The 72,089-nt window shown below is 41.9% G+C and overlaps 2 protein-coding genes and 1 long non-coding RNA gene across 4 annotated transcripts; all 3 read right to left on the reverse strand.

The window, feature by feature from the left end:
• Positions 1-2,357: 2,357 nt before the first annotated feature.
• Positions 2,358-4,602, reverse strand: LOC129639661 (uncharacterized). Its single transcript, XR_008708533.1, has 3 exons — positions 4,469-4,602; positions 3,557-3,746; positions 2,358-2,568 (listed from the first exon to the last, which is right to left on the reverse strand). It is a non-coding gene; the product is annotated as an uncharacterized LOC129639661 (long non-coding RNA).
• A 10,612-nt stretch (positions 4,603-15,214) lies between these two features.
• LOC129639660 (tau-tubulin kinase 1-like) lies at positions 15,215-18,268 on the reverse strand. The gene is made up of 3 exons (XM_055564810.1): positions 17,337-18,268; positions 16,391-16,589; positions 15,215-15,429 (listed from the first exon to the last, which is right to left on the reverse strand). Exons 1-2 carry the CDS (start codon positions 17,941-17,943, stop codon positions 16,432-16,434), a joined length of 765 nt encoding a protein of 254 aa, XP_055420785.1. The 5' UTR covers positions 17,944-18,268; the 3' UTR covers positions 15,215-15,429; positions 16,391-16,431.
• A 9,819-nt stretch (positions 18,269-28,087) lies between these two features.
• Positions 28,088-31,122, reverse strand: LOC129638993 (uncharacterized). 2 transcript variants are annotated; one of them, XM_055563780.1, is made up of 4 exons: positions 30,776-31,122; positions 30,212-30,575; positions 29,264-29,462; positions 28,088-28,290 (listed from the first exon to the last, which is right to left on the reverse strand). In XM_055563780.1, the coding sequence occupies exons 2-3, from the start codon at positions 30,564-30,566 to the stop codon at positions 29,305-29,307; spliced, it is 513 nt and encodes a 170-aa protein (XP_055419755.1). In that variant the 5' UTR covers positions 30,567-30,575; positions 30,776-31,122; the 3' UTR covers positions 28,088-28,290; positions 29,264-29,304. The 2 variants fall into 2 exon arrangements, with proteins under 2 accessions (XP_055419755.1, XP_055419754.1); XM_055563779.1 differs by having other exon boundaries at positions 30,212-31,122.
• Positions 31,123-72,089: the final 40,967 nt, after the last annotated feature.

Genomic DNA, 72,089 nt, shown 5'->3' on the forward strand with positions numbered 1-72,089 from the left:
CATCTGGCCTAGTGAGGGCCACACATTCAGTGCACAGAAAATACCTACTCAGTGAATAAATGAAGCTAAGAAAGAATGCTTTATTTTATAAACAGCAAACATTTATTTTTCACAGTCCTAGAAGCCGGTTTATCCAAGATCAAGGCACCAGTAGATTTGGTGTCTCCTGAAGTCCACTTCCTGGATCTTAAATGCCAACTTTTCACTATGTCCTCACTTGGCAGAAGGGGCAGAGTATCTCTCTGGACCCTCTTAAATAAGGCGCTAATCACATTCGTGAGGACTCCACCCTTATGACCTAGGCCCCTCCCATACACTCCACCGTCTAATACCATTGCCTTGGGAATTAAGATGTCAACATACAGATTTTGGGGGGATGCAGACATTCTATTTATGACACTTACACAATTTCCATACTGCCAGTCAAGTGCCATGTCTAAATCCAAATAAAATCACATCATTTTCTTACTTTAAAAATTTCAGACTTCTCAGTAACTGGCAGAGAACGTTTCTTCATGTTTTCTCTCCATAATCTACTCCACATACTCCACTTTCCATCCACATCTCTTCTTTTATTTTTAAGTTAATTTTTATTGGAGTAGAGTTGCTTTACAATGTTATAGCCGCTTCTGCTGTATAACAAAGTGAATCAGTTACCCCTCTATTTTAGAATTCCTTTCCATTTCGGTCACCACAGTGTATTGAGCAGAGTTCCCTGCGCTATACAGTACTTTCTCAGAAAGAGCATTTTCGATCTGCTTGTCCAAACTGAGGAATTTGATTTCTAATTTACATTTAGCAGCAAGCTTTTGGAGGATTTGTGCAGGAAAATAACACCATCAGGAAGAAACTTTCAGTTACTTTCTAGAGGAGAAACTGAAAGAAAGAGAGATTGGTGACAAGGAGAGAAGTTAGGAGGGTGGTGAACACCTCTGCTTACAGTAATGGCAGGCTTAGTAATTTGGACTAAGCACCCCAATGAGGACAACTAAAAATTACTGGATGAAATGTATAAAGAAAGTATCTTTGTTAAGCACTAAGAAACTATGAGACTAAAATCTTCAAGAAGACAAGACCCCAAATAAGAAAGCCCAGCACTCAGAGCCAGTTTTTCCTGAGGGCATTAGCTGAATCTAGAAGAAAGAATTATGGAACTGATCTGTGGTTTTGGTGGCCTCATGGGAAAAGAAAATGAAAGTCAAATCCCACAGCTCCAATGAGTAGGTCTGATGAGCTCTGCCACCACTTTAAGCTGAAAATAAGTGACTACCCCTTTCAGGTAATAGTGAACCACAAGTAACAAGCACTGGAATAAATTGCAGCCTGGATATACATCACTGTAGTGATCCAAGGAACTTCAAGCCCTGTACCTTATGTAGGCACAGAAGGAAAAAAACATATGTTGTAAGTGACAGCCAGAATGAAGAGTAGAGTATAATCACTATGGCCCATATTTCAAAAAATTAAAAAGTATGTTTTAAAATATCTTCAGGGAACAGAAAATCATAAAAAGCAGCAGAGACTGAATTCTCTTGGTCTCCAGCCATTAGGACTCATGCGTTCACTGTGCTTTGCAGTGGCTTGGTTTTAATCCCTGGTCGAGAAAGGAAGATCCCACAAGCCATGAAGCTCAGCAAAAAATAAATAAATAAATAAAACTTGGCATAACCATTAGATCGTGATAAATGTAATCAAGAAAAATAAACCTAAGACAATTATTGAATTGGAAGATAGAGTAGAAGAAATCATCCAGAATTCTGCCTGGAGAAATAAATTAATATGAAAAACAGTAGGATAAGAGATACACAGTATATGTTTAATTCAAATCCCAGAAAGACAGGAGAGAGAAATGGGGAAGAAAATGATGGCCAAGGATTTTTCAGAGCAAGTGAAATGCACCGATTCTAAACGCTCAGTGAGTTCTAGGCAGGATAAAAAACAAAAATTCACTCCTAGACACATCATAGTGAAAGTGCAGAAAATCAGAGAGAATGAGGCTGTTAATGATCCAAGTTAGAGATAATCAATCTTGACCTTGGGCAGGAGCAGAATAAATTGAGACAAAGGGATGGGCCTCTAGTCACTGGCCTTTAGAATACCTTTTTCTCTAACTTACCTTGAAAGACTACTTTATAAACATGTTATCCATTTCATTCTTAATTAAGAAAATACATTTGTTAACAAATGTGTTTGTTAGAGCACCCTGACACCTAGGACCTGTTCAAATTGTCTTTGTTATACGGGGAAGGTCATCATCCTGTAAGTATGTCATCTCATGGGCAATGTACAGGGTGAGTATTCTCCACAGGAATTATGATGGTTAATTTTCGTGTCAACTTGACTGGGCTAAGGGAGAATTAATTTCAAACAAGCTTTATTTCCAATGTGAACAATACTATCAATTTTCTGTAAAAGGCAAGAGTAAAGTCAGATGTCAATAGTTAATATCATTTTGGGGCATTGAAACTTTGAAACAAAATTAGTATTTCAGGCTAATGAAAACAAGAATATCCATGAAGAACAGATTCATCTTTTCTTTTGCTGTCTGCTTCTTCCTCTGCCTTCCCACTGTAGGATGAAATAAGAGCCAGTTAACAATTGTACCTCAATAACATGCAGTGAGTTTCTAAACATGAGTCAATACTATGTACATCTATTTTCTCAACAAGGAGAAAACAAAAATGTTTTCTTCTTGTATCCCAGACCCTTGGTGATCAGGGAGCACATCACTGCTCACCCAAAACTTATCTCCCTCTTGCCCACCACTATAAATGCTTGCTGTTTCCTTGAAAGGCCACACTGTGATTTAAATAAGTCATTCCACCTTGAAAACTGGTGTTCCTTGCACAAATCATCAATCCCTTATATTTCCAGACCTTCAGCTTCCACATGTGTAAAATGAGGATGAGGCTTTATCAAACATCCACATGCATGAAAACTAAGAAAGAGTGAGAGAGTGAGTGAGAGAGACTAAAAGATGAATGAATAGAGGAAAGCGAAACAAAGATTTAATTACCAACTCAGTGACAACCAATAATATTACTGAGACTAGTTTCCTTTTCTTTTGAATAAAAAATCTAAATTGAACTAATATTTGTGAATTAATCCTGAAATGCAGTTCTCTTGAAACCCTTAACATCTCACTACTTTGTAAGGAATCGCTCTCTCAAAGTCATTGCCAGTACAAGAGACTACAATTCTGTGGCCAGGTGATGATGACCCAGCTAATGCATGGCCTAGTCACTGTAGCTGCTGCTTCTGGTGACCATTCTCTAAACAAGCACTGGTCTCCATTTCCAGGTCTGATAAATTTCCCATCTGTAGTAGACTTAAAGCTACAGGACAAAGGACTTGTGGCTATGAATACATTTCAGACTATACTGCCTCCTACATCATCTAGAAAACATTATTAACAATAAACTGCTTTTCCAAAATTAAATATCAACAATTTTCTTATTTACAGAAGAAAAATTAAAAAATATAAAGCTGTTAGTAACAGGTATGTGTCAGGAATGGTTATGTCATACTAAAGCCTATACAATAATACCTGTATTACCCAGAGCTGCTCTTTGCTGAGACCACATGCATTTAGAGTCCTTCAGGTTTTTCATGTCCATCCTCTTCCTCTTCATCAGTGTTTTCATAATGATCCTCGCCCTCATCATTAGGGCAGAATGATGCAGACATTGGGGTCAAAATTAGGCAGGGAAAATACCCCAACTTAAAATCAGCAGCAGAGTCTAGGCCTGAGAGAAGAGAAATAGGTTTAATAAAAGAAACAACAAATAATACCTGGATACATTTCTAGCCCCCCATCATGTCTGCTGATTGACAATTCTCACAAACGTTTTTCCCCTCTTTCCAGTAGATCGGCACACAGATCTCTCTGATTATTTCTGGCCCCTTTGGAGAAGGGATCCAAATCAGTTGATACTGATACCATTTTGTATGTGTTTGTTGGAACCTAAAAGGAAGAAAATGTTCGTTTGGCTTAAAGACTTTTCAATCACTGAAGTGCCCCTGTGCTATGTCATCATTTTCTCAGATCCTCCTACCGAGAATATTCACATTTGTTAAAGCCGTTGACCAAAAGGGAGGGATGCCACTTGTTTGCCTCTAGGTTGGTAGAAGGCAGCATGCTTTTTCTCGAGACCATGAAGGTCTACAGAACTGGGCTTCCACTTGTGTCAATTGTGCTCGGAGGTTTGTGAGAGTTCTGACCCACTGCGTGACAGCTAGAGACCTACCTGCCTTTGAGCTCAATGGCCCCACAAGGGCTCAGCCACCACTTGCCCGCCTCAGCCCCTCCGGGATCACAGGCCTCAACCTCCCAGTCTCAGAGGCAGCAGTCAGGGCTTCCTCGCCCAGAACTCGGCCTCCACTGCTGGTTCCTCTGTCTTCTAGGAAGCAACCCCCTCCGCAGGATCCCGCAGCTCCCAGGGTGGAGCGCCCTCCACCGGCCACTCACCCTGCAAGACTCTGCCTCCCTCTCCCACGTCTTCCTGCTCCTGAGGAGGCAATGGACATTCTCCAGGCTCCGAGGGTGGCTGGGAGCGGCCCCTGGCCATCAGGCGGTCAGTGGGAGGCCGGAACAGGACACGTTTGTTGCCATGGAAATTGTGTAGAAAGGAGTCGAGGTGACTCCAGTACAGGGGCCCAAACGTGTCCACGCAGAACCCAAGGCCTATAACCCCTGCCGAACCCTCCTGCTCATTGTCATCCTCCTCTTTCTCGCCCTCTCCAGACAGGTGCTCCTCCTCCTCCACATCCTCCAAGTCGAAGTCAATCTCACCCTCTTCCTCGTCCTCCTGCATCTCTACATCTTCCTCCATCTCCTCGTCCTCTAACGGCTCTCTACCACATTCCGCTTCCACAGTGGCCTGTGGCCAACCCTGCTCCCCGGGAAGGGCTCTGGAGACCTCCAAGGAAGCCAGAAGAGCCGTGGCCTCCTCGACTCCTTCCGTCCCCTCCCAAGCAGATGCTCGGACCCCAAGGAGACTGGGGTCACGGCCCGGCCGGCCACCAGCTCTATCCGGGCCACCTGGGATCCAATCGTTCTCCTCTGTGGCAGACATGGCGGGAGAGACGTGCCAGACAGTGATCGTCCTGCAGTGAGGCATGGGGGGAAGATGGCGGCCGCCGGGCTGAGTGTTGCGCTGAGGAGACGCTGTTGGCAGTGGGACCGCGGGGTGGGGGTGGGGACAGCAGAGACGTCGGCTGCACAGGGAACAGGAGTCTGCGACTTGCTGGTGTGGGCCCCACAACAGGAATGGTGAGGGGGTGGCCCGCAGACTGGCCCACCAAGACCGAAGCTGAGCTGGCGGTGGACAAGGCGGGAAAGACCCTGATGGGCTGGCGACGGTAGGTGGAGCTGGAAGGGTCAACCTCGACCACTTCCTCCAGCGCCAGCTCTAAGCTCCTTTGCCAGGAGGCAAGGATTGGCATGACCGCCGTCCAATGAGTGATCAAGGCTTTCAGATTGCATGGAAGCCTTCCAGCACCAGGTCATACTTGGAGCCCTCAGGAGTCCCTTCCTTTACATTGCTGCTGCTGTTGCTGCTAAGTCGCTTCAGTCGGGTCCGACTCTGTGCGACCCCATAGACGGCAGCCCACCAGGCTCCCCCATCCCTGGGATCCTCCAGGCAAGAGCACTGGAGTGGGTTGCCATTTCCTCCTCCAATGCATGAAAGTGAAAAGTGAGTGAAGTCGCTCCGTCGTGTCCGACTCCTAGCGACCCATGGACTGCAGCTTACCAGGCTCATCCGTCCATGGGATTTTCCAGGCAAGAGTAGTGGAGTGGGGTGCCATTGCCTTCTCTGTCCTTTACATTGCACCATTGCAAAAAGGAAATGGCAATGTCCCTATAGGCGGCACCCTGGGGTATGCGAAGCTGGGTGTGGTCCTCAGTTGCCACCTAGTGTCAGCTCAAGTCATCAGAGATACACTTATTTTAAAAAGTTCATAAAGCCTTGAGAAAGAACATCAAAGGTAAGAGATGGAGAAATTGGAAAACATAAACTGAATTAAACGGGAGCACTGAATAGAAAAAATGAAACAAACTACATAAAACTAAAAGGTCATCATATGGTCCAGTTGATTTTAAGCATGGCTGCTCATTAGCAACATATCTGTAGCTTTGGAGAATAAAAGCAATACCTTGGCATTTTTCAAAAAATTCTAAGGTAATTCTGATATGTGTCAGGTTTTTCTATTAAATGGTAGCTTTGGTGATATAGAACTCTCCTACGTTTGTGTTGACCACTCATGGTACAATGGTATTAAGTGAATAATAGCTACTCACTAGTACGTATAATATATATTTTAGAAAACTTATTAATGTTTGCCTAACTAAAATATTTACGACATTTTGATTCCACTTGTTTGATTTAGTATAAATAGAATGCTAGATTTCTAATTTTAAAAAAAGGTGTGCCACAACCAACAAAGTTTTACTATATAGCACTGGGAACTGTAGTCCCTTTGTCAATCTCCTGAAATACCTATAATGGAAAATAAACTGAAAAATAATATATGTGTATATGTATAATTTAATCACCTTGCTGTGCACCTGGAACTTTGTAAGTCAATATACATCAATAGTATATATATATATATATATATATATACACACACACACATACATATACATTTATATATTTATTTATTAATTTTCTTTATATATATGTAAATATAAAGAAAAAAAGATAAAGTGCATAGATCACATATGAACAACTGTTTCAACCTCCTGTGAAAGACAGAAAGAGAATTTGGAGGTTTTAATGTTGCTAAAGTTACTTAGAAAAGAACATACAAGTTGACATGGATGCCTCGAGAATGGAGACTGGAGAGTGGAAGGAGTAAAAATAGGAGCGGAAAAGGGATTCATCGGGGCTCCCCAATTCACTTCAAGGCTCCGAGAAGTGAAGAGAGACTTCTTTTCATGACTGGGATAATCACCTGCTCTACACTAAACAGTGACACCCCCTCCCAAATTCATATATTAAATGTTTACCCACTCCATCTCCCAGGTGATGGTATTTGGGAGTTATGGCCTTTAGTAGGAGACACAGTGAAGATAATCAACCTTGCCCTATATAGAGCTTATGCATTATAGATTTCACCCCTTATACTGGCCTTGTTTTCTTTTACCTAGCTCATACTCAGTATTTTCAATGGGGATAGTCCATTGGGTCCCAAGCTGTCAAGCCCATTTCTAAGTGACAAAGACTCAATTTAACTTTATGAGCCATATGTCCCAGTGCCTATGCCCACTAGGGGATATGTTAGGAGCGTGGCTGCTATCATCTGGAGCACTGAAACACCACAATCATAAAATTCTTGAGGCAAATACATCTATTGGCTCTCTTCAGTAGCTCCCTTAACCCTATAGGGGCATCTTTTAAAAATTTAGTGATATCTTCAAATATTCCTCTATTTTGTTCCCCGGTATTATGTTCAAAGCGTTTTCCTAAAGCATGCATTTCAGCATCTGCTGAAAAGTGAAAGTGAAAGTCACTCAGTCCCGTCATGTCCGACTGTCTGCGACCCCATGGACTGCACAGTCCATGGAATTCTCCGGGCTAGAGTACTGGAGTGGGTAGCCATTCCCTTCTCCAGTGGATCTTCCAAATCCAGGGATCAGACCCAGGTCTCCCACATTGCAGGAGGATTCTTTACCAGCTGAGCCCCAAAGGAAGCCCAGCATTTGTTGAAGTCAATTCCCAATCTATTTGCAGAAGTCTTAAGCCAATAAGCGCTTTTTATGTTTAAAAATATGATTGCACTATTGTGGTGAATGTCACAGGCATTTAGTACGTTCACAATGCTTCTCAGCCATTCTCTCTGTTGTCCCTAAATAAATCATCACTCCTAAAGGAAACCCCATGCCAGTAATCAGTCCTTTTCCATTTCCCCCTCACTGCAACCAGGCTCTGATAACTACTAATCTTCTGTTTACCTCTATGAACTTACATTTTCTAGATAGCTGAGAGAAATAAAATCCTACAATATGTGACCTTTTGTGTCTGGCCTCTCTCATTCCTTTTTGCGGCTGAATGCTATGCCCATGTACAGAGGGTCACATACATCGACCCCTGGGGATATGACTGTGTAGTAGAAATACAGATGATGAAACAAGGAATTCCCAAACACATGATATGGTGATATACATCAGAGGGGCTCCCAGACCAGGCTTGAGGGTTTGCAAAGAAAACTGGATGTCTAGGACAGGAGTGACAGGAAGTATTGATCCTCAGGCTTTTTTTCTCTTTCCCTCAACCCTGCCATAATGTACAGGCGAGTCCTGTTTTCTGAGTAAAATGTAAATCCAACCACTTCCTAACTACCTTTGCTTTTGTCACCCTGATCCAAGACACCATCATCTCTCCGGTGGACTACTACCATGGCCTCCAAACTGGCATCTCCACCTTCAGTTTTACATCCTGGGGCAAATGTCATAGATTAGCTCACCTGACTCCATCCCAATCCCAATTACACCAGGTAAGTCTTGATAGAAGTTGGAAACCAAGTCTCCCTTTCCTGACGTCTTGCCTGGATGGCCTAGATTCCATGACTATAAGCTTCTTCCAAGTAGATAAGAAACACCCGTGAGACTTGGAAGGAGAATGAGGTGTATTCCGTGATTCTCCTGTGGTTTCTGTTTTCTGTTAGTGAGTGTGGGCTCATAAAATTTCACTTCTTTTGCATCAGTGACCATAGAGGTCCCGGGGTACAGTTCCTCGCTTTGTGGGTATCAAAAGGCAAGGCATGAGACATCTACTTTGACTGTATAGATGGAGAAGGAGTCAGTGTGGTCTCGCAGCCAAAATCTGTGATGGTCTCAGCAGAAACAGAGTAGTCCAGTGGCTTCCTCGCTTCCCACCCTCCTGATTATGCCAGTTATGTGGTATTATTCAGGAAAAGAGTTCTTTAACTTGTAAATACCTGAGTTAAATAAAAATGACCACCTCCCACAAGTCTCTCATTCTTTTTCTTCATACCCCCAGCTGTTTTGTATACTCGTATCATCTATTTATGCAGGCCAGTTTTAAATTTTGTAAATTCTCCAGGCAAGAATCCTGGAGTGAGGTTGCTATTCCCTTCTCCAGTGGTTCTCCCTGACCCAGGGATCAAAGCCAGATCTCCTGCATCGCAGGCAGATTCTTTACCATCGGAGCCACCAAGGAAGCCCCAAGAATGCGGGAGTGGTTAGCCATTCCCTTCTCCAGAGGACAGACTGACACAGAGATTGAACCCAGGTCTCCTGCACTGCAAGCAGATTCTTTACCATCTAAGCCACCAGGGCGGCCCTTAACAATGGCCTCATATAGTATATATTGTTGGGACTTCCCTGGTTGTTGATGGTTAAGAACCTGCCTGGCAATGCAGGAAAAGCAGGTTTGGTCACTGGTCAGGGAACTAAGGGGCTTTCCCAACAGCTAGTGAGTGGGTAAAAAGAATCCTCCTTCAGTGCAGGAGACACAGGAGATGCAGCTTCGAGCCCTGGGTCAGGAAGATCTCCTGGAGGAGAGCATGGCAACCCACTCCAGTATTATTGCCTGGAGAATCCCAATATTTGGGGATTTAGGAGCCTGGAGGACTACAGTCCAATGGGTCTCAAAGAGTCAGACACAACTGAATGACTAATCAGACATGCACACAGGGAATTAAGATCCCACATGCTGCTGAGCAGCTAAGCCCACGTCTCACAACTAGAGAGCTGCAACTACTGAGCCCACGTGCCACAACGCGCACTGGAACAAAGATCCCACCTGCCACAACCAAGACCCAACGCAGTCAAATAAATATTAAAAACAAAACAAAAATCTTACGACTTAAAAAAGATAATGACAGTAATTATGCTCTAAGTAGGCAAGAATGTGGAGCAAGTAGAATTCTCATTTCCTGCTATTGGGAATATAAACCGGTACAATCATTTTGAAAGATACTTGAGATTACCTAGTAAAGTTGAGGGGCTTCCCTGCTGGCTCAGCAGTAAAGAAGCCACCTGCCAATGCAGGACATGCAAGTTTGATCCCTGGGCCAGGAAGATCCCCTGGAGAAGGAAATGGCAACCCACTCCAGTATTCTTGCCTGGGAAATTCCATGATCAGGGGAGCCTTGCAGGCTACAGTATATGGGGGTCACAAAAGAGTCGGACTTAACGACTAATCAACAACAGGTACAGTTGACCTGTTCCTGAGCCCAAGCTTGCTCTGCTCCCTGCACGATGGGCTAACGAATCAGAGATAAGGTGTTGAGGCAAGAAATGCGATTTTATCTGGAAAGCCATCCGACCTATCAGATGGCTGACTAATGTCTCAAAATAACCATCTTATCAGGGTCTGGATACAAGATTCCTTTATAGATCAGGTGGGAGGAGGTGAGGAAACAAAGTGAAAAGCCCATAAATGTTGTCAATATCTCTTCGAATGGCAGGCCTCGGGAAGGAGATGTTGAACTTCTTCCTTTCAGTCATCCACATGTGGATAGGGTCTTGAACAAAAGCAGTTTAGTTTAACAGTTAGGCAGAGGGGCAGGATTCTCTGAGGCAGCCATTGTGTATGACTAGAACAAAAGCAATGAAAAACAAGTCAAAGGAACAGTTCCAGCATGGGGTCAGAACTGGCTTTGCCCTGCAACAGAACTTGGGCGCACACTATGATCCAGGACTTTCATGTCTATGAATGTACTGGAGATCAGGGCTTCTCAGCTGTTGACATTTTGGAAGAGACAATTCTGCGTTGTGGACTGTCCTGTCCATTGTAGGGTACTGAGCAGTGTCTCTGGCCTCTACCCACTAGGTGCCAGCAGCACATCCTCGGTTATGACGACCAAAAATGTTTCCAGACATTATCAAATGTTCCTTGGTTGGGGGGCATTGTGTATAAAATTGCCCTCAACTGAGAATCGAGAGAAACTCTCATGGATGGGCATCAGGGAATATGAATGAGAAAGTCCACTGCACAATGATTTGCAAAAAGATAAAAATGAAAACAACCCATATGTGCACAAACAGGAAATAGACACATTGTGGGATTTTCATATGATGGATAACTGTACAGCAATGAAAACTGACTTATAAGTTGTACACATCAATATACATAAATCTCACCAACACAGGGTGATGGGGGAGGGGAGAAACACAAGTAATACATCTAGGATAATTATATTTGCATACACTCCAAAATGGGCAAGAAATAATGTAATTTGAAGGAACATGTCCATGCAGTGAATGTATAAATAAGTGAATTATTAATAAAGTTCAAGATAGTTGTTACCTCTGGGAAGGAATGAGAAAGTGAATCATGGAGGGCACAGGTAGGATTCAAAAGCATTGGCTATGTCCTAATTTTCAAGCTGTGTGATGGGTAAACAGGGTTTTATATTATTATGATATACCTTACATATATGCTGTATTATCTTCTGTATATACGAAATAGTTCATAATTGATAAGGAACTGATGGGGACTAAAATATGGTGGGAAATGGAAATAAAGGCACTGGAGTACATAACAAATTGAATGAGAGGGAGAGAAAAAGAGCTAAGTTTTAGGTGCCTCTTGGAATAGTTTTAAACTGATTTTCTTCATGGATTTGGTGATGAGATCATTCCCTCATCTAAGCGCACATAAACCATTGCTTAGACTTCTAAGAAATGTAAATTTCATGCCTCAAAACCTATGCTATAATACTATGTGATTCATATCACAGAGGACTTAATAATACCACATTTCACAAAACATCATTTTCCAAGAGCCCTGCCATGGTAAGAGTTTTGAATGTGTACTCCTTTGTATTCCTTGCAGTTACAAGCATCTGAAAATAGGGAGCTTAGAGTACAGTGATTCTTCATCACTAACTGTAGTATCATTAAACTATCCCTAAGTGGTAACAGAAAACCATTTCCATCTCTGGCACCCACCATACCCCTTTCTTTTTCTCCCAATGGTAATCTCCCAGGTAGTGGAATAAAGGAGAGTTTTGGATCACATCCTTTCAGAAGATGGAGCCATAACCAAGGAAAAGATCAAAACACCCTAACCTTCCCTGGCTGAGGCAGATAGGTACAAGACAGGTCTTATCCTAAAGAAGCCCCAAATTTTCAAGGCTGAAGGACTCAGTGAGAATATATTCAATACATGTGAAAATAGGGAAACCCACAAACACCCAGAGTAACAGGAAAGGGTTTGTCCCTGACCTGATTTAGGGACCATCTCTCAGAGACCCAGAGAAGCCTGACACGTTAGAGCTTCAGCAACCTTCAGTGAAGCAAGGCTGAGGTTCCTCCCTCACCATGAGAGGCGTCACATACATCTATGTGGATAATGTGGCCCACTTGTCCTGTGGCCTGTATACAAAGCCACCACCTCTTAGATTTCTCTCAGTCCTGAGAGTATAGCACTGACTGTGCCACTCAACCCTCAGAAGCACAGACTCAGTGAAGAGGCACACACATGCCTCTTGGGGCTGGGGACATGGGGCCACTTGGGGAGTAAATTCAGGGCCCTAGGTACCTGGACCATAATGAGAGGCAGGGACATGGACTCAAGAGTATGCACCAAAAAAGGCTTATCTCAAAAGGAGGTGTTTTTTGTTTATAGTGAACCTCCAAAAATTCTTAAGCCCACAGAAGGGCCTTTCGTATTAACTATGGCTATACATGGGTGGCTCAGTGTTAAGCAATTGCCTGCAATGCAGGAGACCCATGAGATGCAGGTTCAATCCCTGGCTCGGGAAGACCCCCTTCAAGAGGAAATGCCAACTCATTCCAGTATTCTCACTGGGCCAGTGAGACACTCCTATGGACAGAGGAGCCTGGAGGCCTACATTCCACAAGGTTGCAAAGAGTTGGACACGATTGAATTACATTACATTAACTATATTAACACAGAAATACACACACACACACACACACACACACACACACGCACTCCTAGCATGGCATGAGCCAAACAACCAATCTGAAGTCTTTCAAGTGACACTCAGATCAGATCAGACCAGATCAGTCGCTCAGTCATGTCCGACTCTTTGCGACCCCATGAATCGCAGCACGCCAGGCCTCCCTGTCCATCACCAACTCCCGGAGTTCACTCAGACTCATGTCCATTGGGTCAGTGATGCAATCCAGCCATCTCATCCTCTGTCGTCCCCTTCTCCTCTTGCCCCCAATCCCTTCCAGCATGAGTCTTTTCCAATGAGTCAACTCTTCGCATGAGGTGGCCAAAGTACTGCAGTTTCAGCTTTAGCATCATTCCTTCCAAAGAAATCCCAGGGCTGATCTCCTACAGAATGGACTGGTTGGATCTCCTTGCAGTCCAAGTGACACTACATGGATAAATTTCTACTTGGACTGTTATTTCATTAAGCAACAATGAAAAAAGGTCTTGTGCCTTTTTTCTTTGTTCTAGCCATAAGTAATACTCTGTGATAATACATTTTTAAATGACAAAACCACAGTCATGGACAAGGGTTGTGGATAACTTATACTAACTTCACTTTAACAAACCTTTATGAAGCACCTATGAAGAAGAAACCACAATGCTTTAGAAGAGACGCATAGAAGCCTATAAGTTCCGAAGCTCACACTTGAGGGAGTCGGGGAGAAACATTAATAAATAATGTTAATATACTCAAGGATATGAGATGAACTAGCACAGAAAATAGGAAAAGGTATTGCTGCTAACTAGCGAGCATTCAAGTGGCCTGAACTAAATACAGAAATAAGGCCTTCTACCCCAAACCCCTGGTTCTCTCCTCTGATCCTCGCTACTCTGCTCAAATAGCACTTTACAGTTTTCCTTCAGTAAGTTCCAGATATTAGGCCCATTTCTCCTTTCAATTTTCTTTAGATGAGGAGATATTTCAGACCTAGACCAAGGTACAGAGATTACTACATGCATGCAACCATCGCTCATCTTAAAAACAAAAGATTACAAATAAAATTTAAACCCATTATACCTCTCCCCAGTTGAAATCTCCCTCTATTGAATAAGATTTAACCACTGTCCTAAATAAGGTTATTGTTTTCATACACACCTTTCTGCATGCTACATATGTATGCATCACTCCTAGTTATACCTTTTACTACAAATATATGAACCTATAATCGATATAAGAACTGTTGCATCTTTCTAAACCTCACATATGTATGGTATCATAATGCCTTTCCCCTTTCAGAAGTAGGTTTTATCTATTTGTCACTTCGACCCCTGAACCTTTGCCCCTTGCTATAAGCTGTATTTTGTCCCCCTAAAAAGATATGTTGAAGTTTTCCCCCTTGAACCGGTAAATGTGACATTGTTTGGAACTAGGATATTTGCAGGTATAATAGTTAAGATGAGGTCATACTGGATTAGGGTGGGTCCTTAATTCAGTGTGACCGTTATCCTTATGAGAAGAGAAAGGACAAAGAAACAGACAGGGGAAAACGCTATGTGACGATGGAGATGCCAACGACTGACAGCAACCACCAGAAACTAGGAGAGTGGCGTGAAACAGATTCTCCCTCAGTGCCTCCGGAAGGGACCACCCTTGCTGATACCTTGACCTCAGACTTCTGGCCTCCAGAACTGAGATAACGTATTTCTGTTGTCTTAAGCCATCTGGTTTGTGGCAATTTGTTACGGTAACCTTAGGACACTCACACACCCCTCTTTGTGTCTCAAGCCCCTGAGAATTCTAGTGTCTTCCTAAGTCCAGATCTTACCACCCTGTTTAGTTTACCTGCAACAGTACCAAGTCAGTGAATTAAGGATGATCCTGCAGTGGGTGTAGTAAACCTTTCCCCCACTGCTCTAAAGCAGTGGTTCTGAAACTTCAGTGTGCTTCAGTAGCACCTGGAGGACTGTAAAACCCTGATGGCTAGCGGCCTACCCTCAGAATTTCCAACGCAGTAGGTCTGGAGCAGGGTCTGAGAATGTGCATTGCAAACAAGTTCCCAGCTGATGCTGATGCTGCTGTTCCAGGCAAGCTAGGTCATCCAACAGTTCCTTTCAATAAAATATAGTAGAGGCTAGGGCACCATCACGCAAATTATTTACAATCGTATATTTTAATTTATTTGGGGCTGCAATAAAAGGATTTAAAACAGGCTTGACAAATAGCGGAAAGAAATCCCTTTCAGTGACAGTAAGGTGGGCCAAAATAAATAGAACAATGATAGATTTGAGTCAGTGGTATTTATGGGGAAAAAAAAAAAAAAAACAACTACAGCTTATTACTTTCAAACAAGCTTTTATTTCCAATGTGAACAATGCTATCACATTATCTGTAAAAGGTAAGAGTCAAGTCAGAGGTCAGTAGTTAGTATCACTTTGGGGCATTGAAACTTTGAAACAAAATTAGTATTTCAGGCTAATGAAAACAAGAATATCCATGAAGAACAGATTCATCTTTTCTTTTGGTGTCTGCTTTTTCTATGCCTTCCCACTGTAGGATGAAATAAGAGCCAGTTAACAATTGTACCTGAATAACATGCAGTGACTTTCTAAATATGAGTCAACACTATCTACATCTGTTTTCTCAATGTTTTCTTCTTGCGACCCAGACCCTTGGTGATCAGGGTGCACCTCATTGCTCACGCAAAACTTATCTCCCTCTTGCCCACCACTATGAATGCTTGCTGTTTCCTTGAAAGGCCACACTGTTATTTAAATAAGCCATTCCCCCTAAAAAACTGGTGTTCCCTTGCACAAATCATCAATCCCTTATATTTCCAGACCTTCAGGTTGCACATCTGTAAAATGAGGATGAGGCTTTATCAAACATCCACATGCATGAAAACTAAGCAAGAGTGAGAGAGACTAAAAGATGAATGAATAGAGGAAAGCGAAACAAAGATTTAATTACCAACTCAGTGACAACCAATAATATTGCTGAGACTAGTTTTCTTTTCTTTTGAATAAAAAATCTAAATTGAACTAATATTTGTGAATTAATCCTGAAGTGCAGTTCTCTTGAAACCCTTAACATCTCACTACTTTGTTAGGAATCGCTTTCTCAAAGTCATTGCCAGTACAAGAGACTACAATTCTGTGGCCAGGTGATGATGACCCAGCTAATGCATGGCCTAGTCACTGTAGCTGCTGCTTCTGGTGACCATTCTCTAAACAAGCACTGGTCTCCATTTCCAGGTCTGGTAAATTTCCCATCTGTAGTAGACTTAAAGCTACAGGACAAAGGACTTGTGGCTATAAATGAAATACATTTCAGAACACACTGCCTCCTCCATTATCTAGAATTCATTATTAACAATAAACTGTTTTTCCAAAATTAAATTTCAACAATTTTCTTATGTACTTTACAGAAGAAAAATTAAAAAATATAAAGCTGTTTTTAACAGGTATGTGTCAGGAATGGTTATGTCGTACGAAAGCCTATACAATAATACCTGTATTATGCAGAGCTGCTTTTTGCTGAGACCACATCCATTCAGAGTCCTTCAGGTTTTTCCTTTCCAGCCTCTTCCTCTTCATCAGTGTTTTCATACTGATCCTCACCGTCATCATTGGGGCAGAATGATGCAGACATTGGGGTCCAAAGTTGGCAGGGAAAATATCCCAACTGAAAATCAGCAGCAGAGTCTAGGCCTGAGAGAAGAGAAATAGGTTTAATAAAAGAAACAACAAATAATACCTGCATACATTTCTAGCCTCCCATCATGTCTGCTGCTTGACAATTTTCACAAACATTTTCCCCTCTCTCCAGTAGATTGGCACACAGATCTCTCTGATTATTTCTGGCCCCTTTGGAGAAGGGATCCGAATCATTTGATACTGGTACCATTTTGTACGGGTTTGTCGGAACTTCAAGGGAAAAAATGCTCCTTTGACTTAAAGACAAATTCTATGGGGACGCTCACAGATTCCTCAGTCGCTGAAAAGTGCCCCTGTGCTATGTCATCATTTTCTCAGATCCTCCTACCGAGAATATTCACATTTGTTAAAGCCGTTGACCAAAAGGGAGGGATGCCACTTGTTTGCCTCTAGGTTGGTAGAAGGCAGCATGCTTTTTCTCGAGACCATGAAGGTCTACAGAACTGGGCTTCCACTTGTGTCAATTGTGCTCGGAGGTTTTTGAGAGTTCTGACCCACTGCACGACAGCTAGAGACCTACCTGCCTTTGAGCTCAATGGCCCCACAAGGGCTCAGCCACCACTTGCCCGCCTCAGCCCCTCCGGGATCACAGGCCTCAACCTCCCAGTCTCAGAGGCAGCAGTCAGGGCTTCCTCGCCCAGAACTCGGCCTCCACTGCTGGTTCCTCTGTCTTCTAGGAAGCAACCCCCTCCGCAGGATCCCGCAGCTCCCAGGGTGGAGCGCCCTCCACCGGCCACTCACCCTGCAAGACTCTGCCTCCCTTTCCCACGTCTTCCTGCTCCTGAGGAGGCACCGGACCTTCTCCAGGCTCCGAGGGTGGCTGGGAGCGGCCCCTGGCCATCAGGCGGTCAGTGGGAGGCCGGAACAGGACACGTTTGTTGCCATGGAAATTGTGTAGAAAGGAGTCGACGTCACTCCAGAACAGGGGCCCAAACGTCTCCACGCAGAACCCAAGGCCTATTACCCCTGCCGCACCCTCCTGCTCACTGTCGTCCTCCTCTTCCTCGCCCTCTCCAGACAGGTGCTCCTCCTCCTCCACGTCCTCCAAGTCGAAGTCAATCTCACCCTCTTCCTCGTCCTCCTGCATCTCTACATCTTCCTCCATCTCCTCCTCCTCTAACGGCTCTCTACCACATTCCTCTTCCACTGCGGCCTGTGGCCAACCCTGCTCCCCGGGAAGGGCTCTGGAGACCTCCAAGGAAGCCAGAAGAGCCGTGGCCTCCTCGACTCCTTCCGTCCCCTCCCAAGCAGATGCTTGGACCCCAAGGAGACTGGGGTCACGGCCCGCCCCGCCACCAGCTCTCTCCGGGCCACCTGGGATCCAATAGTGCTCCTCTATGGCAGACATGGCAGGAGAGACGTGCCAGACAGTGATCGTCCTGCAGTGAGGTCTGTGGGGAAGATGGCGGCCGCCGGGCTGAGTGTTGCGCTGAGGAGACGCTGTTGGCAGTGGGACCGCGGGGTGGGGGTGGGGACAGCAGAGACGTCAGCTGCACAGGGAACAGGAGTCTGCGACTTGCTGGTGTGGGCCCCACAACAGGAATGGTGAGGGGGTGGCCCGCAGACCGGCCCACCAAGACCGAAGCTGAGCTGGCGGTGGACAAGGCGGGAAAGACCCTGATGGGCTGGCGACGGTAGGTGGAGCTGGAAGGGTCAACCGCAACCACTTCCTCCAGCGCCAGCTCTAAGCTCATTTGCCAGGAGGCAAGGATTGGCATGACCACCGTCCAATGAGTGATCAAGGCTTTCAGATTGCATGGAAGCCTTCCAGCACCAGGTCATACTTGGAGCCCTCAGGAGTCCCTTCCTTTACATTGCTGCTGCTGTTGCTGCTAAGTCGCTTCAGTTGGGTCCGACTCTGTGCAACCCCATAGACGGCAGCCCACCAGGCTCCCCCATCCCTGGGATCCTCCAGGCAAGAGCACTGGAGTGGGTTGCCATTTCCTCCTCCAATGCATGAAAGTGAAAAGTGAGTGAAGTCGCTCCGTCGTGTCCGACTCCTAGCGACCCATGGACTGCAGGGTACCAGGCTCATCCGTCCATGGGATTTTCCAGGCAAGAGTAGTGGAGTGGGGTGCCATTGCCTTCTCTGTCCTTTACATTGCACCATTGCAAAAACGAAATGGCAATGTCCCTACAGGCGGCACCCTGGGGTATGGGAAGCTGGGTGTGGTCCCCAGTTGCCACCTTGTGTCAGCTCAGGTCATCACAGATACACTTATTTTAAAAAGTTCATAAAGCCTCGAGAAAGAACATCAAAGGTAAGAGGTGGAGAAATTGGAAAACATAAACTGAATTAAACGGGAGCACTGGATATGAAATAGAAAAAATGAAACACACTACGTAAAACTAAAAGGCCATCATATGGTCCAGTTGATTTTAAGCATGGCTGCTCATTAGCAACATAGCTGTAGCTTTGGAGAATAAAAGCAATACCTTGGCATTTTTCAAAAAATTCTAAGGTAATTCTGATATGTATCAGGTTTTTCTATTAAATGGTATCTTTGGTGATATAGAACTCTCCTACTTTTGTGTTGACCACTCATGGAACAATGGTATTAAGTGAATAATAGCTACTCACTAGTACGTATAATATATATTTTAGAAAAGTTATTAATGTTTGCCGAACTAAAAAATTTATGACATTTTGATTCCACTTGTTTGACTTAGTATGAATAGAATGCTAGATTTCTAATTTTAAAAAAAAGGTGTGCAACAACCAACAAAGTTTTACTATATAGCACTGGGAACTGTAGTCCCTTTGTCAATCTCCTGAAATACCTATAATGGAAAACAAACTGAAAAATAATATATGTGTATATGTATAATGTAATCACCTTGCTGTGCACCTGGAACTTTGTAAGTCAACTATACATCAATAGTACATATATATATACACACACACATATATATATTTATTTATTAATTTATTTATTTTCTTTATATATATGTAAATATAAAGAAAAAAAGATAAAGTGCATAGATCACATATGAACAACTGTTTCAACCTCCTGTGAGAGACAGAAAGAGACTTTGCAGGTTTTAATGTTGCTAAAGTTACTTAGAAAAGAACATACAAGTTGACATGGATGCCTCGAGAATGGAGACTGGAGAGTGGAAGGAGTAAAAATAGGAGCGGAAAAGGGATTCATCGGGGCTCCCCAATTCACTTCAAGGCTCCGAGAAGTGAAGAGAGACTTCTTTTCATGACTGGGCTAATCACCTGCTCTACACTAAACAGTGACACCCCCTCCCAAATTCATATATTAAATGTTTACCCACTCCATCTCCCAGGTGATGGTATTTGGGAGTTATGGCCTTTAGTAGGAGACACAGTGAAGATAATCAACCTTGCCCTATATAGAGCTTATGCATTATAGATTTCACCCCTTATACCGGCCTTGTTTTCTTTTACCTAGCTCATACTCAATATTTTCAATGGGGATAGTCCATTGGGTCCCAAGCTGTCAAGCCCATTTCTAAGTGACAAAGACTCAATTTAACTTTATGAGCCATATGTCCGAGTGCCTATGCCCACTAGGGGATATGTTAGGAGCGTGGCTGCTATCATCTGGAGCACTGAAACACCACAATCATAACATTCTTGAGGCAAATACATCTATTGGCTCTCTTCAGTAGCTCCCTTAACCCTATAGGGGCATCTTTTAAAAATTTAGTGATATCTTCAAGTATTCCTCTATTTTGTTCCCCGGTATTATGTTCAAAGCGTTTTCCTAAAGCATGCATTTCAGCATTTGCTGAAAAGTGAAAGTGAAAGTCCCTCAGTCACGTCATGTCCGACTGTCTGCGACCCCATGGACTACACAGTCCATGGAATTCTCCGGGCTAGAGTACTGGAGTGGGTAGCCATTCCCTTCTCCAGTGGATCTTCCAAATCCAGGGATCAGACCCAGGTCTCCCACATTGCAGGAGGATTCTTTACCAGCTGAGCCCCAAAGGAAGCCCAGCATTTGTTGAAGTCAATTCCCAATCTATTTGCAGAAGTCTTAAGCCAATAAGTGCTTTTTATGTTTAAAAATATGATTGCACTATTGTGGTGAATGTCACAGGCATTTAGTACGTTCACAATGCTTCTCAGCCATTCTCTCTGTTGTCCCTAAATAAATCATCACTCCTAAAGGAAACCCCATGCCAGTAATCAGTCCTTTTCCATTTCCCCCTCACTGCAACCAGGCTCTGATAACTACTAATCTTCTGTTTACCTCTATGAACTTACATTTTCTAGATAGCTGAGAGAAATAAAATCCTACAATATGTGACCTTTTGTGTCTGGCCTCTCTCATTCCTTTTTGCGGCTGAATGCTATGCCCATGTACAGAGGGTCACATACATCGACCCCTGGGGATATGACTGTGTAGTAGAAATACAGATGATGAAACAAGGAATTCCCAAACACATGATATGGTGATATACATCAGAGGGGCTCCTAGACCAGGCTTGAGGGTTTGCAAAGAAAACTGGATGTCTAGGACAGGAGTGACAGGAAGTATTGATCCTCAGGCTTTTTTTCTCTTTCCCTCAACCCTGCCATAATGTACAGGCGAGTCCTGTTTTCTGAGTAAAATGTAAATCCAACCACTTCCTAACTACCTTTCTTTTGTCACCCTGATCCAAGACACCATCATCTCTCAGGTGGACTACTACCATGGCCTCCAAACTGGCATCTCCACCTTCAGTTTTACATCCTGGGGCAAATGTCATAGATTAGCTCACCTGACTCCATCCCAATCCCAATTACACCAGGTAAGTCTTGATAGAAGTTGGAAACCAAGTCTCCCTTTCCTGACGTCTTGCCTGGATGGCCTAGATTCCATGACTATAAGCTTCTTCCAAGTAGATAAGAAACACCCGTGAGACTTGGAAGGAGAATGAGGTGTATTCCGTGATTCTCCTGTGGTTTCTGTTTTCTGTTAGTGAGTGTGGGCTCATAAAATTTCACTTCTTTTGCATCAGTGACCATAGAGGTCCCGGGGTACAGTTCCTCGCTTTGTGGGTATCAAAAGGCAAGGCATGAGACATCTACTTTGACTGTATAGATGGAGAAGGAGTCAGTGTGGTCTCGCAGCCAAAATCTGTGATGGTCTCAGCAGAAACAGAGTAGTCCAGTGGCTTCCTCGCTTCCCACCCTCCTGATTATGCCAGTTATGTGGTATTATTCAGGAAAAGAGTTCTTTAACTTGTAAATACCTGAGTTAAATAAAAATGACCACCTCCCACAAGTCTCTCATTCTTTTTCTTCATACCCCCAGCTGTTTTGTATACTCGTATCATCTATTTATGCAGGCCAGTTTTAAATTTTGTAAATTCTCCAGGCAAGAATCCTGGAGTGAGGTTGCTATTCCCTTCTCCAGTGGTTCTCCCTGACCCAGGGATCAAAGCCAGATCTCCTGCATCGCAGGCAGATTCTTTACCATCGGAGCCACCAAGGAAGCCCCAAGAATGCGGGAGTGGTTAGCCATTCCCTTCTCCAGAGGACAGACTGACACAGAGATTGAACCCAGGTCTCCTGCACTGCAAGCAGATTCTTTACCATCTAAGCCACCAGGGCGGCCCTTAACAATGGCCTCATATAGTATATATTGTTGGGACTTCCCTGGTTGTTGATGGTTAAGAACCTGCCTGGCAATGCAGGAAAAGCAGGTTTGGTCACTGGTCAGGGAACTAAGGGGCTTTCCCAACAGCTAGTGAGTGGGTAAAAAGAATCCTCCTTCAGTGCAGGAGACACAGGAGATGCAGCTTCGAGCCCTGGGTCAGGAAGATCTCCTGGAGGAGAGCATGGCAACCCACTCCAGTATTATTGCCTGGAGAATCCCAATATTTGGGGATTTAGGAGCCTGGAGGACTACAGTCCAATGGGTCTCAAAGAGTCAGACACAACTGAATGACTAATCAGACATGCACACAGGGAATTAAGATCCCACATGCTGCTGAGCAGCTAAGCCCACGTCTCACAACTAGAGAGCTGCAACTACTGAGCCCACGTGCCACAACGCGCACTGGAACAAAGATCCCACCTGCCACAACCAAGACCCAACGCAGTCAAATAAATATTAAAAACAAAACAAAAATCTTACGACTTAAAAAAGATAATGACAGTAATTATGCTCTAAGTAGGCAAGAATGTGGAGCAAGTAGAATTCTCATTTCCTGCTATTGGGAATATAAACCGGTACAATCATTTTGAAAGATACTTGAGATTACCTAGTAAAGTTGAGGGGCTTCCCTGCTGGCTCAGCAGTAAAGAATCCACCTGCCAATGCAGGACATGCAAGTTTGATCCCTGGGCCAGGAAGATCCCCTGGAGAAGGAAATGGCAACCCACTCCAGTATTCTTGCCTGGGAAATTCCATGATCAGGGGAGCCTTGCAGGCTACAGTATATGGGGGTCACAAAAGAGTCGGACATGACTTAACGACTAATCAACAACAGGTACAGTTGACCTGTTCCTGAGCCCAAGCTTGCTCTGCTCCCTGCACGATGGGCTAACGAATCAGAGATAAGGTGTTGAGGCAAGGAATGCGATTTTATCTGGAAAGCCATCCGACCTATCAGATGGCTGACTAATGTCTCAAAATAACCATCTTATCAGGGTCTGGATACAAGATTCCTTTATAGATCAGGTGGGAGGAGGTGAGGAAACAAAGTGAAAAGCCCATAAATGTTGTCAATATCTCTTCGAATGGCAGGCCTCGGGAAGGAGATGTTGAACTTCTTCCTTTCAGTCACCCACATGTGGATAGGGTCTTGAACAAAAGCAGTTTAGTTTAACAGTTAGGCAGAGGGGCAGGATTCTCTGAGGCAGCCATTGTGTATGACTAGAACAAAAGCAATGAAAAACAAGTCAAAGGAACAGTTCCAGCATGGGGTCAGAACTGGCTTTGCCCTGCAACAGAACTTGGGCGCACACTATGATCCAGGACTTTCATGTCTATGAATGTACTGGAGATCAGGGCTTCTCAGCTGTTGACATTTTGGAAGAGACAATTCTGCGTTGTGGACTGTCCTGTCCATTGTAGGGTACTGAGCAGTGTCTCTGGCCTCTACCCACTAGGTGCCAGCAGCACATCCTCGGTTATGACGACCAAAAATGTTTCCAGACATTATCAAATGTTCCTTGGTTGGGGGGCATTGTGTATAAAATTGCCCTCAACTGAGAATCGAGAGAAACTCTCATGGATGGGCATCAGGGAATATGAATGAGAAAGTCCACTGCACAATGATTTGCAAAAAGATAAAAATGAAAACAACCCATATGTGCACAAACAGGAAATAGACACATTGTGGGATTTTCATATGATGGATAACTGTACAGCAATGAAAACTGACTTATAAGTTGTACACATCAATATACATAAATCTCACCAACACAGGGTGATGGGGGAGGGGAGAAACACAAGTAATACATCTAGGATAATTATATTTGCATACACTCCAAAATGGACAAGAAATAATGTAATTTGAAGGAACATGTCCATGCAGTGAATGTATAAATAAGTGAATTATTAATAAAGTTCAAGATAGTTGTTACCTCTGGGAAGGAATGAGAAAGTGAATCATGGAGGGCACAGGTAGGATTCAAAAGCATTGGCTATGTCCTAATTTTCAAGCTGTGTGATGGGTAAACAGGTTTTTATATTATTATGATATACCTTACATATATGCTGTATTATCTTCTGTATATACGAAATAGTTCATAAGAGATAAGGAACTGATGGGGACTAAAATATGGTGGGAAATGGAAATAAAGGCACTGGAGCACATAACAAATTGAATGAGAGGGAGAGAAAAAGAGCTAAGTCTTAGGAGCCTCTTGGAATAGTTTTAAACTGATTTTCTTCATGGATTTGGTGATGAGATCAATTCCTCATCTAAGCGCACATAAACCATTGCTTAGACTTCTAAGAAATGTAAATTTCATGCCTCAAAACCTATGCTATAACACTATGTGATTCATATCACAGAGGACTTAATAATACCACATTTCACAAAACATCATTTTCCAAGAGCCCTGCCATGTTAAGAGTTTTGAATGTGTACTCCTTTGTATTCCTTGCAGTTACAAGCATCTGAAAATAGGGAGCTTAGAGTACAGTGATTCTTCATCACTAACTGTAGTATCATTAAACTATCCCTAAGTGGTAACAGAAAACCATTTCCATCTCTGGCACCCACCATACCCCTTTCTTTTTCTCCCAATGGTAATCTCCCAGGTAGTGGAATAAAGGAGAGTTTTGGATCACATCCTTTCAGAAGATGGAGCCATAACCAAGGAAAAGATCAAAACACCCTAACCTTTCCTGGCTGAGGCAGATAGGTACAAGACAGGTCTTATCCTAAAGAAGCCCCAAATTTTCAAGGCTGAAGGACTCAGTGAGAATATATTCAATACATGTGAAAATAGGGAAACCCACAAACACCCAGAGTAACAGGAAAGGGTTTGTCCCTGACCTGATTTAGGGACCATCTCTCAGAGACCCAGAGAAGCCTGACATGTTAGAGCTTCAGCAACCTTCAGTGAAGCAAGGCTGAGGTTCCTCCCTCACCATGAGAGGCGTCACGTACATCTATGTGGATAATGTGGCCCACTTGTCCTGTGGCCTGTATACAAAGCCACCACCTCTTAGATTTCTCTCAGTCCTGAGAGTATAGCACTGACTGTGCCACTCAACCCTCAGAAGCACAGACTCAGTGAAGAGGCACACACATGCCTCTTGGGGCTGGGGACATGGGGCCACTTGGGGAGTAAATTCAGGGCCCTAGGTACCTGGACCATAATGAGAGGCAGGGACATGGACTCAAGAGTATGCACCAAAAAAGGCTTATCTCAAAAGGAGGTGTTTTTTGTTTATAGTGAACCTCCAAAAATTCTTAAGCCCACAGAAGGGCCTTTCGTATTAACTATGGCTATACATGGGTGGCTCAGTGTTAAGCAATTGCCTGCAATGCAGGAGACCCATGAGATGCAGGTTCAATCCCTGGCTCGGGAAGACCCCCTTCAAGAGGAAATGCCAACTCATTCCAGTATTCTCACTGGGCCAGTGAGACACTCCTATGGACAGAGGAGCCTGGAGGCCTACATTCCACAAGGTTGCAAAGAGTTGGACACGATTGAATTACATTACATTAACTATATTAACACAGAAATACACACACACACACACACACACACACACACTCCTAGCATGGCATGAGCCAAACAACCAATCTGAAGCCTTTCAAGTGACACTCAGATCAGATCAGACCAGATCAGTTGCTCAGTCATGTCCGACTCTTTGCGACCCCATGAATCGCAGCACGCCAGCCCTCCCTGTCCACCACCAACTCCCGGAGTTCACTCAGACTCACGTCCATTGGGTCAGTGATGCAATCCAGCCATCTCATCCTCTGTCGTCCCCTTCTCCTCTTGCCCCCAATCCCTTCCAGCATGAGTCTTTTCCAATGAGTCAACTCTTCGCATGAGGTGGCCAAAGTACTGCAGTTTCAGCTTTAGCATCGTTCCTTCCAAAGAAATCCCAGGGCTGATCTCCTACAGAATGGACTGGTTGGATCTCCTTGCAGTCCAAGTGACACTACATGGATAAATTTCTACTTGGACTGTTATTTCATTAGGCAACAATGAAAAAAGGTCTTGTGCCTTTTTTCTTTGTTCTAGCCATAAGTAATACTCTGTGATAATACATTTTTAAATGACAAAACCAGTCATGGAAAAGGGTTGTGGATACCTTACACTAACTTCACTTTAACAAACCTTTATGAAGCACCTATGAAGAAGAAAACACAATGCTTTAGAAGAGACGCATAGAAGCCTATAAGTTCCGAAGCTCACACTTGAGGGAGTCGGGGAGAAACATTAATAAATAATGTTAATATACTCAAGGATATGAGATGAACTAGCACAGAAAATAGGAAAAGGTATTGCTGCTAACTAGCGAGCATTCAAGTGGCCTGAACTAAATACAGAAATAAGGCCTTCTACCCCAAACCCCTGGTTCTCTCCTCTGATCCTCGCTACTCTGCTCAAATAGCACTTTACAGTTTTCCTTCAGTAAGTTCCAGATATTAGGCCCATTTCTCCTTTCAATTTTCTTTAGATGAGGAGATATTTCAGACCTCGACCAAGGTACAGAGATTACTACACCCATGCAACCATCGCTCATCTTAAAAACAAAAGATTACAAATAAAATTTAAACCTATTATACCTCTCCCCAGTTGAAATCTCCCTCTATTGAATAAGATTTAACCACTGTCATAAATGAGGTTATTGTTTTCATACACACCTTTCTGCATGCTACATATGTATGCATCACTCCTAGTTATACCTTTTACTACAAATATATGAACCTATAATCGATATAAGAACTGTTGCATCTTTTTAAACTTCACATATGTATGGTATCATAATGCCTTTCCCCTTTCAGAAGTAGGTTTTATCTATTTGTTACTTCGACCCCTGAACCTTTGCCCCTTGCTATAAGCTGTATTTTGTCCCCCTAAAAAGATATGTTGAAGTTTTCCCCCTTGAACCGGTAAGTGTGACATTGTTTGGAACTAGGATATTTGCAGGTATAATAGTTAAGATGAGGTCATACTGGATTAGGGTGGGTCCTTAATTCAGTGTGACCGTTATCCTTATGAGAAGAGAAAGGACAAAGAAACAGACAGGGGAAAACGCTATGTGACGATGGAGATGCCAACGACTGACAGCAACCACCAGAAACTAGGAGAGTGGCGTGAAACAGATTCTCCCTCAGTGCCTCCGGAAGGGACCACCCTTGCTGATACCTTGACCTCAGACTTCTGGCCTCCAGAACTGAGATAACGTATTTCTGTTGTCTTAAGCCATCTGGTTTGTGGCAATTTGTTACGGTAACCTTAGGACACTCACACACCCCTCTTTGTGTCTCAAGCCCCTGAGAATTCTAGTGTCTTCCTAAGTCCAGATCTTACCACCCTGTTTAGTTTACCTGCAACAGTACCAAGTCAGTGAATTAAGGATGATCCTGCAGTGGGTGTAGTAAACCTTTCCCCCACTGCTCTAAAGCAGTGGTTCTGAAACTTCAGTGTGCTTCAGTAGCACCTGGAGGACTGTAAAACCCTGATGGCTAGCGGCCTACCCTCAGAATTTCCAACGCAGTAGGTCTGGAGCAGGGTCTGAGAATGTGCATTGCAAACAAGTTCCCAGCTGATGCTGATGCTGCTGTTCCAGGCAAGCTAGGTCATCCAACAGTTCCTTTCAATAAAATATAGTAGAGGCTAGGGCACCATCACGCAAATTATTTACAATCGTATATTTTAATTTATTTGGGGCTGCAATAAAAGGATTTAAAACAGGCTTGACAAATAGCGGAAAGAAATCCCTTTCAGTGACAGTAAGGTGGGCCAAAATAAATAGAACAATGATAGATTTGAGTCAGTGGTATTTATGGGGAAAAAAAAAAACAAAAACAAAAACTACAGCTTATTTGTTTCAAACAAGCTTTTATTTCCAATGTGAACAATACTAACAAATTATCTGTAAAATGTAAGTGTAAAGTCAGATGTCAGTAGTTAATACCACTTTGGGGCATTGAAACTTTGAAACAAAATTAGTATTTCAGGCTAATGAAAACAAGAATATCCATGAAGAACAGATTCATCTTTTCTTTTGCTGTCTGCTTTTTCTATGCCTTCCCACTGTAGGATGAAATAAGAGCCAGTTAACAATTGTACCTGAATAACATGCAGTGACTTTCTAAATATGAGTCAACACTATCTACATCTGTTTTCTCAATGTTTTCTTCTTGTAACTCAGACCCTTGGTGATCAGGGTGCACATCATTGCTCACGCAAAACTTACCTCCCTCTTGCCCACCACTATAAATGCTTGCTGTTTCCTTGAAAGGCCACACTGTGATTTAAATAAGTCATTCCACCTTAAAAACTGGTGTTCCCTTGCACAAATCATCAATCCCTTATATTTCCAGACCTTCAGTTTCCACATGTGTAAAATGAGGATAAGGCTTTATCAAACATCTACATGCATGAAAATTAAGAAAGAGTGAGAGATTGAGTGAGAGAGACTAAAAGATGAATTAATAGAGGAAAGCGAAACAAAGATTTAATTACCAACTCAGTGACAAGCAATAATATTGTTGAGTCTAGTTTCCTTTTCTTTTGAATAAAAAATCTAAATTGAACTAATATTTGTGAATCAATCCTGAAGTGCAGTTCTCTTGAAACCCTTAACGTCTCACTACTTTGTAAGGAATCGCTTTCTCAAAGTCATTGCCAGTACAAGAGACTACAATTCTGTGGCCAGGTGATGATGACCCAGCTAATGCATGGCCTAGTCACTGTAGCTGCTGCTTCTGGTGACCATTCTCTAAACAAGCACTGGTCTCCATTTCCAGGTCTGGTAAATTTCCCATCTGTAGTAGACTTAAAGCTACAGGACAAAGGACTTGTGGCTATAAATGAAATACATTTCAGAACACACTGCCTCCTACATTATCTAGAATTCATTATTAACAATAAACTGTTTTTCCAAAATTAAATTTCAACAATTTTCTTATGTACTTTACAGAAGAAAAATTAAAAAATATAAAGCTGTTTTTAACAGGTATGTGTCAGGAATGGTTATGTCGTACGAAAGCCTATACAATAATACCTGTATTATCCAGAGCTGCTTTTTGCTGAGACCACATCCATTCAGAGTCCTTCACGTTTTTCCTTTCCAGCCTCTTCCTCTTCATCAGTGTTTTCATACTGATCCTCACCGTCATCATTGGGGCAAAGTGATGCAGACATTGGGGTCGAAAGTTGGCAGGGAAAATATCCCAACTGAAAATCAGCAGCAGAGTCTGGGCCTGAGAGAAGAGAAATAGGTTTAATAAAAGAAACAACAAATAATACCTGGATACATTTCTAGCCTCCCATCATGTCTGCTGCTTGACAATTTTCACAAACATTTTCCCCCTCTCTCCAGTAGATCGGCACACAGATCTCTCTGATTATTTCTGGCCCCTTTGGAGAAGGGATCCGAATCATTTGATACTGGTACCATTTTGTATGGGTTTGTAGGAACTTCAATGGAAAAAAATGCTCCTTTGACTTAAAGACAAATTCTATGGGGATGCTCACAGATTCCTCAGTCGCTGAAAAGTGCCCCTGTGCTATGTCATCATTTTCTCAGATCCTCCTACCGAGAATATTCACATTTGTTAAAGCCGTTGACCAAAAGGGAGGGATGCCACTTGTTTGCCTCTAGGTTGGTAGAAGGCAGCATGCTTTTTCTCGAGACCATGAAGGTCTACAGAACTGGGCTTCCACTTGTGTCAATTGTGCCCGTAGGTTTTTGAGAGTTCTGACCCACTGCGTGACTGCTAGAAACCTACCTGCCTTTGAGCTCAATGGCCCCACAAGGGCTCAGCCACCACTTGCCCGCCTCAGCCCCTCCGGGATCACAGGCCTCAACCTCCCAGTCTCAGAGGCAGCAGTCAGGGCTTGCTCGCCCAGAACTCGGCCTCCACTGCTGGTTCCTCTGTCTTCTAGGAAGCAACCCCCTCCGCAGGATACCGCAGCTCGCAGGGTGGAGCACCCTCCACCGGGTACTCACCCTGCAAGACTCTGCCTCCCTCTCCCACGTCTTCCTGCTCCTGAGGAGGCACCGGACCTTTTCCAGGATCCGAGGGTGGCTGGGAGAGGCCCCTGGCCATCAGGCGGTCAGTGGGAGGCCGGAACAGGACATGTCTGTTGTTATGGAAATTGCGTAGAAAGGAGTCGAGGTGACTCCGGAACAGGGGCCCAAACGTCTCCATGCAGAACCCAAGGCCTGTAACACCTGCCGCACCCTCCTGCTCCTTCTTGTCCTCCTCTTCCTCGCCCTCTCCAGACAGGTGCTCCTCCTCCTCCAAGTCGAAATCAATCTCACCCTCTTCCTTGTCCTCCTGCATCTCTACAGCTTCCTCCATCTCCTCCTCCTGTAACGGCTGTCTACCACATTCCGCTTCCACTGCGGCCTGTGGCGAACCCTGCTCCCCGGGAAGGGCTCTGGAGACCTCCAAGGAAGCCAGAAGAGCCGTGGCCTCCTCGACTCCTTCCGTCCCCTCCCAAGCAGATGCTTGGACCCCAAGAAGACTGGGGTCGCGGCCTGCCCCGCCACCAGCTCTATCCGGGCCACCTGGGATCCAATCGTTCTCCTCTGTGGCAGACATGGCAGGAGAGACGTGCCAGACAGTGATCGTCCTGCAGTGAGGTCTGTGGGGAAGATGGCGGCCGCAGGGCTGAGTGTTGCGCTGAGGAGACGCTGTTGGCAGTGGGACCGCGGGGTGGGGGTGGGGACAGCAGAGACGTCAGCTGCACAGGGAACAGGAGTCTGCGACTTGCTGGTGTGGGCCCCACAACAGGAATGGTGAGGGGGTGGCCCGCAGACCGGCCCACCAAGACCGAAGCTGAGCTGGCGGCGGACAAGGCGGGAAAGACCCTGATGGGCTGGCGACGGTAGGTGGAGCTGGAAGGGTCAACCGCAACCACTTCCTCCAGCGCCAGCTCTAAGCTCATTTGCCAGGAGGCAAGGATTGGCATGACCACCGTCCAATGAGTGATCAAGGCTTTCAGATTGCACGGAAGCCTTCCTGCTCCAGGTCATACTTTGAGCCCACAGGAGTCCCTTCCTTCACATTGCTGCTGCTGCTGCTGCTAAGTCCCTTCAGTCGTGTCCGACTCTGTGTGACCCCATAGACGGCACCCCACCAGTCTCCCCCATCCCTGGACTCCTCCAGGCAAGAGTACTGGAGTGGGTTATCATTTCCTCCTCCAATGCATGAAAGTGAAATGTGAGTGAAGTCGCTCAGTCGTGTCCGACTCCTAGCGACCCCATGGACTGCAGCCTACCAGGTTCATCCCTCCATGGGTTTTTCCAGGCAAGAGTAGTGGAGTGGGGTGCCATTGCCTTCTCTGTCCTTTACATTGCACCATTGCAAAAACGAAATGGCAATGTCCCTACAGGCGGCACCCTGGGATATGGGAAGCTGGATGTGGTCCCCAGTTGCCACCTTGTGTCAGCTCAGGTCATCACAGATACACTTATTTTAAAAAGTTCATAAAGCCTAGAGAAAGAACATCAAAGGTAAGAGTAGGAGAAATTGGAAAACATAAACTGAATTAAACGGGAGCACTGAATATGAAATAGAAAAAAATGAAACATACTAGATAAGCCTAAAAGTTCATCATAAGGTCCAGTTGATTTTCAGCATGGCTGGTCATTAGCAACATATCTGTAGCTTTGGAGAATAAAAGCAATACCTTGGCAATTTTCAAAAAATTCTAAGATAATTCTGATATGCGTCAGGTTTTTCTATTAAATGGTATCTTTGGTGGTATAGAACTCGCCTACTTTTGTGTTGACCACTCATGGTACAATGGTATTAAGTGAATAATAGCTACTCACTAGTATGTATAATATATATTTTAGAAAACTTATTAATGTTTGCCTAACTAAAAAATTTATGACATTTTGATTCCACTTGTTTGACTTAGTATGAATAGAATGCTAGATTTCTAATTTTAGAAAAGATGTGCAACAACCAACAAAGTTTTACTATATAGCACTGGGAAGTGTAGTCCCTTTGTCAATCTCTTGAAATACCTATAATGGAAAATAAACTGAAAAATAATATATGTGTATATGTATAATTTAATCACCTTGCTGTGCACCTGGAACTTTGTAAGGCAACTATACATCAATAATATATATGCTATGCTAAATCACTTCAGTCGTGTCCAACTCTGTGCGACCCCATAGATGGCAGCCCACCAGGCTCCCCCGTCCCTGGGATTCTCCAGGCAAGAACACTGGAGTGGGTTGCCATTTCCTTCTCCAATGCATGAAAGTGAAAATGAAAGTGAAGTCACGCAGTTGTGTCCGACTCTTAGCAACCCCATGGATTGCAGCCTAACAGGCGCCTCCATCCATGGGATTTTCCAAGCAAGAGTACTGGAGTGGGGTGCCATTGCCTTCTCTGATAATATTTATATTATCATATATAATATAATATAATAGTATAATATAATATCATGTCATATAATATTATACATTTATATTATTATATATTTATTTTCTTTATATACATTTAAATATAAATAAAAAAGATAAATGTATAGATCACATATGAGCAACTGTTTCAACCTCCTGTGAGAGACAGAAGGAGAATTTGAATGTTTTAATGTTGCTAAAGTTGCATAGAAAAGAACATAGAAGTTGACATGGATGCCTCGAGAATGGAGACTGGAGAGTGGAAGGAGTAAACGTAAGAGCTGAAAAGGGATTCATCAGGGCTCCCCAATTCACTTCAAGGCTCCGAGAAGTGAAGAGAGACTTCTTTTCATGACTGGGCTAATCACCTGCTCTACACTAAACAGTGACACCCCCTCCCAAATTCATATATTTAAATGTTTACCCACTCCATCCCCCAGGTGATGGTATTTGGGAGTTATGGCCTTTAGTAGGAGACACTGAAGAAAATCAACCTTGCCCTATATAGAACTTATGCATTATAGATTTCACCCCTTATACCGGCCTTGTTTTGTTTTACCTAGCTCATACTCAATAATTTCAAGGGGGATAGTCCATTGGGTCCCAAGCTGTCAAGCCCATTTCTAAGTGACAAACACTCAATTTAACTTTATGAGCCATATGTCCCAGTGCCTATGCCCACTAGGGGATATTTTAGGGGAATGGCTGCTATGATCTGGAGCACTGAAACACCACAATCATAAAATTCTTGAGGCAAATACATCTATTGGCTCTCTTCAGTTGCTCCCTTAACCCTATAGGGGCATCTTTTAAAAATTTAGTGATATCTTCAAGTATTCCTCTATTTTGTTCCCCGGTATTATGTTCAAAGCGTTTTCCTAAAGCATGCATTTCAGCATTTGCTGAAAAGTGAAAGTGAAAGTCCCTCAGTCACGTCATGTCCGACTGTCTGCGACCCCATGGACTACACAGTCCATGGAATTCTCCGGGCTAGAGTACTGGAGTGGGTAGCCATTCCCTTCTCCAGTGGATCTTCCAAATCCAGGGATCAGACCCAGGTCTCCCACATTGCAGGAGGATTCTTTACCAGCTGAGCCCCAAAGGAAGCCCAGCATTTGTTGAAGTCAATTCCCAATCTAATTGCAGAAGTCTTAAGTCAATAAGCACTTTTTATGTTTAAAAATATGATTGCACTATTGTGGTGAATGTCACAGGCATTTAGTACGTTCACAATGCTTCTCAGCCTTTCTCTCTGTTGTCCCTAAATAAATCATCACTCCTAAAGGAAACCCCATGCCAGTAATCGGTCCTTTTCCATTTCCCCCTCACTGCTCTGATAACTACTCTGATAACCAGGCTCTGGTAACTACTACTCTTCTGTTTACCTCTATGAACTTACATTTTCTAGATAGCTGAGAGAAATAAAATCCTACAATATGTGACCTTTTGTGTCTGGCCTCTCTCATTCCTTTTTTCGGCTGAATGCCATGCCCACGCCAGAGGGTCACTTTTGTTTATGTATGTGAAAGAAGTTGAGGACAAGTTGGTGGATCCTTGCGATGTTTCACATTTGGGTTCCCATTTCGGTTAGGGCTGCTATGAACATGGGGATAGAACTTTTTGTTACCTTTTGTTTGAACAAATACTTCTAATTCTTTGGCTTATATAGCTAATAGTGGAATTGATGAGACAACCATAAGGCTTTTCCCTTTTTCAGGAGCTTTCAGACTCTTTTTTACAGTGACTTGCTGTTGTTCAGTTGTTCTTCCGCTCAGTTGTGTCTGACTTTTTGCAGTCCCATGGATTGCAGCATGCCAGGCTTCCCTTTCCTTCACCATCTCTCAGAGTTTGCTCAAACTCATGTCCATAGAGTTGGTGATACCATCGAACCATGTTGTCCTCCGTTGTCCCCTTCTCCTCCTGCCTTCTATCTTTCCCAGCATCAAAGTCTATTCCAATGAGTTGGCTCTTCGTATCAGGTGGCCAAAGTATTGGAGCTTCAGGTTCAGCATCAGTCCTTCCAGTGAACATTCAGGGTTGATTTCCTTTAGCTTTGACCGGTTTGATTTCCTTGCAGTCCAGGGGACTATCAGGAGTGTTCTCCAACACCGCACTTCGAATGCATCAATTCTTCAGCGCTCAGCCTCCTTTATGGTCCAACTCTCACATCCATACATGACTACTGGAAAAACTTTGTCTATATGGACTTTTGTAATCAAAGTAATGTCTCAGCTTTTTAATTCACTGGCTAGGTTTGTCATAGCTTTTCTTCCGAGGAGCAAGCATCTTTTAATTTCATGGCTGTAGTCACCATCTGCAGTGATTTTGGAGTCCAAGAAAATGAATCTGTCACCGTTTCTATTGTTTCCCCATGTATTTGCCATTAAGTGATGGGACCAAATGCCATGATCTTAGTTTTTTGAGTGTTGAGTTCTAAGCCAACTTTTTCACTCTCCTCTTTCACTGTCATCAAGAGGCTCTTCAGTTCCACTTTGCATTCTGCCATAAGTGTGGTGTCTTCTGCATATCTCAGGTTATTGGTATTTCTCTCGGTAGTCTTGTTTCCAGCTTGTCCTTCATCCAGTCCAGCATTTCCCATGATGTATTCTGCATATAAGTTAAATAAGCAGGGTGACAATATACAGCCTTGACATACTCCTTTCCCAATTTAGAACCAGTCAGTTATTCCATGTCCGGTTCTAAATGTTGCTTCTTGACCTACATATAGGTTTTTCAGGAGGCAAGTAAAATGGTCTGGTATTTCTGGATCTTTAAGTTTTTCTATAATGTCTTGTGATCCACATAAGGAAAGGCTTTAGCATATTCAATGAAACATAAGTAGATGTTTTTCTGGAATTCTTTCTATGACCCAATGGATGTTGGCAGCTTAATCTCTGATTCCTCTGCCTTTTGTAAATCCAGCTTGTAAATCTGGAAGTTCTCGGTTCACATACTGGTAAAACCTAGCTTGAAGGCTTTTGACCATTACCTTGCTAGCATGTGAAATGTATTTGTGTGGTAGTTTGAACATTGTTTGGCATTTCCCAACAGTAATGTACAGGGATCCCAATGCCTCTACGTCCTCGTGAATATGTTTTCTTTTTAACTTAAAAAAAAATCTACTTACTCATCTTTTTTTTGTGACACCATGTGGTGGCTTTTCCTTGTATTTCCTTAATGACTAATGATGTTAAGCTTATTTTCACATCCTTATGGCACATTTGTATATCTTGTTTGGAAAAATTTGTATTCACATTCTATGCTCATTTCTCATTCAGATTCCTTGGCTACTTGTTGAGTTGTAAATGTTTTTCATGTGTTCTGGATACTAGACCTTTATTAGATATATGCGTACCACAAGATTCTTATCCTGCTTTCTAGGTTGTGCTTTCACTGTCTTGTTAATGTTCTTTGGTATAGAAATATTTTTGATTTTTATGAAATTCAATGTATTGTAAAGTAATTAGCCTCCAATTAAAATAAATGGATTATAAAATACATAAATATATATGTGTAAAAATAAATTTAAAAAAGCAAAAAAAAAGAAATTCAATGTATCTGTTTCTTCTTTTGTGACTGATGCTTTTATCATCATATTTACGAATCCATTGCCAAATGAAGGTTATGAAGATTTACCGCTTCTGAGGACTGAATTATGGACCCCCCATATTTCCATATGTTTAATGTCTAAGCCCCATTATTTCAAAATGTGGTTGTTTTTGGTGACAGGACCTGAAGGTCAGCAGAGGTCATATAGTTAGACCCTAATGAGTCTGACTGGTATCCTAGACAAACGTATACTTGGTGACAGGAAGACACACCAGAGATGGGTATACGCTGGAGGAACGATCATGTAAGGATGCAGGGAGAAGCTCGCCATCTGCAAGCCAGGAGAGCCCTCACAAGAAACCAAACCTGCTCACACCTTGTTCTTGGACTTCTAGTTTCCAAAGCTGTCAGCAAATAAATTTGTGTTGTTTAAGCCATCGGTCTGTGGTATTTTGTGATAGCAAGCCCAGCAATCTAATATACCCTTGTATTTGTTCTAAAAGTTTTATGCTTTTAGCTCTTACAGCTAATTCTTTATCCATTTAACGTCTGTATTTGGCATAATGTAAGAGTCCAACTTTATTCTATTGCATATGTATATCCTGCTGTCCTCATACCATTTTGGGGAAAAGATTCCCACTTCTCACCACTTAATGATCTGATATCCCAGGGGAAAATCAATTGAAGGTAGATATCTGGGTTTATTTCCAGACTCCCTGTTCTATTCTGTTGATCTGTATGTCTTTCATTATCTCAGTACCACACAGTCTTGATTACTGTTGCCATGGTACATGGGTTGGGTTGAAACTGACACAGGGTAGTGGAATCTTCCAATTTTCTTTTTCAAGATCGTCTTAGCTATTTCTGGTCTCTTGTAATTGCACATGAATTTTAGGACCAGCTTTTTTTTTCTGCAAAAAAAGGTCACTGTCATTTTTGAAAGGGATTGCTTTTCATCTGTGCTGCTGCTGCTGCTGCTAAGTCACTTCAGTCGTGTCCGACTCTGTGCGATCCCATAGACGGCAGCCTACCAGGCTTCCCCGTCCCTGGGATTCTCCAGGCAAGAACACTGGAGTGGGTTGCCATTTCCTTCTCCAATGCATGAAAGTGAAAAGTGAAAGTGAAGTCGCTCAGTCGTGTCCGACTCTTAGCAACCCCATGGGCTGCAGCCCACCAGGCTCCTCCATCCATGGGATTTTCCAGGCAAAAGTACTGGAGTGGGGTGCCATTGCCTTCTCCGTTTCATCTGTAGACCTCATTATATAAGATTCCCATCTGTATGTTAAGACCTCAAATTTTCAATGCTGCCTTAATGCCTTTGAGACTCATATTACTCCACTGGCCCAACTCTTGCTTTCTCCTGCTCTCACCTGCAATGTCCCCTTCCTTGTGGGAAGACTACCCCACTCAGCTGATTCTCCCCTGTCAACCAGACTAGCTGTACCACACCCATTCCCCCAGCCACCAAGTTTTACTTCCCTGCCAGCCAGTGCAGTATTCCAATAGGACAATCATCTCCTTGTGTGGGAACGTGGGTGTGCCCCATCCTCTTGTTACTACAACATTTATTTCCCATGGTCCCTGCAGGTGAACTCTCCTCTTAAGTCCCACGCCCTCATTGCCCTGCTTGGCATTCCCTGTTGCCACCCCCCCCACCCCCAGCCAGCTGTTAGTCCATGAGACTCACAAACAGCTGGCTGTCCATCTGTCCAGTGTTGCATGCTTGGCCATCTCACACTACTTAGGGTAGGGGATCCCTCCTTTATTAGTGCAGTGGATGGGAGATCCCAACCATGATGCTGGACAGCTTTAACTCACTTCTCCTTTGCTAACTAAATGTTTTTTTTTTAGTTTAAGGTGAAGGCAACCTGGGTTGAAACTGCCAAAGGTGCCTGGATTGTGCTTTGGCTTGTGCCTATTCTGTTGTCTCTCTCAACCTCAGCCATCTCTTCCCACCCTAACTTATTGTTCTAGCACCTGAGGCGGGAACTATAGGTAATTGACTGTATCCTGGCCTGAGTGGCACTGGGTTGCCCCTGGTGCTTGGCCCCTCCCAGCATGCATTCTGAGGCTAGGGATCATCAATTAATCCATAGAGTGGAAGCCAAGGGAGTGTTCAGCCGATAGTGACAGGGAGTGCTGATGACATAGTTTCTTAACTGCTCCACGGTCGATTCCCACTTTCTGGGGGGGCAGCCTAGAGCCTCTGGAGATAAGAATCCCAGTGTAGTGTGTGTAGGCTGGTCACTGCAGATGGATCATGGAATGCAGTAGCAGGTAGATCATGGGGCAATCATCCAGAACGGAGCCCACAGGGCAGGTTCAGGTTGGCTTTCTAAAGAGTTGTGGAAAAGCATAGTTCCAGGCCACCCACAATGGAAGAATTGTGAATAATGCTTCCTGGTTGCTTCTCACGTGTATCCGTGTCAAGCAAGGGTAGCAAACTTTCCTTCTCCTTTGCTGTAGCTTCCCTAACACATGTGATTTTCTGGGCTGTGTGCTCTACAGATGTTAATTAGTTCTAGCGGTTCCTTCCTTAATTTCATTATTGGTCTTCTGTCTGTCTGCCTATCCCTCATTGAAAATAGAGTATTGAAGTCTCCAGGTTTATTGTTTTATGTATTCTGGGAGTCTGTTAGGACTATATGGATGAATAACTGTTATATCTCCCCTTACCGATCCTTTTATTAACACAGAAATCTGTTTTTGGCATTCTGTTTAAAAAAAAAAAACACTTTTGTTACAATCTATTTCATCTGATATCAGTATAGCCACTGCATCTATCACTTTAGGATGATTTGCATGGAAGACCATTGTCCATCCTTTTGTTTTCAAGCTATCTGTCTTTGGATACAAGGCAAGGCTCTTGTAGATAACATACAGTGGATAACATTTGTTATTAATCCCCTTTGCCAATCTGTCTTTTCATAGAAAAGTTTTATACATTGGTATTGTGGTGATTGCTTCCAAGCAAATATTTTTCCTGACATTTTCTTACTTTCCACATGCCGTACCTTTTTTGTTCCTTCATTCCTCAATTACTGTCTTTTTTCTGTGATTAATTGAATTTTTCTAGTGTACAAAGTGACTATCATTCTTTGTCTTTACTTAAATTTTTTTTTTTTTAAGTTTGGAGCCTTTAAATTTTTTTTTCATTTTTTTTGTGAGGCTGGGTGGCTATGCTGTGAATTATACTTAGTATCTTAATTTTAGAATAATCAAGTATGTATTGTAGTGAGATAGTTTTCATAGTATTCTAAACTCTGCTTCTTCCCAGCTGTGCTATATTGCCTTATTTACTTATTGTGACAAATATCATGCTTGTACATGGTTTGCATTAACAGTTTTATGGTTACTGCTTTATACATCTCTATTTTAAATCAAAATACAAAGAGGAGAGCAAAAAGAGAAGTTACAGGGATTTCCCTGGTGATCCAGTGCTTAGAATCCGCCTTCCAATGCAGGAGATGAGGGTTCAATCCCTGGTCCAGGAACTACAATGCCACATGTGGTGGAGCAACTAAGCCTGTGGGCCACACCTCCTGAGTCTGCATGGTCTGGAGCCCGTGTGCCACAACTAGAGAGAAGCACTCATGATGCAACAAAGATCCTGCTGCAACAAAGACCCAGTGAGGCCATTAATAAATAAATGAATTTTTTTTTTTAAAAAAAGAAGAGTCAGAAAGAAACCCCAAATGCAGTAATACTGGCGTTTGCAGTAATGCTGCGCATAATCTGTGCAGTTCTCTTGACCTGTGTGGTTTATTTCTTCACATTCCTCCAAATAGGTGCCCGCTGTTGTGTCACTTCACCCTGAAGGACTACTTGATTATTCTCTGTCCAGCAGGCTTACTAGCTGTGTATTCCCTCAGTTTTTGTTTCTCTTGGAATGAATTTATCTACTTTCCATTTCCCCCACATATAAAATTCGTGGTTGAAAGAAGTTTTCATTTGTTCATTGTCTATTTTTTAATATATCATTCCAATGTCACCTGTCCTCTATGGTTTCTGTAGAGAAATTGGCACAAATCTTACTGAGGATTACTTGTACTGTGAAGAGTTGTATCTATTGCTTCCAATAATCATATACCATGAATTGTGTGATTCCATTTCTAGTAGAAGTCCAGAATAGACAAATATATAAAAAAAAACAACTAGTGCTTTCCTATGGCTCAGAGGGTGGAAAATTGAGTGTGTCTGCTAATGGAGAAAGGAATTACTGGAGGAAATGAAATGTTCTGGAATTAGATAGTAGTGTTGATTGCATAATTCTATAAATAGCATAAAAAACCATTGATTTGTACACTTTAAATGGTATACATTATGATAGACTAATTATTTCTCAATAAATTGTTATAAAATGTTATTGATACAGTATAATCATCCATTTAATAGCAATAAATTTGACAATTTAGGTAGGTCAAAAAATTTGAAACCTAAGAAAAATGCAACCTTAACCCTAGAATTGATAAAAGCTGAAATAAAAAGCTTCATTTTATTAAAAATTTGAATAACTCTTCACAAACCTCCAAATACCCCTCTATTTCCATATATTCACATAGGTGAATTCTATCACATGCTCAAGAAAAAAATAACATCCATTCTTTACAAATTTTCAGAAAATGAAGCTGGCATGGGAGGTGATTACTACCCAAGTTGTTAATGAAGTTTATTGACAACTGAAAAAGGCAGTTTTTAAAACCTCAAAATTACACTCAAATGTCATTCTTGAATATAGTCACAAAAATCAATTATGTAAAGTTTAAAAATAAAATAAAATTAAAAAAAAATCAACATGGTGATACATAAAAAGATAGTACATTATGACGAAGCAGAGATTATCCCAAGACTACAAGATTGGTTTCATGTTTTTAAGAAATCGGTCCATGGCAGGCTTCAACTCCTGTTCCACATACGAGGAGATTAGACGTTGCCACGCCATCCTAAGTGCAAGTTAAAAGTTGAACACACTGAAAAGTCAGCAACTCATCTTAGATTCATAGAGAAGAGAGATCATAGGCCAAACTGCTCCCTGAACATTGGCGAGACAAGTGAATACAGAGAATCCTAACTTAGCAAAGCAAAAATTCAAGGTCGGAAACCTCTGCAGGAACCAGCGGTGTGGACAAGTCTGTGAGTTAAAAACCCCAGGATGACCCAGTTATAGGAGTTCTCCACACTTTTGTTTTACCTCTAGGAACTTAGCCAGGTTCTCACAGTACAATAAATATGTCACTGTAAAAACTTCTCATGCTTCCAGCAGGAAAGGGAAAGAGGGGAAACGGAATCATTTTTAAATGTGCCAGGGCACGCTGTTCTTAACAATGTTTGCCCTCATGCTTAGAGCCCAACCTAACCATGTAAAATTGTGTATACAGCTCTTGGCTCAAGAAAAGACTGCATACACTTGGATCTCAAGCTAAGAACAATATCAAATAATTTTAGAACTGATCAAACAAGTAAACTACTGTCTAGATCCCACTTTCCTCAGTGGGTGGCCCATATTTGGGCCAGATATGAATAGCACTGCAAAGAGTTTGAAATTTTAACTGAGACTGCAACAACAAAATTAGGATAAGAATTTGTGGTCTGAACCTAAAACAAAACAAAACTAAACAAACAAACAAAAAATAAACACACTCCTTAGTATTAAGTCAGATACCGTGTCTAACAATATAATACTAAAATGTCTAGGATATACTTAAAATTAATTGGTGTATGAAGAACCAGGAAAAAGTTTAAAAGTTACAAGCTAAAATTCAAACAAGAGAAAGAAATTCAGGATGATGCAAGTATCGGAATCACCAGAAAAATAGATTAAAGCAGCTATTATAACCATACCACCTGAAGTAATGACTTTTGCTTACAAACTAAACCAAAAATTAAATATGATTCTTTGGGACTTCCCTGGTGGCTCAGTGGTAAACAATCCGCCTGGTAATGCAGGAAACACGGGCTAAATCCCTGATCTGGAAAGATCCCATATGCCTCAGAGCAACTAAGACGATGGGCCACAACTATTTAGCCTGTGCTCTTGAGTCCAGGAACCACAACTACTGAATCCCATGTGCCCTAGAGCCTGTGCTTGGCAGCAAGGGAAGCCACTGCAATGAGAAGCCCACGCCACTGCAACTAGAGAGTAGCCCCTCCGACTTGCCCTAACTAGAGAAAGCCCGCCTAGCAACAAAGATCGAACACAGCCGAAAATACATAGATAAGTAAATAAATACCATTCTCTGATCTCTCAACCTCTATACACACACATGAACAAACACACAAATGTAGGCACGCGTGTATACAAATACAAATGTATGCATATAAGTACATGTAAGCACATATGTGAATATACACACATATACAAAGAGTTACGCATATATATATATATATCCACAAAGATGTGTATATAAATATAGATGCAAATGCACAACACTCACACACACATTAGAGATCAGTATCAAAGCAAAAACTTCAGTATGCATTTCAGTGTGGCATTGAAACCATCATCAGTCAAATTCAGCCACAACGTATGTATGCAGCTTTTCTGAGTATTCAGAAAGTTCCACCAAACTTAGTAGAGACAAATAAAGAGGACACACACAAATGTCATTTTTTCTGTATGATGATCTTTTACTTTTATCTAGTTTGTTTCACTTTTTCTATTTCATATTCAGTGCTTTCCAATTTCTCCCTTTCTTCTTTTGCTTGATGGTCTTTCTCAAGCCTTTATCAAGTGTAGTAGAAAAGCTTTTGCATGCATATATGTAAACAGTATGTATAATATATATATATATATATATATATATATATATTTTAGAAAACTTAAGAATTTTTGCCTAACTAAAATTTTTGACATTTTGATTCCACTTGTTTGACTTAGTATGAATAGAATGCTAGATTTCTAGTTTAAACACAAGATATGCAACAAGCAACAAAGGTTTAGGTGGCTCGGATGGTAAAGAATCTGCCTGCAATGTAGGAGACCCAGGTTCGATCCCTGGGTTGAAAGATTCCCTGGAGAAGGGAATGGCAACCCACTCCAGTATTCTTGCCTGGAGAATCCCATGGACAGAGGAGCCTGGAGGGCTAGAGTCCACGGGGTCACAAAGAGTCGGACAAGACTTAGTGACTAACACTTTCACAGGGAACTATAATCAATAACTTGTAATAACCTATAATAGAAAATAATCTGAAAAATAATATATGTGTATATGTATAACTGAATCACTTTGCTGTGTACCTGAAACGTTGTAAGTCAGCTAAAGTTCAATAAAATATATATATTAAGAAAAAAAACAAACAAATGTATTCTTTTTAAAAAAAATCAGTTTCACTGTGGGTTTTTTTTCCCCTCAAAATGGGATTGTTCAATGCAAGCCATTCTATAACTTGTCGTCATTATTCAACTTGATATCATCTCATACTTCTTTCTCCAAAGGGATGTGAATGAATACTTACATTCTTCCCTTCAACCTCATCTTCTTAACATCTGTATTATCATTCTGTTGTTTAGAAAACATATTTTGTATGAATGAAAAACTTTAAAGTTTATTAAGGCTAATTTTCTGATCTAATATAAGGTCTGTCCTGGAGAATGTTCCATGTTCATTTGAGAAGCATGTGTATTCTACTGCTGAGTATAGTCTTTTATAGATGTCTGTTAGATCTAACTAATTAATAGTGTTGTTCAAGTCTTCTACTCTCTAGTTGCTCTCCTGCCCAGCTGTTCTATTCATCTGTGAAAGTGGGTTGTTGAAGACTCCAATTATTATTGTTGAATTATGTACTTTGCCTTTAAATTGTGTCAGTTTTTCTTTCATGGATTTTGGCACTCTCTTGTTGCTGCTGTGTCACTTCAGTCGTGTCCGACTCTGTGCGACCCCATAGACGGCAGCCCACCAGCCCCCGCCGTCCCTGGGATTCTCCAGGCAAGAACACTGGAGTGGGTTGCCATTTCCTTCTCCAATGCATGAAAGTGAAAAGTGAAAGTGAAGTCACGCAGTCGTATCAGACCTTTCGCGACCCCATGAACTGCAGCCTACCAGGCTCCTCCGTCCATGGGATTTTCCAGGCAAGAGTACTGGAGTGGGGTGCCATTGCCTTCTCCGACTCTCTTGTTAGGTGCATTTATATTTATAATTGTTTTGTCTTTTTTATGAATTGGTTATTTAATCATTATTAATGTTTATCTATTTTTCTATCCTTTAACTTTTAACCTATTTTGAATCTAAGGGGTGTCACTTGTAGACAGCATGTCATTGGATTATTGCTTTTTAATTCTATTCTACAAATACCAAACTTTTCATTGGAAGATTTAGTACATTTATATTCAATATAATTAATGATAAGGTAGGATTTATGTTTACCATTTTGTTCTTTTTTTAACTATTTTTTTATTGGAGTATAGTGGCTTTACAATGTTGCATTAGTTTCTGCTTTTCAGCAAAGTGAATCAGTTATACGTATACATGTGTCCCCTCTTTTTTAGCTTTCCTTCCCATTTATGTCACCACAGAGCACTGAGTAGAGTTCCCTTTGCTATACAGTATATGTTACTGTGTTATACATTGGTTATCTGTTTTATACGTAATAGTGTATATATGTCAGTCCCAATCTCCCAATTCATTCTACCCTCCTTCTGCCTTGGTATCCATAAGTTTGTTCTTTATTTCTGCTTTGCAAATAAGTTCATCAGTATCATTTTTTTTTCATTTCACATATAAGTGATTTTGATACAATGTGTTTCTAACTTACTTCACTCTGAATGACGGTCTCTAATTCTATCCATGTGTCTGCAAATGGCACTATTTAATTCCTTTTTATGGCTGAGTAATATTCCATTATATATGTGCACCACTTCTTCTTTATCCATTCCTCTGTTGATGGACATTTAGGTTGCTTCCATGTCCTGGCTATTGTCAATAGTGCTGCAATGAACATTGAGGTGCATGTATCTTTTTGAATTATGGTTTCCTCTGGGTAGATGCCCAGGAGTGAGATTGCTGGGTCCTATGGTAGTTCTATTTTAGTTTTTTGGAGGAAACTCTATATTGTTCTCCATGGTGGCCGCACCAATTTTTTCCTTATATTTTATGTGTTTTGTTCTTTTATCCATTTATTTTCTTTTTTGGTAAGCAGATATTTTTATTATACAACTTAATTGCCTTATTGTCAATTTTACTACACTTTTAATTAGCTCTTTAAAAAATGTTGCAGAGTATTTTAAAAATAATTTATTGGAGTATAGTTGATTTACAATGTTAGTTTGAGGTGTAAAGCAAAGTGAATCAGTTATACATATATCCACTTTTTTTTAGATTCTTTTCCCATATAGGCCATTTAGAGTATTGAATAGAGTTCCCTGTGCTATATAGTAGGTCCTTATTAGTTATCTATTTTATATACGGTACTATGTACATGGCATCTGGTCCCATCACTTGATGGGAAATAGATGGGGAAACAGTGGAAACAGTGTCAGACTTTATTTTCTGGGGCTCCAAAATCACTGCAGATGGTGACTGCAGCCATGACATTAAAAGACGCTTACTCCTTGGAAGAAAAGTTATGACCAACCTAGATAGCATATTGAAAAGCAGAGACATTACTTTGCCAACGAAGGTTTGTCTAGTCAAGGCTATGGTTTTTCCTGTGGTCATGTATGGATGTGAGAGTTGGACCCTAAAGAAAGCTGAGCGCTGAAGAATTGATGCTTTTGAACTGTGGTGTTGGAGAAGACTCTTGAGAGTCCATTGGCCTGCAAGGAGATCCAACCAGTCCATTCTGAAGGAGATCAGCCCTGGGATTTCTTTGGAAGGAATGATGCTAAAGCTGAAACTCCAGTACTTTGGCCACCTCATGTGAAGAGTTGACTCAATAGAAAGCCCAGAGATAAATCCACGCACATATGGACACCTTATCTTTGACAAAGGAGGCAAGAATATACAATGGATTAAAGACAATGTCTTTAACAAGTGGTGCTGGGAAATCTGGCCAACCACTTGTAAAAGAATGAAACTAGAACACTTTCTAACACCACACACAAAAATAAACTCAAAATGGATTAAAGATCTAAACGTAAGACCAGAAACTATAAAACTCCTAGAGGAGAACATAGGCAAAACACTCTCTGACATACATCACAGCAGGATCCTCTATGACCCACCTCCCAGAATATTGGAAATAAAAGCAAAAATACACAAATGGGACCTAATTAACCTTAAAAGCTTCTGCACATCAAAGGAAACTATTAGCAAGGTGAAAAGACAGCCTTCGGAATGGGAGAAGATAATAGCAAATGAAGCAACTGACAAACAACTAATCTCAAAAATATACAAGCAACTCCTACAGCTCAACTCCAGAAAAATAAATGACCCAATCAAAAAATGGGCCAAAGAACTAAATAGACATTTCTCCAAAGAAGACATACAGATGGCTGACAAACACATGAAAAGATGCTCAGCATCACTCATTATCAGAGAAATGCAAATCAAAACCACTATGAGGTACCATTTCACACCAGTCAGAATGGCTGCGATCCAAAAGTCTACAAGTAATAAATGCTGGAGAGGGTGTGGAGAAAAGGGAACCGTCTTACACTGTTGGTGGGAATGCAAACTAGTACAGCCACTATGGAGAACAGTGTGGCGATTCCTTAAAAACTGGGAATAGAACTGCCTTATGATCCAGCAATCCCACTGCTGGGCATACACACTGAGGAAACCAGAAGGGCAAGAGACACGTGTACCCCAATGTTCATCGCAGCACTGTTTATAATAGCCAGGACATGGAAGCAACCTAGATGTCCATCAGCAGATGAATGGATAAGAAAGCAGTGGTACATATACATAATGGAGTATTACTCAGCCATTAAAATGAATACATTTGAATGAGTTCTAATGAGGTGGATGAAACTGGAGCCTATTATACAGAGTGAAGTAAGCCAGAAAGAAAAACACCAATACAGTATACTAACACATATGTATGGAATTTAGAAAGATGGTAACAATAACCCTGTGTACGAGACAGCAAAAGAGACACTGATGTATAGAACAGTCTTATGGACTCTGTGGGAGAGGGAGAGGGTGGGAAGATTTGGAAGAATGGCATTGAAACATGTAAAATATCATGTATGAAACGAGTTGCCAGTCCAGGTTCAATGCACGATACTGGGTGCTTGGGGCTGGTGCACTGGGACGACCCAGAGGGATGGTATGGGGAGGGAGGAGGGAGGAGGGTTCAGGATGGGAACACAGGTATACCTGTGGTGGATTCATTTTGATATTTGGCAAAACTAATACAATTATGTAAAGTTTAAAAATAAAATAAAATTAAAAATATAATAAAGTGAAAAAAATTAAAAAAATCAGTCTTTCATAAAAAAAAAAAAAGACTCTGATGCTGGGAAGGATTAGGGGCAGGAGGAGAAGGGGACAACAGAGGATGAGATGGCTGGATGGCATCACCGACTCGATGGATGTGGGTTTGAGTGAACTCCGGGAGATGGTGATGGACAGGGAGGCCTGGTGTGCTGTGATTCATGGGGTCTCAAAGAGTCAGACACGACTGAGTGACTGAACTGAACCGAACTGTGTACATGTCAATCCAATCTCCCAATTTATCCCTTCCCTCTGATCCTTCTGTTATTTCTTAATGATTGCCTTAGGTATCATAATTAATATTTTAGCTAAAGCATTCTAAGATGGAGTAATACCAACATACTTCCGATGGCAAACAAAAGCTTTGTAACTACTAGCATTTTCTCTTTTCTTAAGGGTACTATTGTCTTATAAATTATATCTGTACATATTAGAAACTCATCAATGCAGTTTCATGATTACTTTTTCCTATAGGAAATCATATGAGAAAACGAATCATATGAGAATCACTGAATCGTATGAGAAAATAAAAATCTCCATATCCTCTGTCTTTAAATTACTTAACCAGTTACATTTCTTGGTGCTTCTTATCTCTTCATGCAAATTCGGGTTATTTTCTAGGATCCTTTCATTTCATCTTGAAAGATTCCCTTTAATATTGCTTGTGGGACAGGTCTACTTGTGAATCTCTAAGTATTGCTTATCTCTGAAAGTCCTACTTCTTCTTCAGTTTGGAAGGATAGTTTTTCTAGATATAGATTCCTTAATTCACAATCTTTTTCTTTCAATACATCGTTGCACTACCTCTGAGTCTTCCTGGATCTTGCTGAGAAGGAAGTATCTCTCATAGGTGATGAGTTGCCTTTTTCTTGTTGCTTTCAAGATCTTCTCTTGGTTTGGGCTTTGAAAGTTTGATTATACCATGTCCAGCTGTGTCTTTCTCAGAGTGTATCCTACTTGGATGCTACTGAATTTCTTGAGTGTATATATTAATATTTTCAGCTATTTTAGTAAGTTTAGTGATAATTTATTCATATATTCTTTCTGCCCATTCCTCTATCTCCTTTATTTCTGAGGCTACCATTATGTGTATGTTGATATGCTTGATTCTTGTGCCATAGATCTGACTCTGTTCTGTTTTCTTCACTTGTTTTACCTTTTCTGTTCCTTAATTTGTATAATGTTAGTAGACCTACCCTAAATCTGCTATTGACCTCCAATGGGAAGTTTTTCATTTCAATTACTGTACTTTCAATTTCAGAATTTCTATATTCTTCTTATTCTTTTTTAAAAATATATTCTTGTTGATATTCTATATTTGGTGAGATACATTTCTCAAATTTAACTTTTATTATGTAGACATACTTACCTGTACTTATTTGAAAATATTTATAACAGTTGATTTAAAGTCTTCATTTGGTAAGTTCAATGTCTAGGCTTTATCAAGAATGGTTTATATGACGGTTTTTGTTTTTTTTTTTTTCCTGTTTTCATGAGTCATTCTTAGTTGGTTCTTTTCACGTTTTATATAGTTCTATTGTTTTGATTGTTATTTTTTCAAGTTAGATATTTAAAATAATACATTGTGGGACTTTTCTGGTGGTCCACTGGTACACCTGCCGATGCAAAGTACATGGGTTTGATCCCTGGTCAACGAAGATTACACACTCTGCAAGGCAACTGAAGCCACGTGCAGCCACTGCTAGAGCCCACCAAGCTGCAACTACTGAGCCCATGTGACATAGATACTGAAGGCTGAACACCCTAGAGCCTGTGTTATGCAACAAAACGAATCCATTGCAATGAGAAGCTCATGAGCTGCAGCTAGAGAGTATCCCACACTTGCCACAGCTAGAGAAAGCCTGTGAGCAGCAATGAAGACTCAGCATAGCCAAAAATAAAAATGGATAATAATAAATTTAAAAAACATTGTGGAAACTCCATCAAAAAATGGGCCAAAGAACTAAACAGACATTTCTCCAAAGAAGACATACAGATGGCTAACAAACACATGAAAAGATGCTCAACATCACTCATTATCAGAGAAATGCAAATCAAAACCACAATGAGGTACCATCTCATGCCAGTCAGAATGGCTGCCATCAAAAAGTCTACAAACAATAAATGCTGGAGAGGGTGTGGAGAAAAGGGGATACTCTTGCATTGTTGGTGGGAATGCAAACTAGTACAGCCACTATGGAGAAGAGTGTGGAGATTCCTTAAAAAACTGGAAATAGAATTGCCATATGACCCAGCAATCCCACTGCTGGGCATATACACTGAGGAAACCAGAGTTGAAAGAGACACGTGTACCCCAATGTTCATTGCAGCACTGTTTACAATAGCTAGGACATGGAAGCAACCTAGATGTCCATTGGCAGATGAATGGATAAGAACGTTGTGGTTTATATACATAATATGTGTTATACATAATACACAGCTATTAAAAAGAACACATTTGAGTCAGTTTTAATGAGGTAGATGAAACTGGAGCCTATTACACACAGTGAAGTGAGAAAGAAAAACACCAGTACAGTATATGAATGCATATATATGGAATTTAGAAAGATGATAATGACAACCCAATGTGCAATGCAGCAAAAAAAAAAAAAATATATATATATATATATATATAAAGCACATACTTTTGGACTCTGTGGGAGAAGGCGAGAGTGGGATGATTTGAGAGAATAGCACTGAAACATGTATATTACCATATGTGAAATAGATGACCAGTCCAAGTTCTATGCATGAAACAGGGCACTCAAAGCTGGTGCACTGGGATGATCCAGAGGGATGGGATGGGGAGGGAGGTGGGAGAGGGATTTGGGATGGGGAGACACGTGTACACCTGTGGCTGATTCATATCAATGTATGGCAAAACCCACCTCAATATTGGAAACTAGCCTTTAATTAAAATAAATAAGTAAGTAAGTAACCTTATAAACATCTCCTTGTGATAAAGGGACACTGTGTGTATTGAGCACCAGTGAGGACTCTCAGTAAGAGATGAGACAATTACACACCTACTTTACTCACTTGGAAGTCATAATGGAGATCTTACCTTTGGCAAAGGATGAAATGATCCATGTGTTTTAGTCCAAAATATCCTTATTCATTTCTTATAGTAATAGGGATTTGGGAATTCTTGCCCATAGCAGAGTATGAAGGTAGGAATCCATAGTAATAAGATGAGAGACAGTCATCAAGATGGTGGAGAAAAAAGTTGTGGAGGTCACCTCTCCCCGTGAACATACCAAATACATCTACGTGTGGGACAATTCTCACTGAAAACTAATTGGAAACTGGCAGAAACACTCCTGGACAAGCCAGGCTATAAGAATGATACACACATAATCAGGTAGAAAAGGAAGAGAAGTGATCGGGTCCGGACATACGCCTCTGGGAAGAGACTCAGAGGAAAAGGATGATTACGTGGGCAGACACCTGCCCTGGGGAGTGAGTGATTTGAGCCAGAGACTGGGCGCCTCAGTCCTGGAGTTCTACATGGAGGAGAAAAACCTCTTACTGGTTCGAGGACTGCTGCAACAGATAGAAGGACTGTGGAAGCCTGGACTCTACTGGTCAAGAGTGCACATGTACTGACTTGCCCCCAGCCAGGGTGCAAAGTGTTCTGCCCTAGCTGCTGCCAGCTGTCGGGTGACTACCTAGCCACAAGCCCCGGCCTTGCAAATGCTCTGCTCACTCCACATCACAGTTTGGCGCTGGATCTGGGCAGACATGACTGGGCACAAGACTGGATCATGGAATGCAGAGGCTATGGAGTCCCTGGGTGGAGCCTGAGTTGCACCGTAGGGGCTATTGTTAGCACTTACTCAAAGAGTGCCTCGGAAGCAGCCCAGATCTTGGATAGCAGCCGCTTTACCACAACTTGCCCCTGATACATGCTAAGATTTCATTCAGGCACTGCCTGCTCTGACCAGTGGTTCCACCACGAGGTGGGGGCATGAGTTGGGGCAGAGGCTGGGAGTGGTAGTTGGCTATGAAGGAATAAAACAGGGTGGGGACATGCACTCAAGGCTGCCTCTGAGTAGAGTCATGGGAACCTGCACAGGCAATGCATTGGACCCTCCTCGGGCAGAGGCCCTGCTTGCTTGAGCACTAACTTCCCTTGGGACAGGGGTTCCAGTGCAGGAAGAGGGAAAAGTAAATACACACTTAAAGGGAACAGAGTCAACTTGGACTCTGTTCCCAACGAAATTCCCACCAAAAAAGTGTTAGAACTAATAAATGAATTCAGCAAATTTGCAGAATACAACTATGCTCCAAAAAAAAAAAATAATAATAATAATAGAGTGAATCGATGACCAATGTTTTATTCTTTCAAAAAAAGTGCTACATTTATTTAGATTGGCCAAGGGAAAAACTGGGGAGATGTTATTTTAAAATATCAGGAATGAAAGAGGTGACATAACAATAGTTAAAAAAAAGACAATAGGTCCAAAATGGAGTCGTTTACGCTAAGCTTCTGGTCATCAAACAGAGACTTAACTTCATTACAGTTTCAACTCTCCCGAAAGTGTAATCTTAAACAAGTCAGTCAGAAATCAACTAATCAGCACTAGTTAAACAATCTTAATTGACCTAGGCCATCCTCTATAGGAAAGTGACCTTGCCACAACCTTTCTGCTTTTTGCTAGCATAACCTCTTAATTCTTGTTCCCTTTTGCCTATAAAAGTCTTTCACTTTGTAAAGCTCCTTGGAACTCCTTTCTGTCTACTAGGTTGGATGCTGCCTGGTTCATGAATCATTGAAGAAAGCTAATAAGATCTTTAAAATTTACTCAGCTGAATTTCGATTTTTAACACTACCAATGCTACAACATCAAAAGGATTATAAGGGAGTACTATGAAAAACTGTATGCCAACAAGTTAGATAACCTATATGAAATGTAAAAATGACTGGAAAGATACAAAGCAATAAAACTGACTCAAAAATCAATAGAAAACCTGAATAGACTTTTCACAAGAGATTGACTTATTAATCAAAATACTTATCACATGGAAAAACCCAGTATCAGATGTTTTCACAGATCTACTCTATATTTAAGGAAAGTGTAACATCTTTTAAAAACACTTCCAATATATGCACTTAACATAGGAGCACTGCAATATGGAAAGCAAATGCTACCAAGTATGAAAGGGGAAATTAACAGTAACACAATAATAGTGGGAGACTTTAGTACTGCATTCACACCTATGGATAGGCCAACTAAACAGAAAATTAGCAAGGAAACTCAAACTTTAAATGATGCAATGGACCAGTAAGACCTAATTGATATCTATAGGACATTTCACCCCAAAACAATGAATTTCACCTTTTTCTCAAGTGCACACGGAACCTTCTCCAGGATAGATAACATCCTGGGCCATAAATCTAGCCTTGGTAAATTGAAAAAAAATTGAAATCATTTCAAGCATTTTATCTGATCACAATGCAGTAAGATTAGATGACAAATACAGGAAAAACACACACACACACATGCCGGGAGCCGGCATATTGCATATTGAGTGCATATTGCATATTGAGTGCAGCACTTTCCACAGCATCATCTTTCAGGATCTGGAATAGCGCAACTGGAATTCTATCACTGCCGGGAGCCAGCGTGAGGAATTCCGCCCATGACAAAGGTCATGAGGAAGGAGGCTTGGCATACGCAAAGGCGGGATCGAGCCTCAGGAGTCCCCCTGGAAATTCTCGAGCATCTACCCCCCAAACCAGAGTCTGCCTACTTTCTGCTTTGTGCTTTCACCTACACCTCTGACTTTACGGGGGGCTGTCCCCCACTACCTCTCTCTGAAAAAAGAGTTAGCTTACAGCTCCAGTTAATAATTCCTGGGTGTGACAGTGTTTAACCTACAAACTCCTTTGGAAATCCTCTAGCCTGCCTGAATAGGTTTTTCCGGCCACATGTGATTGTTCAGAGCCTCCCAACTGTGAGAGGCAGGAGATGTTCTAAACTGTCTAAACACAGATTCCTTTGAGTAGTTAAAAGATTGATTAGAAATTGTATTGGTGAAGGGTTTTTCACTTATCGAGCCAATGTTTGCTGCTAAGTCTCCATACTCCGTACCTACTGTGTCCTTGGCAGTGTATTGATTGATATAATGGGTGTATAGAAATGTAAGTAGTAGCCTCAATGTTTGTAACGTTGGACCCTTGAGTTAATTCTTTTCTTGATTGAGCCCACCTCATCTTTGCCCTATAGGAATGCAGCTTTGTCCAATGCTTTTTTGGAGGCTGGTGCCTGACTTTGGAATAATCACCTTTAGAGAAAGATAAGTTTCTTAAAATGTTAACAGGCCTCCTGGCCAGAAGATGATGTAATTCACTTGAACTTTTGCATATGATAAGTTTGAAAAGCCTGGCTTCGATTAGGACCAGGAACTGCTGTCCTTGCATGACTCCACCCCTTCCCCCATTATCCTCTATAAACAACTTTAGGTATAAAAACTACTTTGGAAAATAAAGTGCGGGCCTTGTTCACCAAAACTTGGTCTCCCCATGTCGCTCTCTCTTTCAACTTCTGGCTGAGTCTCCATCTGGAGCGCGGAACCCGCCATGCTTGCTAATTATGCCTGGGCTTCTAAGATCCGACCGGGGAGGCCTCAGTGTCTCCTCTCCTTCGGGAGAATGGAAGGACGCCTGCGGCCTACGTAAGTGGTGCAAACTTCTTGTCTTGAAGTTTTATTGGTCTCCCGCGTAAACCAAGCTACTCAGCCTCTTTTCTCCACTGAATTTTCCTACTGAGCTATCCTCACTCTATTACTCTTTATATCTTTGATGAATAAATAATTAAATAGGTCGCCGACGCCGTCCCCGCTTCAAATACCCTGGATCAGCCGGGGCTGGACCCCGGCACACACAGAACACATTCACACATACTCATTTTACAAACAGAAACATACTCATACATTCAGTCACACATATGGGCATCCCCATCTCAACATGATCACACACTCAAATGTTAACACATTCAACCATGCACACATATTAATGAAATCGTACACATGTATACTCTTACATATGATGATTTGTACAAATCACATGTCCAGTCTTATGCCCATATTCATATACACATGTGCAAACATCTCTGTGTTCTCTCACACACACGTACCTGCTATCACCCCTGAATATGCTTACAAGTTCACTAAAACAAATTTGTGCTCATATGCATATATTCACACATTCACTGACACAAGCATCCTCAATTCTCATACACATGTAAACACACATATTTTGAGACCACCAATGCACACATTCACTCATTCACACAATTCACATAAAAGACACACTCATATCTCACATGAACACATTTCCTCATTTACACATATTAGCACACACTTGAAGGTGAAAGAGGAGAGTGAAAAAGCTGACTTAAAACTCAACATTTAGAAAACAAAGGTCATGGCATCCGGTCTCATCACTTCATGGCAAATAGATGGGGAAACAATGGAAACAATGACAGACTTTATTTTCTTGGGCTTCAGAATCACTGCAGATGGTTACTGCAGCTGAAATTAAAAGATGCTGGCTTGACAAACCTAGACAGTGTTTTAAAAGGCAGAGATATCACTTTGCTGAGAAAGGTCTGCATGGTCAAAACTATGATTTTTCCAGTAGCCATGTACGGATGTGAGAGTTGGACCATAAAGAAGGCTGAGCACCAAAGAATTGATAGGCACAAATTGTGATGATGGAGAAGACTCTTGAGAGCCCCTTGGACAGCAAGGAGATCAAATTTTCAATTCTAAAGGGAATCAGTCCTGAACATTCATTGGAAGGACTGATGCTGAAGCTGAGGTTCCAGTCCTTTGGCCAACTGGTGGAAAGATTGGACTCATTGGGAAAAGACCCTGATGCTGGGAAAGATTGAGGTCAGGAGGAGAAAGGGGCAACAGAGGATGAGATGGTTGGATGGCATCACTGACTCAATGGACAAGAGTTTGAGCAAACTCCAGGAAATAGTGAAGGACAGGGAAGCCCGGCATGCTGCAGTCCATGGGTTGCAAAGGGTCGGACATGACTGAGTGACTGAACAACAACAAAGCGCACTCAAAAACAGGGACATACTCACATTCATTGACTTAACGTGCATTCTCACAGACTCACACTTACAGAAACCCAGTCATATAGGTGATGTGCTTACACGCAGCCTATTCACAGGCACATTGACACACTCAAACAGAAATCTGATTACATAGTCACTCTGACACAAACGTACTCACACTCACCATCAACTCATTCACTCACACACACAAAGATTAACTCACACAAATTTAGCTTAGAGCACACTTCCCTGGTGGCTCAGACAGTTAAGCGTCTGTCTACAATGTGGGAGACCCGGGTTCGATCCCTGGGTAGGGAAGATCCCCTAGAGAAGGAAATGGCAATCCACTCCAGTACTATTGTGTGGAAAATCCCATGGACAGAGGAGCCTGGTAGGCTACAGCCCATGCAGTCGCAAAGAGTCGGACATGACTAAGCGACTTCACTTTCACACGCTCACATTAACAGGCTTATGAAAACAAATATAGATATTCCCTCACTGACACAAGCATGTAAACACATATACAGATACTCACAACAAATTCCACAGGCTTGAACACACCCATTTACTTCAACACTCAAATATTGTTACATAACATACTGTAAGACATGAAAAAGTTCACAAATTCACTCTCACAAATGTTTTTGTTGTTGTTCAGTCACTCAGTCGTGTCTGACTTTTTGCGGCCCCATGGACCGCAGCACGCCAGGCTTCCCTGTCCTTTTCCACCTCCCAGAATTTGCTCACTCATGTCCATTGAGTCGGTGATGCCATCCGACCATCTAGTCTTCTGTCATCCCCTTCTCCTGCCTTCAATCTTTCCCAGCATCAGGGTCTTTTCTATGAGTCAGCTCATCTTCTGTTTCAGCATCAGTCCTTCTAATGAATATTCAAGACTGATTTCCTTTAGGACTGACTGGTTGGATCTCCTTGCAGTCCAAGGGAGTCTCAAGAGTCTTCTCCAACAGCACAGTTCAAAAAGCATCAGTTCTTCAGTGCTCAGCCTTCTTTACGGTCCAGCTCTCACATCCATACATGACTACTGGAAAAACCATAGCTTTGACTAGATGGACCTTTGTCGCTAAAGTAATGTCTCTGCTTTTTAATACACTGTCTACGTTGGTCATAGCTTTTCTTCCAAGGAGCAAGTGTCTTTTTTAATTTCATGGCTGCAGCCACCATCTGCAGTGATTTTGGAGCTCAAGAAAAAAAGTCTGTCACGGTTTCCATTGTTTCCCCATCTATTTGCCATGAAGCATCGGGACCAGATGTCATGATCTTAGTTTTTGGAATGTTGACTTTTAAGCCAGCTTTTTCACTCTCCTCTTGCACCTTCATCAAGATGAAGAGCCTATTTGCTTTCTGCCATATGGGTGGTGTCACCTGCATATCTGAGGTTATTGATGTTTCTCCTGGCAATCTTGATTCTAGCTTGTGCTTCATCCAGCCCAGCATTTCTCATGATGTACTCTGCATATAAGTTAAATAAGCAGGGTGACAATATACAGCCTTGACGTACTCCTTTCCCAATTTGGAACCAGTCCTTTGTTCCATGTCCGGTTCTAACTATTGCTTCTTGACCTGCATACAGGTTTCGCAGGAGGCAGGTAGAGTGTACAAATATACATGTTCACATGTATGTGCATGCTCCCACATTCAGTCACTTACATTAACATGTTTACTGTTTACTCACTCAAATGAACATGCTGACAAATTATTCACATGCAGACACACTCATATATTCACACCCACATGGTCACACATTCACTCATTAATACAGATGTGCTCACACCATCATTGCCTCACGTGAACATGCTCATGCTGCTGCTGCTGCTGCTGCTAACTCGCTTCAGTTGTGTCCGACTCTGTGTGACCCCATGGACTGTAGCCCACCAGGCTCCCCCGTCCCTGGGATTGTCCAGGCAAGAACACGGGTGGGTTGCCATTTCCTTCTCCAATGCATGAAAGTGAAAAGTGAAAGGGAAGTCGCTCAGTCGTGTCTGACTCTTAGCGACCCCATGGACTGTAGCCCACCAGACTTCTCCATCCATGGGATTTTCCAGGCAAGAGTACTGGAGTGGGATGCCATTGCCTTCTCCAAAACATGCTCATAGATGTATTCAAATAGGTAGACATAACTAGTCACACTATAATAAATTCACTCTGTGCAAACTTGCACAAGAATTCACTCAATCACATGAATATTCCTACAAGTTCAGTCACACAGGTTCATGAATACATAAACTCAGGTGCTCCCAGACATTCACTTTCACATGCACATTAGCACTCTCATAGTCAGGAACATGCTCACATGGATGCTCTCCTACAAACATGTGCACATCCTCCACAAAGTACAAATATTCCCTCATGAAGAAAATACGCCCATATGTATTTACATTCAGATGCTCACATTTCACTCATACAATACTCCACATGTTACCTAGTTTGCAGCAGGAAACATACACATTCGCTGACTCACAGGAAAGTGCTAATAACATCCGTACACATGGCTTCAAATTCAGGTATACACTTGGACACACACAAACATGCATTTCAACACTCAAACATTACTTTAACCTACTCTGACAGGTACAAGTTCATATGTTCACCCTCTTGAATAGTACTACGCACATGTGCAGACACTGACACATTCACTCACATGAACATACCCAGATCTCATTCACATGAAAATTATCACACATTCACTCACGTGCATGCATAATCAAAAATTCACTCCCACTCATGAGATTTGTGGACCCACAATGACACACTCATTTACACATGAAGGCCAACATTAACATAAAGAAGAATATGCCCAGGTATTCATCTGCACTCAAACAGTAAAGCTCACTAGGAAGCTCATGAATTCAGTCACATAAATATGCTTACATTCACTGACACACATATATGTGCCTTTACACAAATACAACCATATATTAATAAGATTACACAGAAACACATAAACACGCTAACATGTGTGTTCATGCTCAGAAACCTTCATACAATCGAGCACACACATATTCAGATCATGAACGCTTTATTGCCAAATTCAGACTTAAGTTGAAGAACGAAGGGAAAACCACTAGACCATTCAGGTGTGACCGAAATCAAATTTCTTACGATTATACAGTGGAAGTGACCAAGAGATTCAAGGGATTCGATCCTATAGAAAGAGTGCCTGAAGAACTGTGGATGGAGGTTCCTAACATTGTGCAAGAGGCGATGATCAAAAGCATCCCCAAGAAGAAGAAATGCAAGCAGGCAAAATGGTGGCCTGAGGAGGCCTTACAAATAGCAGAGAAAAAGAAATGCAAGCAGGCAAAATGGTGGCCTGAGGAGGCCTTACAAATAGCAGAGAAAAGAAGAGAAGGGAAAGGCAAAGGAGAAAAGGAAAGATATATCCATCTGAATCCAGAGTACCAAAGAATAGCAGGGAGGATAAGAAAGCCTTCCTCAGTGATCAATGCAAAGAAATAGAGGAAAACAATAGAATGGGAAAGACTAGCGATCTCCTCAAGAAAATTAGAGATACCAAGGGAACATTTCATGCAAAGATGGGCTCAATAAAGGACAGAAATGGCATGGACCTAACAGAAACAGAAGATATTAAGAAGAGATGGCAAGAACACACAGAAGACCTATACAAAAATGATCTTCATGACCCAGATAACCTCGATGATGTGATCACTCACATACAGCCAGACATCTTGGAATGTGAAGTCCAGTGGGCCTTAGGAAGCATCACTATTAATAAAGCTAGTGGAGGTGATGGCATTCCAGCTGAGCTATTTCAAATCCTAAAAGATAATGCTGTGAAAATGCTGCACTTAATATGCCAGCAAATTTGGGAAACTCAGCAGTGGCCACAGGACTGGAAAAGGTCAGTTTTCATTCTGGTCCCAAAGAAAGGCAATGCCAAAGAATGTTCAAACTACTGCACAAATGCACTCATCTCACAGACTAGCAAAGGAATGCTCAAAATTCTCCAAGCTAGGCTTCAACAGTATGTGAACTGAGAACTTCCAGAAGTTCAAGCTGGATTTAGAAAAGGCAGAGGAATGAGAGATCAAATTGTCAACATCCTTTATATCATCGAAAAAGCAAGAGAGCTCCAGTAAAACATCTCCTTCTGTTTCGATGACTATGCTAAAGGCTTTGACTGTGTGGATCACAACAAACTCTGCAACACTCTTAAGGAGATGGAAATACCAGCTCACCTTACTTGCCTCCTGACAAATCTGTCTGCAGGTCAAGAAGCAAGAGTTAGAACCAGACATGGAACAACAGACTGGTTCCAAACTGGGAAAGGGGTACGTCAAGGCTGGATATAGTCACCTTACTTATCTAATTTATATGCAGAGTACATCATGCGAAATGCCAGGCTGGATGAAGCACAAGCTGGAATCAAGATTGTCAGGAGAAATATCAATAACTAGCCTCAGATATGCAGGGGACAGTACCCTTATGGCAGAAAGCAAAGAGGAGCTATAGAGCCTCTTGATGAAAGTGAAAGAGGAGAGTGAAAAAGCTGGCTTAAAACTCAACACTGAAAAACGAAGACCATGACATCTTGTCCCATCACTTCATGGCAAATTGATGGAAAACAACAGAAACAGTGACAGAATTTATTTTCTTGGGCTCCAGATTCACTGCAGGTGGTGACTGCAGCCATGATTAAAAGACGCTTGCTCCTTGGAAGAAAAGCTATGGCACACCTAGTCAGTGTATTAAAAAGCAGAGACATTACTTTAGTGACAAAGGTCCGTCTAGTCAAAGCTATGGTTTTTCCAGCAGTGGGGAGGGAGGTGGGAGGGAGATTCAGGATGAGGGGTGACATGTATATGTATGGCCGATTCATGTTGATGTATAGCAAAATCCATCACGATATTGTAAATAATTATCCTCCAAGTAACTAATTAAAAAAATAAAAAACCATTGAATGTACTTCCACATATATGCTTGCAAATAACCTTACTCAAATATATTCACACATAAACAAGATCACACAAAAAACACATTTACCCCAACTACTCAGTATTATGCTAATATGCATTCACATGCCTACAAATTCATTTATACAGGTGAACACACTTAAATATTCATTTTAAGCACACACATTTACACCTAAGAAAACACGCTCACCCATGAACATGCTCACACATACACTGTCACACAGAGATATGTTGACATACATACACATTCTTGCACACTAACTAAACACACAAATTTGAGTTTGCCCTCAAACTCAAATTCAAAAACACATACATTCACATGCGTGCACCAACACATTCATTGTTTCACATAAACATGCTGGTGTGTGTGTGTGTGTGTGTGTGTGTGTGTGTGTTAGTCACTCAGTCGTGTCCAAGTCTTTGTGACCCCATGGACTGTAACTGTAGCTGCTGGGCTCTTCTGTCCGTGGGGATTCTCTAGGCCGGAATGCTGGAGTGGGTTGCTAGGCCCCCTTCCAGGGGATCTTCCTGACCCAGGTATCGAACCCAGATCTGCCACATTGCAGGTGGATTCCTTACCGCCTGAGCCACCAGGGAAGCCCAAGAATCCTGGAGTGGGTAGCCTATCCCTTCTCCAGGGCATCTTCCCAACCCAGGAATCGAACCAGGATCTCCTGCATTGCAGGCGGATTCTTTACCAGCTGAGCTACCAGGGAAGCCAAAACATGCTGATATAGTCACTCAATTTCAGGACCTTACTCACAAGTTTACTCACAAAGGGACTCAGATATAAACAGTCAGATGCTTCCAGATGTTCCCACTCACACTTTCACTTACACATTCTTAAAATCCAGAACACGCTTATATACATGTATACACAAACATGTTTCCATCCACCATAAAGCTCAGACATTAGCTCACAGAAGAAATTTGCTCACATGTACTCACATTCTCATTTTATCTCACATAAATATGCACATACTAGCTCACAGCTGAGAACCTGACACACATTCTCTCATTCACATGAACATAACTTTAATATTGTCAATAGATAATTATGCCACAGGGAGTTTAAGGCAAGGAAGGCTTTGTTTAAGACTTTGTTTAAGGCTTTGTTTAAAAGGGGACAGAGACTGTTGCAACAGGGAAAATAAACTCAACTCCATCTACACGAGAGACAGATGAAAATTTATCGCCAACAGGGTGGTTGAAGGAGGTAGTGACTGGGAAATTACTAACAGGAACTTAGGTATTGTGTTGGCTAATTTTAGATGTCCACTTGCTTGTAAAGCATTTCCTGGTGTGTCTGTAAGCAGGATTCTGGAAGAGATTAGCATATGAATTGGTAGATCTAGTAAAGAGAATTGCCCTCACCAAAGCAAGTGGGCATCACCCAATCCCTTGAGGGCCTGAATAGAACAGAAAGGCAGAGGAAGGATGAGTTTGCTCTTTGCCTGAACTGAGACATCCATATGACTCTGTTCTAAGACATCGGCACTCCTCGTCTTGGGCCTTTGCACTTAGCCCAGGATTTGCACCATCTGCCCTCTGATTCTCAGGCTTTTAGCCTTGAACTGGGTTCAGGGTTTGTCAGGCTTTCTGACTTAGACTGAATTATACCACCGACTTTCTTGGTTTTCCAGCTTGCAGACAGCAGATTGCATGATTTCTCACCCTCCACAATTGCATGAGCCAATTTCTATAATAAATCTCTTCATGTATATGTATGCCCGTGCTCATGCTCAGTTGCTAAGTTGTGCCTGACTCTGCAACCCTGTGGACCTGTAACCCTCCAAAATCCTCTGTCCATGGGATTTCCCAGACAAGAATACTGGAGTGCGTTGCCATTACCTCCTCCAGGGGATCTTCCCAACCGAGGGACTGAACCCATGTCTCCTGCGTCTCCTGCATTGGCAGGCAGATTCTTTACCACTGAGCCACCTGGGAAGCCATATCTATATCTATCTTATATCTATAGCAATATGGATATATAGTAGAGAAATATAACTAATATATATATATACACACATACATAAATGTATAGATATTAGGTATCTGATCTAGTTATCTATACCTATAGGTATAGATACTTGATATATAAGATATGTGTATATCTATCTGTTTCTTCTTGATCCTATTTCTGTGGAGAACCCTGACTAACACAAGTATCAAGGGAGGCTGGGAGTAGAACTTGATTAGGTATCAAGAGGAGGGATGAAAAACTCAGATATGAAGTATGCGGGGATTCTGATTAAACTGATTCTGATTAGGGAGGATCGTTGCTAAAGCTGGGCTCAGCAGCTTAGCAGGTAGGATCAAGCTTCAGGTAGAGTGAAGAAGAGGACTCAGAACGGCCTAAGGTTTGGTTAAGGAGGGAGTTATTTTCAGTTCCTCCCCTTCTTCAAGGGAAGAAGAGGCATTCTTTTTCCTGTGAACAATATAAGTCCATTTCTCACTCAGTCACCTTTTGTTCACTAAGCAACAGCTGAAGTGTCTGCTGATATTTGGTAGTAGAAGATATCTGCTGGATCCTGCAAGGAATCAATCACTTAATGAGGGAGGTTTCTAAGTAAACAATAAAGAAAGATTAAGATTTATTGTGGACTATTAATATTTAGACAGTTTCTGAGTCCAGAAGGATAACCATTTGAAAGCATTTCTAGATGTTGGGCTTGAAGCAAGTTTAGATGGTGGAGTGAGGGGATGGCAGTGGTAATCTGATGATTTCCTAGTTTGCAGTGAATGGTTTCTATGAAGCACAGACATCAGATAGGTTTTGGTAAGCTCATCCACAATCATGATTATTTCCTGGAGCAGAGCATGGGAGATAAAGTGTAATTTCCTGAGTGGCCCACATGGCAGCAGTTTCAGGCATGAAGATCATACATAATCTGCTGCAATGATGAGTCCGTTGAAATTTATATCAAGTTGTCTAGCTTCGGCTCATAGGACTTCTTCTGATCCTATGAAGTCAAAGCATAGACTTCCAATAAGAATCTGGGCAGTCAGCTTTGTGTTCTCAATGATGTCAAATCCGGAGGGTTGGAAAAAATTTGGAACCAGTAGTTTGAGGAGTTGCAGCCAGATATTGAAGCAAACTGGAAGAGCTGAGAATTTGGTAAGGACTGACAAAATGTATGAGATAGCAGAAGCCAGTCCGATTTAGATGTAGGTCACATAACCACGTAGTTTACAACGACGTGCAAAATAGCTCAAAGACCAGAATCCCATACCTGACAACGCTGTGTTTTCTTTTTAAAAACAAAATTTCAACAGTCACTTCCTTTTTGGCCACAGATACTCAAAGTAAGATTATTCTTTGTAATTCTTGTAGTTCTTGTTCTGTTTGATCTGGGATTAGCCATCTCATGAACTTATCAGCTGAGAGTCTCCAGGAGAATTCAGGAAATCCTGACTCGGTCTAGTGGTGCGGTCTCAAAGTTGTTTAAGCAATGCCGTTAGGAGTAAGAATAAGATTATTCTTACATTTATAAAATGTCTGATCTCACTAGATTTGGCTTGCTTATCTGCACAATTTCAGCAAGAATGATAATTGACCACAGAGGCCTTTTTAGTTTGCATTGCTGGAACTTTTCATAAGGAGTCTTAGATTGGACTTTGAAAAGCCTCTCAAGGCTAGGAAGCCATGCCAAGAACTCACCACCAGAATCACATGCAGATTTAGGTAAATTAATCTCTTCTTGAAGTCCTCACCGTATCCTAAGTTTGCTAGGCCTGCCAGGTGGTGACCTCTCCTACTCAGCTCTAAGACTGAGGAAGCTGTAATCCAGGTAGGAGGCCCATTTGTCCAAGAGGACTTTGTAAGCATTGGCTTCATAAAATCACCTTTAATTTCTTTAACTCTCTGATCATATCTGATTATATGTATTGTTTTCAAATATGATATTCCATTAAAGGCTTATATAATGAAATCAATACAGAGGAAAAGATTCATATTGAACCTATACCATTCATTGTATTACTATGAAAATGAGAACACTTAATAAGAATATTCAAACTCTAGAGTGATCAGGCAGGGAAAAGAAGATAAATACCTCACTTACACTTACAGAAGTATGATTTACTAAACTATTATGAATCTTAGATAGCTGAAGTTAGAAGAGAAAGTTGTTCTCCAGAGAATAGAACATTAAGGCATCAGCAACAGCCACTATGGAGAACAGTGTGGAGATTCCTTAAAAAACTGGAAATAGACCTGCCTTATGATCCAGCAATCCCACTGCTGGGCATACACACTGAGGAAACCAGAAGGGAAAGAGACACGTGTACCCCAATATTCATCGCAGCACTGTTTATAATAGCCAGGACATGGAAGCAACCTAGATGTCCATCAGCAGATGAATGGATAAGAAAGCTGTGGTACATATACACAATGGAGTATTATTCAGCCATTAAAAAGAATACATTTGAATCAGTTCTAATGAGGTGGATGAAACTGGAGCCTATTATACAGAGTGAAGTAAGCCAGAAAGAAAAACACCAATACAGTATACTAACGCATATATATGGAATTTAGAAAGATGGTAACAATAACCCTGTGTACGAGACAGCAAAAGAGACACTGATGTATAGAACAGTCTTATGGACTCTGTGGGAGAGGGAGAGGGCGGGAAGATTTGGGAGAATGGCATTGAAACTTGTAAAATATCATGTATGAAACGAGTTGCCAGTCCAGGTTCGATGCACGATACTGGATGCTAGGGGCTGGTGCACTGGGACGACCCAGAGGGATGGTATGGGGAGGGAGGAGGGAGGAGGGTTCAGGATGGGGAACACATGTATACCTGTGGTGGATTCATTTTGATATTTGGCAAAACTAATACAGTTATGTAAAGTTTAAAAAAAAAAAGGCATCAGCAGTAGTCCAAACAAAAGCTGTAATCATGCCTAATGTGTTCACTCAGCCCCATGTAATTCTTGTTCTGTTTGATCTTGGATTAGCCATCTCATGAACTTATCAGCTTCTCCAGGAGAATTCAGGAAATCCTGACTCGGTCTAGTGGTGTGGTCTCCAAGTTGTTTGAGCAATGCCATTAGGAGTTCTGTGCCTCAAAGAGTACCTGGCAGAGTCCTTTCGGGACTCCAAGATAGTCTCATTTTGTTGAAGATAGTTAGTCTGGCATGTAGCTGATTGCAAGGGTTTTCAGGGAAGCATCAAGGTAAAATAACTATGGATGACAAAAGAGGAAAATCATTGGTCTGTATTTCTGCTTTTGTGCCAATGCCATACTGTCTTGATGACTGTAGCCTTGTAGTATAATCTGAAGTCAGGAAGGTTGATTCCTCCAGCTCCATTCTTCTTTTCAAGACTGCTTTGGATATTCAGGGTCTTTTGTGTTTCCATATGAATTGTGAACTTTGTTGTTCTAGTTCTGTGAAAAATGCCATTGGTAACTATTTACAATAGCCAGAACATGGAAGCAACCTAGATGTTCATTGACAGATGAATGGATAAAGAGGTCCTGGTACATATACACAATGGAATATTACTCAGCCATAAAAAGGAACGCATTTCAGTCCGTTCTAATGAGGTGGATGAACCTGGAACCTATTGTAAGTAAGAAGTAAGTATTATAAGAGTGAAGTAAGTCAGAAAGAGAAAGAGAAATATCATACTCTAACACATATATATGGAATCTAGAAAAATGGTACTGAAGAATTTATTGACAGGGCAACAATGGAGAAACAGACATAGAGAATAGACTTATGGACATGGGGAGAGGGGAAGAGATGGTGAGATGTACGGAAAGAGTAACATGGAAACGTACATTACCAAATGTAAAATAGATAGCCAATGGGAATTTGCTGTATGGCTCAGGAAACTCAAACAGGGGCTCTGTATCAACCAAGAGGGGTGGGATGGGGAGGGAGATGGGAGGGAGGTTCAAAAGGGAGGGGATATATATGTATATATATACCTATGGCTGATTCATGTTGAGGTTTGACAGAAAAGAGCAAAATTCTATAAAGCAATTATCCTTCAATAAAAAATAAATAAATTTTTAAAAAGATGAAAATCACCATGGTAAAAGATGGGATGGATGTTCATTATAGAATATTTTGATATTTGGCAAAACTAATACAATTATGTAAAATTTAAAAATAAAATAAAATAAAAAAAAGAATGTTCATTATATAAAGTGATGCAATTGACAAGGACATTTAGTTGTTTCTGTGGCATACAACATTCTAAAATAGTACCTGGAATTGCAGCTGATAACATTATGCCAGTGTTGTCTAATTATAAGGCAAAGCAGCACCAATATACATCATGAACAACAAAGGCATTGACATTTCTAGGAAGTTAATATAATTTCTAAAGTATTTATATTAACATTGTACCCATAGAAGTATAAATTAGAAAAGGTGAAGCATCTCTTAGTATTTGAGAATGCTTCCTGTGCAACTCAGCTGATCAAATAAACCTAATTATTGTAACATCTCTCATTTACAAGGTGAAGGAACAGGCTCTTCGTGATTTTCCAGAGGCCTTCCGGGAAATATCAAAGTCAGTTTGAGATCAAGCAGATTTCATTTAGAATTTTATTTTGGAAAGACAGAATTTCACAAGTTGTTAGAAATGTCAAAAGATGTGTACAATTTGCTAAATACATTCATGGGTCATGGACTTCCCTGGCGGTTGAATGATTAAGACTGCCTTCTGATACAGGAGACACAGATTTGAGCCCTGGTCAAAGACCTAGGATCCCACCTGCAATGTGGAACAACAAATGATGCTGGAAGACTTGAAAGTGTGTGTGTGTGTGTGTGCACGCGCGCGCATGTGCATGCCTGCAGAGGCACACGCACATGCTCAGTTGTGTCTGACTCTTTGCGACCCCATGGACTGTAGCCCGCCAGGCTCCTCTGTGCATGGAATTTTCCAAGCAAGAATACTGGAGTGTGTTGCCATTTCCTCCTCCAGCGGCTCTTCCTGACCCAGGGATCAAACCCGCATCTCCTGCATCGGCAGGAGGATTCTTTGCCACTTGAGTCTCCTGGGAAGCCCAGGAAACGTGAATACCTCTATGTAAATAGAACAGCAACAACAACTGATCACACCTTGCACCATATACAAACATTAACTCAAAAAAATGAATCATAGACCTAAATGCAAAACCTAAAAAAAAAAAAAAAAGCAAACAAACAAAAAAAAACAAAACAGAATTAAAAAAAAGAATCATAGGTAACTAAGAAACTGTTTGGCTATCCATTTATCCAGAGTATTGATAAGATTTCTAAAGTAAATATTGAAGGTAATGTGCCTTATCTCTACCTATCTCTAGATAGGTAGCCTTATCTCTTTTATTTATTTATCTATTAAACATGTGGTTTTAATTTTTATTAAAGAATCCTTGTATAATTTCACTGAAACTAGGGAAATGTGGCAACATAGAGGGGAAAAATTCTTGCTATTGCATCGAGGGCTTCCCTGGTTGCTCCGTGGTAAAGAACCTGCCTGCCAACGCAGGAGACACAGGTTCCATCCCTGATCCCACAGGTCGTGGAGTAACTAAGCCTGTGGCACAACTCCTGAGCCTGTGCTCTAGAGCCTGGAAGCCACAGCTACTAGACCCACATGCTGCAACTGCTGAGACTCACATGCTCTAGAACCCATGCTCTGCAACAAGAGAAGCCGCCGCAACGAGACACCCATGTACTGCAGCTAGAGATAGGCCCCAGTCTCCACAACTAGAGAAAAGCCTGCCCAGCAACAAAGAACTAGCAAGCCAAAAATACATACATACATACATAAAATTAAGTTGTATCTACATGGGCAAACTAAAAGTCATACCTACGAATCAGTCCTATAAATCAAAGCAAAAACTACATTTTTTTTCTTTAAAACATTAACTGCATGTGTAGGCATGAAAACAATGATCTCTTTTAGAAGTAAGACTGCTCAGTTCTCTTACAAATAAAAGACGCGATAAATCAACAAAGAGCACAGGACATTATTCTGATAAGACATAGAATCTGTGCCTTCTAAGGAGATTACTTAGAAGATAAGGAAAAACCTTTTACAATCTCTTATTAAGAGCAAACCTAGGAAAAACTTGCCTTAGCAACTGTCGAATATACAATACAGTATTATTAACTATAGTCACCATGCTGTACATTATATCCTTATGATTATCTATTTTATAACGGAGAGTTTGTACCGTTTTTGGCTTCATAATTGTTTCATTTTTTGTTGTGGTTGCTGTTCAGTCGCTAAGTTGTGTCTCACTCTGCAACCCCGTGGACTGCAGCACGCCAGGCACCCCTGACCATCACTATCTCCTGGACAATGCTCAAATTCATGTCCATTGGGTCAGTGTCTGTGCTAAGTCACTTCTGTCGTGTCCGACTCATTCTGACCCATGTACTGTAGCCTGCCAGGCTCCTCTGTCCATGGGATTCTCCAAGCAAGGATACTGGAGTGGGCTGCCATGCCCTCCTCCAGGGGATCTTCCCAACCAAGGAGGGATCGAACCCCCGTCTCTTATGTCTCCTGCTTTGGCACTCGGGTTCTTTACCACTAGCACCACCTGAGAAGCCCAAAAGTAGATTAGGGTTTCCCTCATGACTCAGTGGTAAAGAATTTGCCTGCCACTTCCGGAGACCTAGGTTCAGACCCTGATCCCAGAAGATCCCACGTGCCACTGAGCAGCTAAGCCCATGTGCCACAACTATTGAGCTTTCATTGAGTCAGTGATGCTACCTAACCATCTCATCCTCTGATGTGTCCTTCTCCTCTTGCCCTCAATTATTCCCAGCATCAGGATCTTGTCCAGTGAATCAGCTCTTCACATCAGGTGGCCAAAGTATTGGAGCTTTAGCTTCAGCATTGGTCCATTCAATGAATATTCAGGGTTGATTTCCTTTTGGATTGACTGGTTTGATCACCTTGCTGTCCAAGGGACTGGAAATCATCATGATTGGAAACCATCGGTTCTGCAGTGCTCACGCCACTTTATGGTGCAACTCTCACATCCGCATGAGACTACTGGAAAAACCGTAGCTTTGACTAGACGGACCTTTGTCGGCAAAGTGATGTGTCTGATTTTTAAGATGCTGTCTAGGTTTCTCACAGCTTTTCTTCCAAGGAGCAAGAGTCTTTTAATTTCATGGCTGCTGTCACCGTCTGCGGTATTTTGGAGCCCAAGAAAATTAACCCTGTCATTGCTTCCACTTTTTTCCCATTTATTTGCCGTGAAGGGATGGGACCAGATGCCGTGATCTTATTTTTTCTGGGTTTTAAGCCAGCTTTTTCACTCTGCTCTTTCACTTTCATCAAGAGGCTCTTTAGTTTCTCTTTGCTTTCTGCCATTAAAGTGGTATCATCTGCTTATCTGAGATTGTTGGTATTTCTCCTGGTGTTCTTGATTCCAGCTTGTGTTATATCCAGCCTAGCATTTCACATGATGTACTCTGCATAAAAGTTATACTAAATCAGGATGACAATATACAGCCTTGTACGCCGTTCACAATTTTGAACCAGTCCATTGTTCCTTGGCAGGTTCTAACTGTTGCTTCTTGACCCACATACAGGTTTCACAGGAGACAGGTAAGGTGGTCTGGTATTCCCATCTCTTTTTAAAAATTTTCCACACTTTATTATGACCCACACAGTCAAAGGCTTTCATTTTTCAATATATTTTTATTGAAGTGTAACTGATTTACAATGTTATATTCAGTTCAGTTCAGTTCAGTTGGTCAGTCATATCCAACTCTTTGCGACCCCATGAATCCCAGCACGCCAGGCCTCCCTGTCCATCACCAACTCCCGGAGTTCACTCAAACCCACGTCCATCGAGTCGGTGATGCCATCCAGCCATCTCATCCTCTGTCGTCCCCTTCTCCTCCTGCCCCCAATCCCTCCCAGCATCAGAGTCTTTTCCAATGAGTCAACTCTTCGCATGAGGTGGCCAAAGTACTGGAGTTTCAGCTTTAGCATCATTCCTTCCAAAGAAATCCCAGGGCTGATCTCCTTCAGAATGGACTGGTTGGATCTCCTTGCAGTCCAAGGGACTCTCAAGAGTCTTCTCCAACACCACAATTCAAAAACATCAATTCTTTGGTGCTCAGCTTTCTTCACAGTCCAACTCTCACATCCATACATGACTACTGGAAAAACCATAGCATTGACTAGACGGACCTTTGTTGGCAAATAACCTCTCTGCTTTTCAATATGCTATCTAGGTTGGTCATAAGTTTCCTTCCAAGGAGTAAGCGTCTTTTAATTTCATGGCTGCAGTCACCATCTGCAGTGATTTTGGAGCCCCCCAAAATAAAGTCTGACACTGTTTCCACTGTTTCCCCATCTATTTCCCTTGAAGTGATGGGACCAGATGCCATGATCTTAGTTTTCTGAGTGTTGAGCTTTAAGCATATACATTTTCATATTCTTTTCTATTATGGTTTATTACAGATAGTTCCCTGTGCTATACAGTAGGACCTCGTTGGTTATATATTTCATATTTAGTAGTCTATATCTGCTTATCCCAACCTCTCAATTAACCCCTTCTCTGATGTTCAAGCTGGTTTTAGAAAAGGCAGAGGAACCAGAGATCAAATTGCCAACATCCGCTGGATCATCGAAAAAGCAAGAGAGTTCCAGAAAAACATCTATTTCTGCTTTATTGACTATGCCAAAGCCTTTGCCTGTGTAGATCACAATAAACTGTGGAAAATTCTGAAAGCGATGGGAATACCAGACCACCTGATCTGCCTCTTGAGAAATTTGTATGCAGGTCAGGAAGCAACAGTTAGAACTGGACATGGAACAACAGACTGGTTCCAAATAGGAAAAGGAGTTTGTCAAGGCTGTATATTGTCACCCTGTTTATCTTACTTATATGCAGAGTACATCATGAGAAACGCTGGACTGGAAGAAACACAGGCTGGAATCAAGATTGCCGGGAGAAATATCAATAACCTCAGATATGCAGATGACACCACCCTTATGGCAGAAAGTGAAGAGGAACTCAAAAGCCTCTTGATGAAAGTGTAAGTGGAGAGTGAAAAAGTTGGCTTAAAGCTCAACATTCAGAAAACAAAGATCATGGCATCCGGTCCCATCACTTCATGGGAAATAGATGGGGAAACAGTGGAAACAGTGTCTGACTTTATTTTTCCTGGGCTCCAAAATCACTACAGATGGTGACTGCAGCCATGAAATTAAAAGACGCTTACTCCTTGGAAGGAAACTTATGACCAACCTAGATAGCATATTGAAAAGCAGAGACGTTACTTTGCCAACAAAGGTCCGTCTAGTCAAGGCTATGGTTTTTCCTGTGGTCATGTATGGATGTGAGAGTTGGACTGTGAAGAAGGCTGAGCGCCGAAGAATTGATGCTTTTGAACTGTGGTGTTGGAGAAGACTCTTGAGAGTCCCTTGGACTGCAAGGAGATCCAACCAGTCCATTCTGAAGGAGATCAGCCCTGGGATTTCTTTGGAAGGAATGATGCTAAAGCTGAAACTCCAGTACTTTGGCCACCTCATGCAAAG

The sequence above is a fragment of the Bubalus kerabau genome, chromosome X (genome assembly GCF_029407905.1).
Source record: "Bubalus kerabau isolate K-KA32 ecotype Philippines breed swamp buffalo chromosome X, PCC_UOA_SB_1v2, whole genome shotgun sequence".
Taxonomy (NCBI): domain Eukaryota; kingdom Metazoa; phylum Chordata; class Mammalia; order Artiodactyla; family Bovidae; genus Bubalus; species Bubalus kerabau.

Coding starts and splice junctions, on each gene's coding strand:
- LOC129639660 (XM_055564810.1), bottom strand. CDS start 17,943: ATGTCTGCCATAGAGGAGCACTATTGGATCCCAGGTGGCCCGGAGAGA. Junction 16,590..17,336: donor GGGAGGCAGAGTCTTGCAGG/GTGAGTGGCCGG, acceptor CTCTTCTCTCAG/GCCTAGACTCTGCTGCTGAT.
- LOC129638993 (XM_055563779.1), bottom strand. CDS start 30,809: ATGTCTGCCACAGAGGAGAACGATTGGATCCCAGGTGGCCCGGATAGA. Junction 29,463..30,211: donor GGGAGGCAGAGTCTTGCAGG/GTGAGTACCCGG, acceptor CTCTTCTCTCAG/GCCCAGACTCTGCTGCTGAT.